Genomic DNA, 62,670 nt, shown 5'->3' on the forward strand with positions numbered 1-62,670 from the left:
CACTCGGGTCACACTCCTGAAATGAGGGACTGCACAAGTGGGTGGTGGAGGGGAGAATTGAACCCTGGCCTCTTGTCCTTTATCATGTCAGCAGATGGACTATCCCCTCTGCTGTGACTCGCATTTGCAGTCATTTGACAGGTTCTTGCTGCCATGACTGCCTCTGAAGTGCCCTGGACTCCCATGAGATAATCTGTGCTAGACACCAGAGTGTGTCCTTACCAGCAGAGCCCAGAGGCAATATCCCTTCTCACTGAGACATGACAACCATTGTAGGCTTCCTCAGCTTCAGCAGCGATGGGGAGGGATCGCCAAAGTGATTCACCAGCACCTCTGTTCGTATTCCATCTAGATCTCCTGGGCAGCAGGCTGGAAAATGAAGGGGACAGCATTCTGCAGACACAAGCTTGTCTCTGTTACATTTGTGCTGGCAACGTGGATAAACTCGTTGCCTGTTGGACCAAAGTTCAGGATGGAAGCAGCCCCTTGTCCCTTCAGGTTGGTAATTATTTCAAGAAAGGTGTTGGAAGTAACACACTGCAGTCATTTGGCACTTAAATCGAATGATCTAGTGTAGAGCTTTGCTGTCTGATAGCCGGATGTACATCAGGATGCAAGCCTTTTCCTTCTGGAATGGCATAGCACATAAATATGGTACTGGAAAATGCACAATTGTGAAGCACAGTGGCCCTTGTGCTTGCCCTGGTCTTTGGGTAGTCATGCTACAACACTTCTTGTGTTAAAGGGTAACGGTGGAGCTTGAGTGTTTTGGTAAAGAAGAGTCTTCGAATGCTTGCATCTTCAGCAGCTGGGGAGTACTTGGACACTTCTGCTTTTGGATGTTCAGGAGAAGAAATCTAAAGCATTAGAGTTAAATCTAGAGAGAAAGCTGTAGGAAGATTCTCCTTGGTGTTTTCTCCAGGAGTTTGCACGCACAAGGCTTGATTTCCCATAGTGAAATATATTGCATATAGCAAATATCTTGGGGGAATAGGAGTGGAATGAAGCAATTGTGGAATAATTTATTTTATACTACAATCTTAGTTTCTTCCATCTGTTCGGGGCCTTTGAAGGACCAGTTTTAGAAAGTACTTAAAGTAACATTACTTGGCAGTGCTGTGAATCTCTTGTAGTTAATTGAAAGAACTGGAGTGTATGAGTTTTGCTTTGCATCATTAACTCTCTCCAGTTTTGAATTATCAAAATTACTTGGATTTTGAGGGCTTTATATATAGATTTACCTTCAGTTTGAATTTGCATTTTGATTGCATGGCTTTGCTCTCTTGGACACTAAAATTGAAAAATATGATTGGAGTTATAATTAGGCTGCTTGTTTACTCTGATGTGGAATTCATAGAAAACTCACAGAAGCTGTTGATTATCTTGATTTATTTGCGGGAGGTTTTTTTCCTCTTTTGAAGTGCTGATTTGTTGAGAAAATCAAAAATGTTTTATTGAGGAGTCAGAAAACAATCCTTAGTAGTGATGTATGGTTGAAATTCTGTGTGTGGTACACTCAATAAATCTACTGTAAGATTTTAAAAAAGGATTGGATGTTAATGTTGTCAAATTAATATTTGTAGTATCTCTCAAAATGTAGTGAGAGTAAGAAAATCATGAGAAAACTGACCAGAAAACATTCCTGTAATTTAGGACTGGAAGGAAACCCAACCAAGGCCAGCTCTGGTGTTCGGGGATGTGTAAGGAAGGCAAGATATGGAGTATTTTTGCTATAGCAACCAGAAAGCAATGGACAACTCTCCCAAGGCAGATCCTTTTAAGATGGTTAAGAACTGACTTACTAAAACACCATAAACAAATGTGCAGCAGCACAGCACTATTGTTGGCGACAGGCACGATGTTTCCTGTTTGCTCTCATGCTGTCACCAGATAATTTTATGAAAGCATACTCTTGGTGGGCATGCTCAGTGCTGATAGGGCCCTGAAATCCTTTTTAATAAAACCAGTTCTTTTGGCTTTGAACTCTGCTGGCTATGCTGTTAGAAGCTACTTGGTTGGTGTTCTGTTATCTCACATGGTGGGAAGGCTGTGCCTTAGTGCAGCTGTGACTGTCTGGGAAACCTGCACTGGGCTTGGGCTTCTCACTGGATGAGAGGGGTTTTCCAAGGCTGCCCTGAGGAACAGCCCTCCATGACAGTCATTAGCCCGTCACTAGTTAGCTATTCACTTTGCTGTTCTCACTCGTGCGTGGTTTTTTTTCCTGATCTTTCAGGACTTAATAGAGAAAGTCGTAATCCTGCGCAAAGCCGTGCAGCTCACCCAGGCTGTGGACCCTAATGCTGTGGGGGCCCTTTTGGCCGATAAGATGAGCCAGTATGCCAACCTCCTGGCTGCTCAGGGAAGCCTGGCTGCAGCTCTGACCTTCCTCCCTGAGAACACCAACCAGGTATGGGGCCTTTGGGCTCTTCGCTCCCTCTCTCTGTGTGAACAGGTACACTTTGAGCAAAGGTCTCCGCACGGTGCAGTCAGCCATCAGGAGTGCCATTTGACATGCACCTCAAGATGTGACAGGCTGTTTCCCCTCTCCCTGTGTTGACCTTGCTGAGCTGACAGAAATGCACAGCCACCTTCTGCTCCCTCTTTGTTTCACACCTTTGTCCTTGCAGCCAGTGACTGCCAGAGGGTGTCCCTCCAGCAAGCCAGACACGGTGAATGAAATGTGTGCCTTGACACTTGGTTGTTTTCTTTTGACTTCTCATTTTCCATCAGCTGACATTTGTAGACAGGGTGGTTTGGGAAAGAGGCAGGCACATGTAAGGCTGTCCCAATAGCCCCATGTCTCATGCATGGTCACGATCGTGCCTCAGTCCAATCTAACAAAGCAGAGTGGGCTTCTGAGAGAGCTCATCAGACAGAGGGTGGCCAGTCAGCCTCTTGGTGTGATGCACTGGGTGACAGGCAGTGCAGTTAACCTTCCTTCACTGTCCTGCTCTGATTGCAGCCAAACATCGTGCAGCTGCGGGACAGGCTTTGCAGAGCCCAGGGGGAGCTCCCGGTGGGACAGGACGGCCTCAAGGGACCATATGAGAGAGAGCCCGTGCCCAAAGGACGAGCTGGCCCTGTGGCTGGACGGATGCAAACACCCCAGGCTCCAGCCCAGCAGTATTACCAGCAGGTAAATGGGGTTTGGCAGTAAGGGAGGGACATGGTGCTTGAATTCTTGAGAGTGATGGATATAATAATTCTTTTCCTTTCTCTTGATCTGAGGCTGTATGCCATATACCTCCCAAGAGCTTTATGGTAAAGGTCACTGGGGCTTCCTTTCAGTCAATACAGATACCTAGATACCTCCTTTATTCCTTAGCTGGAAGAATCCATTAAACACCTTGTCAAGCAGTCTGCTGCTGAAGATTTGGTGTTTTCCCCCTTTGTTTGAAGGTGTGGTTCAATGCCAAGAATAGCTGCATGGGAGAGCACTGCAGGAGTTCTCTGTGCTTCCTCTCTTAGTCCCTGATGTCCCATCCCTGCAGGCCATGGGGCTTGCTCATGCTGCTCACCAGACTCTTCTGGGGCTGATTGCTCCCACCCCCAGCTCTGATGTTGACTGCAGAAGCTGCTGAGCAGTGGCAGTAGCAAACTGATGACATGTTTCAGCAGCTGTGGGTACAGTTTGCTGTGAAAACACCTTCTCAGATAGGCATAAGGGGGCACAGGCAGGTGAGGAAGCAGGTGGTTGGTTCCTGGTTCACTCTCCTGGACTGAGAGTGAGCTGTTCTAGAAGAAAGACCTGGTAAGTATGAGACTAATAAGGGAGCTGTGCAGGAAGGAAGAGGACAAATAGGGGAGGCAAATTCCATGGTTTTATCTCTAACCTGAGGACAACACCACAACAGAACTCACTGACCATCACTGCAGTGTGGTGTGTTGAGCAGCCCTGGCTGTGTGCATGCTTGGAGGGCATTGCCAAGACTCTAATCCCTCAGTAGAGCACTGCAGCTCCTCTGGCCCTCCTCTGCACAGGGGCTCTGGGCTGAGCTTTTCTGAGAGCAGAGCTGTGTGGGTGTTCTCCTTATGCAGAGGAGACTGGCACAAGCAGTGGTGTCTCTGTGCTGCACTCAAGCATTGCTTGCCAGAAAAATGAGGCAGGAAGGAAAAAGGGCTGAAAGGTTGAAGGGGGAATTGGGAGTTCTTGATGTCAACAACGTGTGCCTCTGCCTTCTTTCCAGGGTGTTAGCAAGGTAGATTTCAGAAGGGACAAAGCCTTCATCCAAGATTACCTTGCTAACACCATTGCATATGATTTTAAATGCATCATCATCAATAATCAACTCTACTGTTCTGTCTGTGTCTTTGGCCTCCCTCCTTGTAACCAATGAGTTGCCTTGAGAAGTGATTCTGTGTGATTCCCGTTTGGCTGTGGGGAATAGCAGCTTTCCTCTACATGGCAAGATCTTAGCAATGCTTTTTCTTTAAACCAGAGTTTCCTCTTTCTCCCACTGTTTCAGGAATGTCTCAAACTATTATTTCAGCAAGCCCTGCTCAAAAATAAAAGGCTGGGTTTATCAACTCCTTGAGCACACTGTGAGTTATCCCCCTGTGTTCTTGGCTTTTCAGGAAGTCCATGCTCATCAGGGGCTTGAAGAGGACAGGTATCATGTCAGAAAGGTGCCCAGCAGTGTGCTGATGAGCCAGAATGGAGAAAAATTACACATTTGAGTCTCAGGATACTTACTTTGACTTCCTTTTAAGAAAGTGTGTACGAAGGACTTGCTCAAGCTTAAGGCAGCCTTTGTTTAATTGCTGTCCCAAATAGGAACATGTACTTAAAACTTGGATTCCTTTCAGCATAGGTTTTTTTAAGCCTCTTTTTCATCTAGATAAACCAGGCATGAAAGGAAGTGAAAAAGTCTTTTAGGTTACTTCAATGATGAATTATGCAGACACTAACAGTGGTTGTTGTACAGCTGACTGCACCATTAGCCTAGCACTGTGTGGAGTTAGAGACACATAGCCTGAAGCCAGCTGAGCCAGCCAGGAGTGCAGGGTCACAGCTTTCCCTCTGCCTGTGCTCACATGGGGTGTTGAACTCCTGAACCCTGGCCTTGTGTCCCACTGTTGGGCAGCACACCCACTCCTTGCTCAGGGATGTCACAGGCATAGGAGTTTTATGGCTTCTGTCCCATCAGAAAGGTAGAAGTGGTCATATAAAATTGAAGGACTTTGAAGTGGCAAAGAAGGAAGACAGAGGAAAGGAGCTATGGGAGACTGGCTGGGAAGCAATTACCATTAAGATGTGTATCTGTGCATGTGCAAGAGCTGAATAACAGATTCTAATCTTTTATAATTCATCTTGAGCTCAATTTAAACAGAATTCTTTTGTGTGAGGCAGTATGTTTGAATTTAACATGGAACTTGGGACTTGCAGCTCTGATTAGTGATGCCTGGGGTCATGGACTAATGGCGGGGGGGGGCTTCTGCCATAGGAAAATGTAATGAAAGAGGGAGACCTGGCTCACTGGCACATATAACACTGCACTTGCTCCACAGCCAATTGTAGCTGCAACTCCACTGTGCTTCGTTTTCGCTCTGCAGTTCACTTTGGCTCCAGTGCACAGTGATTTTGTCTGTCTTGAATGCATTTTTCCTTCTTTCTCTGAGATTTTTATGGCTGTTACAACTGCCAGCATGCAAACCTTCTTGCATCTTGTTTTGTGAAACCCTTTAGACTTTTTTTATTGTTTTGTTTTCCATGATTGGTATTTCTTTGTTCGATTCAGGTTAGAATTGCCCCTACTGTCACTACCTGGAGTAACAAAACTCCTACTGCCCTTCCCAGCCATCCTCCTGCAGGCTGTCCCTCTGACACACAGGTATAACCTTCATTATTCCTCTCTGAGCCCCTGCTCCACCCCAATATGTCCCCTGGTGTAGTCTGTGTGCTTGACATGGTCTGGTACAGATAGACAGAAGGAGCAGCTTCCATGTGCGCTCTGGTTTTATTCCTCTGCATCTCATTACTTTTTTTTTTCACCAACACCCAGATGAGGGGCTCTGGAAAGCCTTGAGTGGGAGCTCAGTGTGATCTGAGCCTCCCCACCCCTTGCCTCACACTGGAATATTTGAAGTTTGATGATATTTTTCCTTTCCCCCCTTTCCATGAAAATCAGAAGCTTCAGAGTTAATGTTTACTTAGTTGAAAGATGGCAGGGTGCTCTCAGACTGCCTGAATAACAGGCAGCACTAGCAGGGACCTCTTCCTTGTGCAGGAAGGTGTGTGCTGCTCTGTTTGCTGCTGAAATCACTGCACATACAGGCTGTGCTTTCAGTGTTAGACTGGGCACCCTAAGGCACTGGGCTGGTTGGAGACCTTTGCCCCTGTGCTGGTGGCTCTTCCAGGGAATGTGGTTGATCATTTTGTTTACAGTTCTGCTTCAACACTGCATTAACGTTGCTGACTAAATCCTGTCTCTCCCAACTATTTTTCCTGAAATCTTTTTGCTACAGGGAGACAACCCACCTCCTCCAGGGTTTATCATGCCAGGTGCTGTTAACCCCAACATGCCGCCGCAGCAAGGCACATCTTCCAATTACAGCATGTACTCACAAGCAGGGACACGGCCGACGTACCCACAGAGTGAGTAACAGCGGCTTCCCCCTCTCTCCCTCCCACCCAGGTGGGCCAGCCACATTTAGTTGGGGATAACCAGTCCCTTGCTTGTGGTTGGGAATGTTCAGACCAAGACTGTCCTACGTTTCTTGCGGGGGTGGGGAAAGAGGCTCTCGAGGCGACATTCTGAGGTTGTCATTTCATGGTGGGGTTCAGACATTACACACCCTCTACAGTCAAACACTGTCTCCTCTGCTGAGAGGGTGTCTACCCACAGCTTAGATTTACTCTTCAGCTGGCCCTTCCCAAAGGTGTGCTGGGGTCAAAAAGTCCAAAGCCTGAGACCTGGAAAAGCAGCACAAAGAGGGACACAGCTCATCTGTGTGCAGCTGGTCCATCCTTTCTTGTTGTGACTCCATGAAAGGGGATGAGGAAATGAGGGCAGTACTAGAGTTGAGTGAGGAAGGGGGGGGCAGAGCACTGACACTCGAGGCAGGGATTAAAAGTACAGATGTGAGAGAGGAAAAATGAGCACAGATGAGCAGGACAGGTAGTGAAATTAGGCTGCAGGGCCTGCAGTGAAAGGTTGTGAGCTTACACTCACTTCCAGAGTGTTGTTCATTTCCTTGGCCTAGGACTTCCCTTTGTGCAAACCTGGGACAGGGCTTTCCCTTCCCTGAGAGACACTGTGAGGATTGCAGTGGTCCAGAAGAACAGCAGTGTCCATGTGCCCCAGCCCCACCCCAGGTGACACAGTGGCTCTGGGCCAGAGACTGTGTGTGGGAGAACAAGAGTCCTTACAGCCAAGGCAGTCCTTTCTGTGCCTCCCTGCTCCCAGTTGCAAGCTGGGGTTTTAAGCAGTCCTACAAGTGCAGGCAGAGTTGTGGGAGCCAGGATTTGGCTGGGCAGGTAAGTGGTTTGAGGGGTTAGGGGCATGAAGAGAGTGAGGTGAAGAAGGAAGCAGAGACAGATGAAACTTGCTCCTCTGTTATGAACTCACTGACTGAATGTTTTCTCTCCCTGTTTGTAGCTTATCAGGCCACACAGCAGTACTCCTCTGGAACAGGGGGACCAACTCTCTATCAGCCTCAGCAGCCTATCGCTGTCCCTGCTTCAGCCTCTTACCCGAACCCTGCCCCTAACACCGCCCCTCCCTACCTGCCCTCTGCCCCTGCCCACCCCATGCCCTCTCCGCTGTACCCCGGGCAGCCTCAGCCCTCCCCGACGAGCTTGAATCCTGTCTCTTCCTTCCCTGTTCCTCCTTCTGGCACATCCTTTCAGCATGGCAGGCCAGGACCTCCAGCAACTTCTGTGGCTTATGCATTACCTACTGGACCAACAGGTACTCTGCCTGCAACCAGTGACCTTCCTGCATCCCAGAGAACAGGTCTGCGCTTGGACAGGGGGGCAGGCAGGGAGGGGGGAGAGGGTTTTGGTCTTTACTCACTCAGTTCAGTATGCACCTTTTCCTTGTGAATGCTCTGTACAAAGGTTGCTTTTGCTTAGAGATCGGTTCAAAGCATTTCTAAAGCACATCATCATCCCTGTGCCTCTGGCAGTGGCACGGCTGCGTTGCCGCAGCGTGAGCAGTCATCTTTCTCTTGCGAGTCAGACCTTGCCACAGTCACAGAGCTTTTTGTCTTGCCCAAGACAGGAGGCTACAGCAGTCTTGTTATGAGGCTGTCATATGCCATGGATGGATAGTGGCACAGCTTTAACCTTGTGAGGCTGGCGTCAAAATCTGCTCTGTGGCTGGAGAGCAGAATACAAAAATGAGCAACTTTTTCCTAATAGCCGCAGACAAGATGATCCCAATTCTCCTCGCACAATGATTTTGCAAATGTGATTTGTCGTTGTGCCCCTGGTTTTTGAGCAGCCTTTCAAGCCCGAGATTGGCAGCATATTTAATTCAAACAGCATTTCCTGTGTCATCAGCTCACTCTCATTATTTTGTTCCTAACCACTTAGTGCAATGGAATTGCTGTAGCTGTGAATGCCTTAAAAGATAATCAGAAGTGATTTAGAAATGCTTTTATGTGTCTTTCTTGGATGTCAATTAAAAGCATGTGTGTGTGGCTGGCACATAGGAGCATGTTTGAGCATGCTTGGTGAGGGAGCACTCGCTGAGGTGGGGGCTCCGTGTCTGCTCGTGACTGCCTGGATGTCACTGTTTGCTGCGGGACAGTGACCTCGCTTGCGGTAACAAAGCTGTCTCTTCACTTAGCAGCCTGTGAAACATCAGCTTCTCGTACATCAGACAGTGCAGGAAGTATGAGCAGTCCTTTGATAAACTTGGTCATAAACACACTTCACATCTAGGTGCTCCAGCTGAAGTGTCAAGGACCGGATCTGGGGAGTGGAGGGAATATTAGGAAAGATTTGAGAAGTGTTTTGGAGATGACAGGCCCTAATAAGCCCACTGTGATTCCCCCTCTTGTTTTAAAAGTTCGTTGGTGTGAGGCAGTGCAGAAAAGGCATTTTGCCTTTGTCTTGACAACATGAGTCCTATGAGTATGTGCTCCTGGTGTCCTTCAGGCTGGCAGCTCACACCTCTCATGGCATTGCCTTCACACATGCCCTCATGTTTTGAGGAGAAACGGTCTTTTGCTCTGTTAATAGGACTGGTGTAGGGCTGCCAGAGTTGCAAGGGGAGAAAAGGCCTTTTCCCTCCATAGTGCAACTAGATTTGGTACCCTCTCTGTTCTTATGGATGCTGTACTGTGACCTCTCCCAACCCCTTGTTACAGGGCATGTCAAACTCGAATCTTTAAGCCAGAGGAATTATTAAATTGGACAGAGAAAGATGTATTGGCTTCTGGGCCTGGGATGTTAAGCAGCACATTATAATGCAGACAGCATAGCTTCTGAACCTCCAGATAAATGGCGGGAACAAAAAAATTGTTCATTCTTATCCATTTTACTACTCAGCTTGTGTCACTGGCAGGCACTTCAGATTTACCACTTTTTAAGTTTGTTGCAGTGAAGTGACGTAGTCCATGTGGTGTGCTCAGAGTGGGTGAAGCTCTATACTTTGGACAATAGAAATTAGGAACATTAATGACAATACTAGTTGATTTGTAAAATTGCATAATCCACATAAGACTGTAGTCTAACACATTGTATGTCATTTTAAAAAAGAGGAATTGAACCAGTCCTTATCCACGTTGCCTGGCCAGATTTCCTTTCGAAGTTGTTCATACCAGGCTTTTTATAAAACCTTCTGAGACCTATCAATGCTGCTTATGTTTTTCCCAGCAGTTGTGGTGAGAAGGTAGCCAGTATAAAGTGGCAAAAGCTCAGGAACCCGAACTTGGGCATCATCTCTGATTTCTGGCAAACAGCAGCCTTAGGCTGAAATGCAGAGGTGGACTCCAGGGCATGGCGAGGTGCTGAGGCCCGGATGGCTCATGAATGTGGGCACACGAGTGCTGCCTGCAGCTGGAGAACTATGGAAAAAAAATAAAGGGTGTCTGAAGAGCACGCTCTGTTCTCTTCCAGTGTTTGGATTACGCCTTTCAAAAAGCATACAAACAAGAAGGAAAAAACCCCTTGTTTTTTAAGTGCAGAAATGACAGCAAATCATGCTTAATATTCTTAACCACCAACATATTTTCTGAGCAGCTGCACTGGTTAGTGAAGGATGCCTTGGCATGAGATCCTGCAGAACCACAGAAATCTGCAGCTAGAAGTAGATCTCACCTGTAACACCGTGTTCTAGTGCACAGCATACAGTGATGCTGATCTTGGCATTGAAGTGGTGTGCTTTTGTGTGTGGTGATAATCTAATCTGGGAACATCATGTTTCACTTTGTAAACGTGACTCATTTAAAGGGAGGGGTACAGGAGGAAGGAAAAAGATCTCAAATGCGAAGTCTTGAAAAGCACCTGACCTTTGAACTGGCTTGGATTTAAAGATGCACTTAAAGAAACATTTCTATAAATATCTTCTAGTTTTTTGAAATGCATGTAACGTCAGTCTGTTAAGCTGTGCTTGGAGCTTCAGTAAGCAAGAAAAGCCCACATCTATTTTCATTTTCAACTTCTCTCACTTTTTGTGATAGATCTTTGAACCTGCTTTCAAGGGAGTTTTAATTTTCAGCATCTTGAATCCTGTTTGAAAATGTGATAGGCCAATTCTTAGCTAAAGTAAGTGTTTGCACTAAAACCGTAAGCCCATCAGACCAACCCCAGGGACAGGAGTTATCTCATCCCCAAAGTTCCTCTTCTATTTGAAATGGTGAAGGCTTTATTGGCTGCGTTTGTCATTTGGATTTATTGCTCAGTCTGAGCTGCCAACGTGTCATTTTGTGTGAGTGTAAAGCTGCTGTGTGAACATACTTTTATTGCTGGACTGCATGCAGTTGAGACTGTGCCTTGATTTGAGAAAATACTTGGATATCCACCTTAAAGTCAAGTACTTGCAGCATCTCTTGAAAAGCTTTCTGGAACCGTAAAACGATCTTGAGAAGTTTGCTGCTGAGAGTAATGGTCTGTCGGCTTCACTGGAATAGAAAATGAGAACACCAGAGATAAGAAAATGAGCCAGAACTCTGCAAAATTTGTTAAAAGAACTAGAAACACTGATTTACTGCATGGAAAGAGCAACAGGCTTGTTTTTGGGGAAGGTGGACAAAAGCAATTCCACGGGGTGGTTTGAACAAATGACTTGTCTCTAAATTGACATTGTAATCAGTTTAGGTGGTTTTTTTCCTCATTGAAACTAATTTGCTACTCAAAAATTGCAGACCAATTGTTTTATTATTTTTGAAGAAAACCTTTTTTTTTAGTTGTCTTTGCATTTTATCTGCAGAAAGCCTACCAGCTCAAGACCAGGCCTCTCCCTTCGCAGGTGAACTAGGTACCACCTAACCTGAAAATAATTACAGCCACTACGTGAAATTAATTGAACAGACATCAATTATGCATCTGTTCTTCAGAGAACATTAAGTGTGATGCTGTTTGCCAATTAATCAAATCAATTTTTAATTCCTTAATTAAAACCAATAACAACATATCTGGAATTTTTAACCACAGAAACAAATTCTAGTTTTCCTTTTTTAAAGGAAATTATTCCAGGAAATTAACAGTGGTAGCAGCCTGGGATATTTTCTTAATGTGTTACCCCTATCAGCACTGCAGCAGTTAGACTCCCTGTATCTGACTACTCTGGAGTTTTCTGGATAGGGAGGAATAGAGGAGCCCTGGGGGCACATGGCTGCCAGGAGATGGCACTGCCTTTGGTTAAAGAGAAAGCAGAGGTGAAAATGGTTCTAAATTGTTTTTCATTTACCCCTTTTACATACTCTGGATGTGGAACTTGTTTAACAGAACATCGGGAGCAAATTCTGCAGTGACGTTAAGCTGTGCTGTGTAAGGTTGAATTCATCATCTGCTAAGTGAAAAACACTGTGGTGAAAAAGTCCATTGAGCAGGGATTTGGTTTTGTTGGCTTTTTGTGGCTTTGTGCAATAAATCCTGATTACTCGACGAGGCCGCGGTAATGCCGGGATGTGATGCTGTGGTCCTGATTACACGTGCTCCATGATGAGATGGGGACCTGCTTCTAATGCACTAATGTGAGCTTTGGTGTGCAAATCTTGCAGCTGCACAGAGCCTGGGAGATCACAAGGGTTGGTACGGAGCAACACCCCAGACTTGGAATGAATCTGCTTGGACATCCTCTGTGCTCCTTCCAGTTTCAAACAAATTGCCTTTGGTGCAGAAAGCTAGATCTTTTTCACCTTGCTCAAGCAGCTCTGCTCTGATTTTGGGATACAAAGCTCCCAAAAACATGCTGTAGCTGGCAGGAGAGACCTGGGGGTTTGACTCTTTTGTGTTTCCAAGGTGGCTGGGTGAATCTGGCCTGAAATGTTTGCCTCTTACACCTCTTCTTTCTGTGTGGTGTTGCTGGGGAACATGTCTTAACTGCCATGTATAAATGTCATGTATAAGCTCTCTTCACATATACAGTCTGTGTAGCAGAGCTGTGTTTTGGGCATGGCAGGCCCTTTTCAAGGGGCACGTCTGCTCAAAGTTGGTTTTTTATTATTATTATTGTTATTTTTTCTGCAAGAGAAGAAAAAGTTAATAATTAAGTTATTAACTTGAGAACAGTTGGTTAAGATCCCAAGCATGCCCAGTGGGTGCAGAGCCCAAAGGGTCTGATGGCAGGGGTGTTGGGAGGCTTGGCTGGCACAGGAGCTGTTCTAGCCCTCAGGGAAGGGCAGGAGAGGGCAGGCTCTGCTAAGGCCCTGCCAGTAGAGCCGTGGCAGGGAGCTGGCCCAGCTGAACTCAAGAAGGCGTCACTGCCTTCCTCCAAGGTACTTACAGTCTCTGTTTTCTTTCTGTCCTAGGACCTCAGAATGGCTGGAATGACCCTCCCACCCTGAACAGAGCTGCCAAGAAGAAGAAGGTACTCTAGGAAATAGTGCCTCAACACAATTGAGTGCTGGTCACTTGAAAAGCAGTAATTTTAAGCTGCTCCTGGGAAACTTCTTGGCAGGAGAGGGAAAGAGAAGGGTTAGCAAACAAAAGCTTCACCTCATGAGCAGAAATGGCTTTTATGACTCTCCAGTATGCATTATCTCACTCAAAATATTTAAGCCTATAAAGAGATGGTGTTTTTCTGCTAAAGTTGTGGTTGTTAATAACAACATTGATCCTGGTTTAAAGGAAATGCTTCTGAATGTTTTCATCTGCAGTAAAGCAGCTGAATTTTGCAGGAGACGATACTTAGGCAAAGTTATGAGGCTGTGCAAATTGTTATAGATTATTGACTTTGCTGGAGCTGAAAGCAATTTATCCTGATTAAGGGTCTGACCCTGAGAGGTCTGTTGAGAGTAAGACAATTTTCATGATGGAGATAATGTAGTTTTGTAAAACGGATTTAGATTGCAGCAGGGCAGAATAACTGGGGACACTTGGCACAGAGCAGAGTGAGCCTTTTCCTCCCCTGGTGCTGCTGTAGTCTGGAATATCTCCACAGCAGTTAGTGCCTTCCACTGTTCTCTTAGCCTGGTGCATTTGGGAAGCAAGAGTTAGTCTAGAGCATGTAAAGTGTGGGGAGAACAAAAAAAAAGTTAGAGCAAGCAAGGGAAGATCTGAGTGAAGGTGAACGCAGAAGTCTGCCTTAGCCTTTGGGTTTTGGTCTCTGCAGCTCAAGATTAAGAAGCTTTTGGAGGCTGGATCAAGGACGCCTTGTGTGCTCCTGACTGCCCCAGTGCTGGGACGTTTGTCCCACAGCAGCCTGCATGCTGCCTTTGGGGCCTCAGGCTCTGAAGGAGAAGAAAGAAAGTTGTCAGAGAGAGTAACTGCTGGACCTGAGAGCTCAAGAAGCAGCCCTCTGCAAACAGGGTTTTTGTTACTGCAGCGTGTGTGCGTGTGTGTGTCACAGCCACAATTCCTGCCATAGCCAAGGCTTGAGGGTTGACTCCCTTCTAAATGAGGAGTCACGCTTGTTCCCTGTTGGGTATTTAACGAATCTGTCAGTCGTGCTTCTGTTTGTTTCCCTTCTGTCCACTGTCTGAGGGGTGGTTTAGGATATTATAAAATGACTCACCACATGGACTGTTATAAAATAGAAACGTCTGGCATTTCAAGCCGTAATTTTCAACTGTTTTCTTCCTAACTAAGAACTTATTCACCACTCAAAAGTTTATTGCTGTGATTCATTGCATTTATAACTGACTTTGGTGCTAGATTGGGAATATTTTTTTTGCTGTCCCAAACCACTCACTTAATTCTAGCAGCACTCATTCAGGGTTCTGTAATCTTTCCTTTTTTCCATGCACACCTCAAGAAATGTGCACATTCCCATGGAAGCCTTTTCTTTTGTTTGGATTCCTGTATGATGCATAGCAGAGGCCAGTAGCTCATTTTGTTGTTTCTTCCCTCTACCAAATGTTTCTGAAAAACCCCCTGTGTAAAGACTGGCAGATGCTTAGGGATGAATCTGAAATGCACCCATAATCTGTCTTAGCACAAACCTGTGTGCCAGAAGCTTGAAAGGCTTTCAGAAGCTTTATTGGAGCATGTTGCTAGCTTTGACCTACGTAGTGCATGGACAAAAATACACCCTTGGAAGTGAGACACAAAAATCTAAATATAACGACCCAATAGTAAGAATAGATGTAGGTGTGGGTTAGTTTTCTCTTCTAATAGTGCTGGTCTGCCAAACCTCTGATTTGTGCCCTTGGCAGAGGGAGAGTAGCTCTGATCTTGAGATGGCTGCACCCAGTTCTTGTGGCCAGGGGCAGGCTGGGATGGCTCAAGGCACTTATTACTGTGCAGCCAGAGGAATGGGTTTGTTTAGGCAGAGTGAAATCCTGTTATTTGTATATCCAGAGCTCTCAATTACTGTGGGGTGGGAATTCTGTAAGAGCTAGGCCTTGTGCTCTGCCTGCAGCAGCCACAACAACATAAATGCACTGTTTGTTGGGTTTGGTTTTGTTTGGTTTTTTTTCCCCAGGTCCCTGATAACTTCTTGCCCCCGGTTCCCATCACTTCCCCCATCATGAACCCGCTGGCGGATCCGCAGTCTCAGATGCAGCAGGCTCCAGCTCCAGCACCTCCCACCGGTGCCCCCACCTTCCAGCCTCCGCACCTGCCGGCTGGGCCACTGCTGCAGGGTGGCTACCCCCCTGCTGCCCTGCCACCTGCTGCTTCCAAACCCAGCACGGAGGGGGCCCCCGGGGCCCCAATCGGCAACACCATCCAGGTAACAGCCCTGGCACTGCATGGCTTTGGTTTGTCCATCAGCAGAGCCCGGCAGGCTGGGATCCTGTTGGCCAGGCATTTCCTGTACCTGCAAAGTGTACCGTGGAGTTTTTAGTCACTAGCTTTGTGCCATGCTGGCATCGTGCTGCTGTAATCTCCACCTGGATCCCACCTTTTTGCAGTTAATGCTATAGTCAGTATGGGCCAACAACCTGCTTCCTTCTGCAGCTTCACACCTTCCCAGAGGGAGCAACAGCAGGTGCTGATAATGTCACCTCCACACACCCACAGGGAAGAAACAGGAATTGTGCCAAGCTAACTAATGATGCCGCTTGGTTTAGTCAAAAACAACGTGTGGGTACAGTGACCTGGAAAAGCCTCACCTGTTCTCTGTTTCTCAGCATGTGCAGGCACTGCCAACAGAGAAGATTACCAAGAAGCCCATCCCTGAGGAGCACCTTATTCTTAAGACAACGTTTGAAGCTCTCATCCAAAGGTGCCTGCTGTCCGCCTCCGACCCGGTAGGTCACTGTGGTATTCCCAGAGTACCCCTGTGTGTGGGTGAACGTGCTGGTACCTGTAGCACAGGTACCTCTCAGCCTCTCCTTTGGTCCCTCTAAAGGCCTCTTTGAGCAGCCACAAGCAACATATGGGAAAGCCATATGCACACAGGGTGTGGAAATCTGAGGTCAAAGCACAGTCCAGCTGCCCGAGCACTTTGACTCTGGTCCTTACAGACCTCAGCATGGGCAGAGCCTGATGATGAGCTACTTATGAGCAAGGAATTAACCCATTGCAGCCCCCTATATTGCTCTCTTCAAGGAAGGAGGGTTGGAATTGGTTACAGTTAACGTTTTGATGTTGATGGTTAAAAAAATTAAAAATTCTGAAACCTTCAGAGAGAGAGCTGTTGGTCTTTCTGTCAAATGATCCCTGTGGAGGCATGCCCTGTACATTTGCTTAGCTGCTTCTTATAGTTCAGAGCAGGAAGCAGCTGGTATTATGCCAGGTCTGGGCCAAGGCTCACATACGTGAGTACATGCCTCAGATTTTGATCTGTGATTTGTGATTTCTGATAACAAACTCATTTCAAAAGGAAAAAAAGACTAGCAGAGAAGTGGAAGGTTAACAGCTTTAACACAACCACTGCAGCTGCATAGGAAAAACATTTCCTGTGCCAGCCAGCACTTTGTAAATGAACCATCCCTCTCAGAGCTTCTCATTTATTTCTGGTGGTCAGTAAATAACATGTCACTCCAAAGCTCAGATGCTGACTGTTCAGCTCGTGCCTGCCACATGCTAAAAGATGGTACTGGTGGTGTGCAGAGGGCTTTGTGCACTAAATGTGCTTGCTTTAGCAGCACAGACTTGTGCTCCTGTTATGGAGACTGGGAGCTGAGCTGTCTGAGGGCTCTGTGGCAGTGGCTGTGGGGGTATATTGGGCATTTGGTGTCACTTCTGCCTTCTGCCTGCTCTACGGTTTCAGCTGCCTCTGTAGTTTTGACTTGGCATTTGCATGTATGTACTCCTCCTTTCCCCTGTGTGTCTCAGTCCAGCAGTTTCAGGGTGGGCTCACCCACACACTCCTTTTGCAGAAGTTTTTTGAGGCCATAGGACAGACCTCAAGGTTCATTCAATTGCTCAAAACCCTTTCTTTAAAGCTCAGAGTACATATATGTATATAGTGTATACTGCACACTCTTTGACTTTTTCTTCCTCTGAGTGCCCCTTCTCCCAGACAAAGAAGGCAAAAGCATTCTGCTTACATCTGCACCTAGGGATTGCTTTTCTGCTCTGCCAACACGTTTTGCTTGCTTCTTGTTGAGTCTCTCTGATTTTCTTAGGCAGAGCAAGTATTTAAGTACAGGGAGATGAGACACCACCCTGGCTGTACACATCAGTTATTGTCAGAGCAAATGCAAGCACTGACATTCGTTACATTCTAAAGGGGAAAATGGCAACAGGAAGCAGAGAGTGAGGAGGACAACCACTTTGCACTTCCACCTCATTTCTTTGGCTGGAGAGATGTCCTGTTGTTTACTAGACACAATTTATTCTTCTTTGTCCTAGTTGACCATCTGTAAAATGAAAATAGAGTGTTCTCCTGTTTGCAGGTTTTGAAACAAATGCTCTGAAGTCATGTATCTGAGAGTTTGCCAGTCCAAAAGAACCAGCCAGTTTATCTGCTCCTCCTGGGGTACCTTTTCCTTACCCATCTCAGTTCCTTGACAGCATAATTGGTGCTGAAGAGTTTTCCACACGTAGCCTGAGATCCATGTGCCGTGTTCTCCTTTATGTCCTCTGCCATCTGAACAGCTTCCCCTAATTTCTAGCACAGCAGGCGGCTATCAGCCTGTGTTCACCCTTAAGCCAGAGCATTCTCATAGACTTTATTTTCTCTCTGGACAATATTTAATCCAGAGAAATGTTTCCAGTTGCCAGGGAAAACGGCATTATCCTAAGTGAAGATGGATTGATATGCATACTGATTTAGGAGGAAGTTCCATTACTCTTGTGCACTGATAGCATTTCTGCCACTGTTGGCCACCAGCTTTCTTGTGCTCCTGCAATTGTAACCCTGATGCTTTATCACTGTTTTATTACTCTGGATTAAAATGTACAATTTCTGTGGATGTTGGTTTAAAAAAAAAGGTGAATAAAAATGCATTTCTTCAGCAGCTGCTGCTGCAGGTGGAATATACTGGGGTTATTTTAAGAACCTTTGGTGGCAAAGTAATTCCAGGTACATCAGTGGGTGGGTTATTCTGTGAAAGTCACGGAAGCACAAAGGATCTGTAAGGACATTTTGGTTAAAGCTATTAGTTTTTCTGTTGATACTAAAAACTTATAGACAAACTCCCAGCTTTACTAATCACATGAGGAAAAATATAATTAGGATTTGCCATAAATGATGACTGAGTTGCACTTACTTAGACTTGAGTATCTGCATGTGCCCTTAAGCTCTCATTGACGTTGCTGGATACATGATTCCAGTAAGAATTTTATCCAGTTATAATGCTTTGCCAGTGAACCATAGAAAAATGTGCTGCAGCTCAGAATTCTGTCACTTTTGTATCAGCTAAACCAGCGGGTTTTGCAAATGACCAGTGGCTTTTGGGGTGCACCTCTATGATTTACTGTTCTCTGTAGCAAACTAGGGCAGTTACATATGGAGAACTACAACCATATATCACGTGGTCTTTCCTAGCAAAATCTGGGGAGAAAAGTACAGAACAAAGAATTCAAATGATGTGTTAGGAAAATGCTGTTGAGGAAGGAATTTGATGTGTCACATGGATCTCTTCACAGTGATATCAGATCAGTATGGTGTTCTTAAAATCACTGTGTTTTAATGTTTTTATTCCTCTTGCAGCAAACCAAGAGGAAACTGGATGATGCAAATAAACGCCTGGAGTTTCTTTATGACAAACTTAGGGAACAGACAGTAAGTTCTGTTTTACTTTCCCCCACCCCCCAGTCAAACATTGCCAATGACATCATTGCTGGTGTGGGCCCCTCTGCAATATGTGGCAGGTGCTTGTTCTTTCTTTGGAAGTGTGCTTCAAATCCGTTTATTGGATGTTTACATGGACTTCTTGGAAAACAGCGAGGTAGCGTGCTTGACCCCAAATGCCTGTGCGGACTTTACAGTGTTTTGGGGTCATGTCGTGAGTGTTATGGTGCTGTGCAGAGACTGTGCTGATCCAAAGAGCAGAGCTCCTTGCAGCAGGCACTGTTTCTCTGCTCCCAGCAGAAAGTGAGACACACAGCCTGGGGTTAAAAAAGCACCCAGGAGACTTAGATGTTGGAGGCTCACTGACTTCACTGGAAGGCAGATGTGCAACTACTTTTGAAGATCTGGTAATTTTTCCAAAGCCTTCCAGGAGGCTTTGGCAGAATAAAGGACTGTGCTTAGATGTCTTAGTACTTTAGGATTAGAGTGATCTAATCCTGTTATTGTCAGGCCGTGTTTGCTGAGCAATTAACTTTACCCCAAAGGCATAAAAGCCCAGTAGGTTTTTCACAGTGCCACAGTCTGTCACAGCAGGTCTCCCACCCCAGGGAATTGCACCCAGGGGCTGGCAGTGAAGGCTTGCAGTGCTGCAGAGAAGGTATGATCTGGCTGAAGTCTGCTGTTAGACTTCCCAGTGACTGTTCCCAGTGTGATGCACCTCTGAAGATGGCTATCTCTAAAGAAAGGAACTTAATTGCTTCACCTTCCTGAGGGCCAAGCCTGACACTTGGAATTTCTGTTTTCCTAGCACTAGTGTGTAGGTGCTGTTTTTTCTTTCTGCTGACCTGCCTTGCCTGGCTTCCTTGCAGCTCTCTCCAGCCATCGTCAGCGGTTTGCACAACATGGTGAAGAGCATCGAGACCCGCAACTACCAGGAAGGACTGAACATCCACACACACATCGTCAGCACCAGCAATTTCAGCGAGACCTCTGCTTTCATGCCAGTCCTGAAAGTTGTCCTCACCCAGGCCAATAAGCTGGGGGTGTGAAGTAGCCCTGCACTTGCGAAGCCTTGACGGTTGCTTTTCCAAAGAAGTGCATTTCTACAGCAAACATGCAGGAAACGGACCAAATGCTCGTCCTCAGCATGTCGCGGTAGAGCGCTGACAAACGGCATTACACTCTCCCTGCAGAATACTTTGCTCTAGAAGGGCTCTGGAGCCCTGGTGCTTTTCTTTTTATTTTAATCCTTTTCCCGTTCCCTAACGATTCTCCTCTACAAATAGTATATTTAATGGATGATGTCCCATATTGTCAATTTTTAGGTGCATGTTACACTGCTAAACAGTGGCTTTTAATAACAGATGTATGTGGTAAAACAACAAGATAGGTTGTGTATCGGACCCTAAAACAGATTATTCCCTTCCACCCTGCTGTTCCTTATCCACCAGATTAAAAACAGTCTGATCATGTTATAAGTGTATTTGGTCTTTCATTTTATGAAGCTGCTTGCAGTCCTGTTATTACAACTTACATGTTAAATAGCTTAATTGTGCACTGGGGCAAACGAGCAAAATAAAGGCTAATGTGATATTTTCAATAAATGTAAATTTATTAAAATGTGTCTTTATGAAGTGAAATGTAGAGACTTTGAACCTGGAGTACAGTGAGGTGGCTTTCTGTTGTGTCCTTGGCACAAGGACATTTTTCTTATTCCATGCCTATCACTGAAAGCTCTGTGTAGGACACAGAAAGAACAGCAGTTGAAAGAAACGTCTGGGTTTGGAAAAAAAAAAAAGAGGCAGTTTTGCATGAAAACTACCTAAAATATCTGTGCCTGTGGACTGTGGATTTAGCAATGCATACTGCATGAAATATTATAAATAACAATGTAATCACTGCTCACTCCTGTGACTTAAACAGATTCGTCAGGCAAAACAATTTTATTTTCCTTTCCAGCGTTTTCTTACCTCATAAGCATTTATAATTGGTGAACATAAAGCATCAATTTGGATTTGCCTTGTTTCAGGAGTTTAAAAAACAACTGGAGTAATTTTCTTCCCCTTGACCTAGGTTATAGGTTTCTAAGTAGTGTTATAAGTATTCCAATACTTAAATTTAAGTATACTTATAGCAGTGTATTCAGTTCCTGTAACTTGGAAGATTTGCAGGTATCTTTTATTCGTCGTGCCCTTGATGAAAACTCTGGTGCTGGCTGAATCACATCAGAAACGTGAAGTATTTTAATGCTTTCAGAAACTGGTAATAAGGAAGTGTCAGTCTGCCTCAGTGGGGAAAAACATGCAGGTCACTAGCTCCAAACCTGATTGCTGGGACAGTGTTATCTAGTAAATACTCTGTCAGATGAGAATGATAACAGCTTGGTGTGCTCTACCTTCCTCGCCTGTGCCTGCTTTCTGCAAACTTAGAATGAAATGCTGGGGCTCTGAAAATAGGGGAAGGCAGGAGGGGAGAGGCTGCACAGAAGCAGAAATGTTGACACCTGCAGCTGAAGCGGAATTTGAGCAGAACAGTACCCCAGGATCTCTGCACAGTGTGGAGAAGACTGCTGGACTGAACTGCAATGTTGGTGCCTCCCTCAGGGCAACTGGGCACACTCTGGCCAGATAAGCACCCTTGTATCCTGATTCGAGTTGGAAAAGAACAAGTTTTAAAGGAAAAAAACACATTCAGAGGTAAGCAGGAAAAAGTAAAAATAAAAAAAAAAAAACTCAGTAGGGTGGAGAGCAGGTGTGCTGGACTGGCCTGAGGTTTCTGTGATGTGCTGTTCAGCAATGAAAACTAAAGACAATCTTGGTATGTCAGGATCAAACCAGTGGGTAGGAGGTAATGCTAGGGGAATTCAGGAGCTGGTCGTGCATATGCTCTCACTGTTTTTGGGAGTAGTCCTGGACAAGAAGCAGGAGTGGGGGCAAGCATTGTTTTGTGAAGCTGGCTGTTCCTGGCAGTAACAACTGGAGAGACTTCATGGTGGTGACAGAAGTGGGATGCACTCCCGTGGGTGCAGTGTGCAGGGTTGAGGGCAAAAGCATTGATGTAAATTGGAAGCTCCTAAGTTGGGAATAAGAAGAGCACTGGGACCTGAGATGATTAGTGGGAACAGCTTCTCTGTGTGATATGGCTTTGTAAAAGCCAAAGAATGTTCAGTGGCGTTGCACAAGCCTTTGTAAGACTTCCATTCATATAAAAAAGATGCCAAATGAGAAGGGACTTAGCAAGGCATACAGATGTCAGGGACTGATGAGTTTATTTAAAAAGAAGAGATTAAATAAACTTTGGTTGTTCCCCTTGTGAAGAGCACAAGGGAATCAGGTTGATTGGGATTAAAGAGCAGTGTTAGCATGAGAACAAATGTGGTATGAGCTGACCAGGCATAGGTTTGTTCTGGAGATTGAAGTGGTGGAAAATGAGACCACCAGATCAGAGAGAAACACTGGGGGAGGGGGGAGGAGTTGAGATGATAGTATCTCAGAGCACTGTGATGTTGCACCACTGTCCTGGACACTGTCAGCAGTGGAGTAATCTCTCCTTGCTGAAAGGAAAGCTTATGCCTCAGCACTTGTCTGGAGCTCAGGACCAGAAAACTGCACCGACCAAGTACATAACAGGAGTGGATGCAAACTTCTCTGAAGTATCTGCTACTTCTCTGCTGAGAGCAGCCGAGATGAATTACCAGTTATGCTGCCGTCTGTTCATATCTTCAAGGAATGCCAAGCAATTAGCCACCCATCTGATATAAATGCAACGGCCATCTCCATTTACAGAAGGCAACGAAGCCCTGCCAAGTTATGCTGCTAAAAGAATTTGGCCCCAAATAGCCTAATTTTGATCTCACTGAGCGAGAAGAGATTTATACCATGGCACTAACACCAACCAAGCTACTCCTCTGTGCGGCCCTCCGAGGCTGTGGAATTAAAAAAAAAAGGGATGGAAGGAGATTCAAAGACGCAATCTGGGCAGCAAGGGACATGAGGAGGTACTTGCCACTCCAGCAATCACCATCCAGGCAAAAAAACCAGCAGGAGAGTCTGTGGGAAAGGGCAGTGTTAATGGAGTTGTCTCATACTTGCTGGCAAATAGGTGGGGATATAGCAGGGGCAGTACTGCAGAGGGGGCTGAGTACAGGCAGGACATCTAAGTTACATACTTGAGTGAAAACCTTTTTCTGCTTGTAAGGCTCTGTAATGGATTTACTTTGGTTTTGCTGGCAGAAGTCCAAGGTCAGCATTAGACATGAATGTTGCAGATTGTCTTCTAATTGCTGCTGGGTTTCTGGCCTGTGCAATGTTTACATCAGAGCTGTCCCATGTTGCGCCTTTCAGATGACACAGCTCCCTAACATACCCATTGGGAATGTGGGTTTACTGTTTAGTAACCATCTTTTCTCTGCCCAGAAGGAAGCATATGCTAGACTGACTGGGCTATTGAGAGAGAAGGGAGGGGGTCTTGCTGCCATAGCTGTTTTCCCCAAAAACTATGGAGGGGAGGGGTCATGTCTTAGGAAGCATGGCAGAGACAGCACACAGAGCAGTGAGACCACTCCCCAGAGTTCTGCAGGCTCCCTTCAGCTTCATCTTCACCCTCACCACCATGCTGGTACTTCGCTTAAGCAACACAAACCCCACTGTGTCATTAGCCTGGCCTGAGACCCTGTTATGCCTGAGAAGGGAAATAAAGGAGACTCTGAGTCAGATATTTCCCTCCTTCCCCACTATCTGCAATCCCACATGGCTCCACATCCCTAAGGGTTCACTGTTCTGAGCTGCTTTAAGCATTCTTTGCAAAGGTAGAGCAGCATGTAGAGAGCCAGGCAGGGCTCAAAGCTTAGGGGAAAAACAGCCTTACACGGCCAAACATCTGCCACCAGCTGACAGCACCTCCCCTGCAGGGCATGCTGAGCATCCCGCTGAGGTGCCTGGTGCTGAGCTGAGCTGTTCAGCCTTGAACAAGGGCCAAGGCCATTGTCAGACTATACTGAGGAATGTAATAAATAATGTACTGATACCAGGAACAGTTTCAGCATGTCCAGTCTTAAATGGGTAATCTCCCAGCCTTGACTTGCTCTATGCTGAGTTGATAATTCTCATGTTTTCTCTGCCAGCCTTGCAGATCAAACAGATACATCACCAAATGGCCAGTCAGGATGGATGCATGGATACATTTCATGCAATCCTCACTCAAAAGAAGCTAAACTGATTAAAATTCCTATGAGCTTTAGAGCTGAAAGTTAGCCACAAGAGCATCTAATTAAGAGAGGATTTATTAAGAAGCACCCTAAAAAGGCAACTGCAGCTGGCCTCATCAGTCTGGAAAGCACACAGAAAACTTTTTGGGAACCTGTTTTCTGAATTCTTTGCCAGGCACATAGGAAGCACTTCACAAACACTGAGCACATTATTTCTTGTCCCTCTGATGTTTTAGGCTTTGTTTCCTTCTTTACCACTTAAAGTGTTCATTTGAACAATGCTTTGGGATCATTACTTCATTTTTCATGGCAACAGAAAAGAAAAAAAAAAAAGAGGCCAGTCTTGTCAAGATGTTAAATAACTGTGCTGAATGTGATGGTAGCAGGCAGGACTGAGTAGCACTAAAATGATACTCGGTGTTCACATGGACCACTCTACCTTTCATCATTGCTGCCCTCTTTATTTCTTCCATGTGGAGAATTCCAGAAGAATGTTTAAAATATATCAAAAACAATATTGGGTTTAATTATATGCTCTCTGCTGATTCACTTGCCTCAGGAGGTGTAGTTAGTAATTAATTAGCACAGCAAGACTAATGTGCTTTGCACCAATATCACTCATAAAGCCACTCTCTGCTGGGTCCAGGCCTATGTCCCTAGCAATCATCCATCAGCAGTTGAGGCCAGTGCTGCACTGGGAGCCCTTTGGGATGGAGGTGAGCTGGTGTTGGCTTGCCTCCTCCTGCCACACTGCTCTCAAATCCTGGCAAGAACCTCCCTCTGAAGGGCAGTTTTGAGCATCTTTCTGAAGGCAGAAAATGGTCAGGTCAGATAACCGAAGAAGGACAAGTACATTCTGGAGCTATGTAACATTAGGGCTGAGGTTTTGCTGTTTCTTAAAACTCTGTGAAAATAAAAAATGTAAAACTCCTTGACTAAGACATTGCCAAGCCTTTTGAGCCCTTTGCAGCCTCAGCTCCAGAGTACCGTCCCAGCCTGACTCACCTCAGGAAGGCAGAGAGCCTCTGGGTCTCCTGTTGCTTGGCAGCAAGGATTTTTGATGGCACAGGCATCACCCTGAGAAGCTGCTGCTGCCCACCCACATGCTGCCACACAGAGCACAGCACAATAGACAGGTGCCATTGGCAGGTTTCAGTGAATCCCCCTGTGCTGCTCTCCGAAAAGTAAGAAAGGAAAACACACTTTCTCTAAGGGGCAGTACCTAACACCAGCAGCACTGCTGAACCCCTGCAAGTCCACGATGTTTTCTGCCTGAATAGGAAGCTCCACAAGATTTAGGTCTTTGTCCTTTGTTCTTGTGTTCATTGTCTGACATCAGTGGCAGAAATCTGCCAGTGAGGTATTCCCAGGCTTGTGTCATGGGCAGCGTTTCTCACCTCAGTGCAGATGATGGATGAGCCCTCTCTTGCTGGCAAGGCTGTAGAGGATGTGTGATCACTTGCAGGGAGCACTGAAGCACAACTCAGAGCCTGTGCCTATCTGTTAAGCAGCCTGGTGAAGCATTTCAGCCAGGTTCAGAAAGGCACGCTCTGGCCCAGGGGGAATCACACGCTTGAATGCTGCCTGCGAGCGGATTTGAGTCTGTAGGCCAGTCCTCTGGCCCATCAGTGAGGTGTGAGCAAGAGCTGTGCTGACACACATAACACAGTGAGACTCATTTGAGGTTAACACACAAGACAGCACCAGGGGCTATGTACAGGTCACCTGAGCCACAGCCAAATGTCAGGTGCCTCTTTTACCTGCACAGAAGAAGCATTATTGCAGCACAGGAGGCCAAATTCAGTGAGCAGACAGACAGGCATGACAGCTGAAAGTCCAGCTGGGATTGCCAGCAAAGGTGAGATGTGCATTGGAGAGGGAGACTGTCACGTTTCTCTCAAAATACTGCCTTGAGTTCTCATTTCCAGCATGTCTGCAATCATTACACCTTCACCTCAAAGTGCAGGAGACAAAACCAAGTCTAAACTACACTCAGGCTTTTTTTTTTTTTTCAAACTTGCACAACCTTTGTTTTTAAAAATATGAACTCTGGAGTGTTTATTGAGAAAATCTCCTTTTGCCTTTGTTGCTGCTTTGGTTGCAGCTTCTCAGATTTCTTCTCTAGGCGATTTTGGATCACTGAATGTTTTCCAATATTATTTTTTACCAAGGGAAATATGAGTCAGATTTGCAAAGTTTTTTCTCTGCATTTCTGGTACTAGCAAGACCTTAATCTGACAGTCCAGATCTCTCTCTGTGGCATGTAGCCCTGACATCATGATCTATGTAGACAGGTAGCTTTTTAAAAGAGAGAAGATGTTTTCACAGCATCATGTCCCCAAATGTGCTGCTTCCCACATCCCCTGCAGCGATCCTGGGACAAACGTTGATGCTGTCACTGAGGTGCCACTGCTTGAGCAGTGATTTCTGGGATCAGGGTGACAATGACAGGCTCCACTCCCACACTGTGCAATGACACTCTCAAAGAGGACACTTTGGTCTGGCTTGGGCTTCATCTGCTCCTCCATCAGGACCAGCAACTCCATGAGCTGTAGGGACCCCTCTGGAGCCAGGTGGGCTGGGTACCAGATAACATTCCCTTTCCAGTTTTGCTGCTGCACTTGACAAGCTTTCTCTGCATGCAGCCAGTTTTGCCTGAAGGGGCACGAGGACTTTTCCTTCACAGAAGTAACACAACAGTGTCACCCTAAGCATCAGCACTCCCAGCTCCCAGAGGACCTTTGGCCACAACATTTGTCGTGTCATCTTTGCTCACTTGCTTTCCCTGCTGTGCTGGCTGTTCTGTAAGCAAACTGCTATGAACTGGAGATAAATGTGGGATATGAAATTTACAGTATTTGTGTGCAAAGCCTCATAGAGGGACCTTTAATGAATGTGTTCATCAGTGACTCAAATTAGTAGGAAATCTTGCAAAGCAATTTGTGTCTGCCTCTTGCCAGGGTGGCAGGAATGTTCGTGGAAGGCGGTTGTAAGGTTTCAGTGCCACTTGCATCTGCACGAGCGTACAAGACTAACACCTATCCTGTGCCACGCTTTAATAGCCTGCGAAATCCAGGTCAAGATGAACAGTTTCATCCTGCCTTTTCGAAGAGACGTGCTTCCTGGTCTCCATATTTCCTTGCTGCCTGGCAGCATTCCCATTTCGTTCACCCTGAGCTCTGACTTTCCTCCCTTAAATACTCAGGGCAGCATATCCATATGAGCCGTGGTGTGCAGAGGTGAGCTTGGGCTGTGCAGTTTACTTCTTGTAAGCCCGAGGGTCACCCACAGCATGCTGTGCCCAGTCAGGGAGCAGCTGGTGTGTGAGGGATGAGGGCTTCTTTCTGCTCCTGGACACTGAGAGATGGAAAAATCATTAAAGGATGGAGTCTTCTCTCCTGCCTGCCCCCATCATCACATCACAGAGTCCAAAAAGGAAAATGGGTATCACATATTAGATCGGTAGTAGGTATACTTGAAGTTAGCCTAACAATTGACCTTGACCAGAGGAACTCAGGGCAGGAAAGCACTGTTGCTGTAAATCACGGAGGAGCCGGTCCCAGACAGGGAGGAGGGCTGCTGGCACTCCTGGGCCGCTCCCTCCTTCCCTCCAGTCCTCCCCAAAACATTCAAAACTAAACAAAACGCATCACAGGCAAACATTTTATCTGGACTCAGCCTCTGGTTCCCGCCTAATGACTGAAACCCTCTGCACGCTGCTTGTGCAGGATGTTCCCTGCTCCACAGCAGGTGAAGTCCCTCGCTAGCTAACAGTGAGCTACCTTCTGCCTGCCACTGCTCCGGGTCATCCTTCTGCCACGGGTGAACTGGCCATTAACAACACCCATCCTGGCATCCCCAGTAACCTGGGGTCCTTTTCCCCTGCACCAGCTGGCAGCGGGAGGTCGTGGCAGTGCAATGGGGTGGACACAGTGGGGCGGCAGCCCCCCAAACCACACCCGAGCACTAAAACAACACTCGTCCGCGGTGGGACAGAGTAAAGAAGTGTGGCGGCTCTTTGTTCGGGTGTGCACTGCTGATAAAATGCTGTCTGTCTGTCTGTCTGTTTTCAATGCCCACCTTGTCACTCCCAGTCAGACGAACTTTCCTAACCACCTCTTGAATACCTGCTTCCTGCACTGGGGCACCGCCTGCGCCGGTGGCGTCTTTTACTCTGCTTTCACGAGCTTCCACAACTAAAGGCTACTGAAACCCTTCTGTCCCGGGAGCGCTGGGAGCAGCCAGCAGGAGAGGTGCGGGCAGGAGAGATGCCGGCGGGAGGAATGCCGGCGGGAGGAATGCCGGCAGCAGAGGTGCGGGCAGGAGAGATGCGGGCAGGAGAGATGCGGGCAGGAGAGGTGCAGGCAGGAGGAATGCCGGCAGCAGAGGTGTGGGCAGGAGAGGTGCAGGCAGGAGGAATGCAGGCAGCAGAGGTGTGGGCAGGAGAGGTGCAGGCAGGAGGAATGCCGGCAGGAGGAATGCCGGCAGGAGGAATGCCGGCAGCAGACGTACGGGCAGGAGGGGCCCGGGCAGGCGAGCGCGGCCGCGGGGACGCGCCGGGAGGCGGCCCCGGGCGGAGCCGGAGCGGGTGGCGGGGCCGGGCCCGGGGGCGGAGCGGGCGGCCGGGGGCCACCATTGGCTGTCGCTATGCGGTGCCGGCGGCCGCCCCCTCCCCGCCGCGCTGAGGGGCTCTGAGGGCGCTGAGGGCGCAGCCGGCGGCGCGGCGGCTCCATGGAGGCGGCGGCGGCCGCAGCAACAGATGCGGCGGCGGCGCGTCCCTGCCGCCCGTAGCCGCTGCGGGGCCGCGCTGCGCGGGGGCCGCCGCGGCCCCTCATAGCGCGCCGGCGGCGGGATGGCCGGGCCGCGGCGGGCGGCCGGCGGCGAGGCGGGCACGGCGGGCGCGGCGGGCGGCGGGCAGGCCATCGTCTGGCGCAACGTGGTGCTCATGGGGCTGCTGCACCTGGGCGCCGTCTACGCGCTCAGCCTGGTGCCGCGGGCGCAGATCCTCACCCTGCTCTGGGGTGAGTGCGGGGGCTGCGCTACAGGTGGGGCGGGGGGCGAGGGGTGGCCCCCGGCGGCAGCGAGCCGCGCCTCGGTGTCCGTGTGTCCGTGCCCTGTTTACTGGAGCGGTCGCTTTTGTTCCCGAGCCCCCCCCATCCCGGCCGCTCCCGGGATGCCATTGCCAGCGCCGCGCCGGGCCCTCGGTTGCTGTAGAAACAGGAGGCGCTCTCCCTCCGGTTACATTTATCAGGTTTTTTCTCTTAAACTCCCCTTCCCCCTCCCCCCCCAGCGGATGTTTCGGTTTAAAGGTCTGATGGAGAATATCTTTTCTAGATGGTTGGGCTGTTTCCCCTTGTTACTTTCTGAACATCTGTGTTTTCCTGCTCCGGTTTGGAGTAGAAAATTACCTCGTCGTTTCTTTCTTGATACGTCTTCTCATTGGGGGGTGGGGGGTGGGGGGGTGTTAAAAGTCGAGGAACAGCTTTAAGATGCCGGCACGGAGAAGATGAATCCGGCGGTGCTTTCTGAGGTGAGATGGCTTGCTGTGCCTGTCTTCTTTCTAGCCGTGAAAAGCCGAGGATTCAGTTTGGGAAAGAGAATATGAAATACAACATCTTTTCTTCCATCCTACAGCGAGGTCCTCTTTTCTCTACAAAAGAATGATGCTGGGAGATGAGCTACATAGAAGCACTGCAGTATTGTGCTGGGTCTGTCAGGGTTTGTGAGACTATGTAGATGGTGAATGTCAGCATCATCCTTCACCAGAGAGATCTGTGTATCGACTAATATAAATTTCGGTGGCCAGGAGGATAAAAACTTGAGTGCTGCTTACAGCTGGTGCAATTTTATGGGTAAAGGACCTGCTTTGGAGAGCTTTTTGAGTGAGTGGAGAACATAACAGCCTGGGACTGTTTTATACAAATAGAGGAAAGAAGGGTCTCTGCTGCAGGAACTCACAGCCATGGAATTTGGATTGTTAGGCTGCCATCATTAGTGTTGAGGTGGTGTTCACAAGCCCCAGCCAAATTCTTTAGAAATCAGGTTTATTTCTTCTGTTTGAAGAAGTCCTAAATCTGTTTTTCACTGGTTCGGTTTTTGATATTCAGTCTGTCTTAAACCCCTAAAAATAGCCACCATTGCTGTTTGCAGTTGGGAAACGAACCTTTCTGTCAGCTTCTCTCCTCTCTTTCTGTGTCCCTGGAGGGGACCTGGATTTCACTGGCTGTGTGGTTTGCACAGTCCATGACCTGGCTTGCTCATGACCAGAAGAGGTTTGCTGGGTGGTTTTTTTTTGCATAGTTTCCTTCTGTGAACCCTACTCCTCTCGCCTCCCTATTCCTGGTTGTGTTCAGGCTGATTTCATAGTTTACCTTGGCCATAGCTTGATGGTCAGGGAGACCAGGAGAGTCTGTGGGAGCTGTGTGGCCAGAATGCACAGCCTGTGGTCTACTTTCAACCCCTTTAGGTCCTGTAGTGTGCAGGCAGGTGGGCTTTCTTTTTCTGTTTTGCCTTTCCAAGAAGACAAGTTGAAATCATCTCTGATTTCACTTTGCTTAATTACAGAAATCCCCGAGACTGGAGCCCAAGGACAGAATTGCCTATTCAGGTCTCCATCATGCGAGGTATTTTTTCCTAGTTGAGATTAAACAGATGCTAAATAATAAACAGGTCTTAATGGCTTTGCAACTTAATGCCTTTCTTGCTGAAAGTGAGAGCCTCTCATTTCTTGACATCGTTATTTTTAACAGCCACCCTAAAGCAGACCACAAAGTATTTACAGGAGTTTGGTGGGTGGTTTTTACAGGGGCTCCACAGCAGGGAGGGAGTGCATTGGCTCCAGCTGTCCTGGACAGCTGGACACTCCAAGCTGCTTTCGCATCTGGCTGCTGCAAGGTCTGCTCCCCTCAGAGGGGGTGAGCAAGGTGAAAGTACAGACTCTCCTGCTGAATATGTCAGACAAAAGTAGCTTTCTGTCAGACTGGAGACCTGTTTCTGAGGTCCCTCTGAGAGACTCAGGGTGCATAAGAAAGAGTGGCTGTTGCTCTAGTTAGCAAACCCGCCTTGCTTCACTGTGGAAGGAGCCAACCAGTAAAGTTGTGTCAGAAGGAAAAAGTGTCGATCAGATGTTTCCCTTGCCCTCCCCAGTTCTCCATATCTCCTTCCCTGTGTGGATCAGCTGTGAGGCTGCCTTTCTGTGGGTGCTGGCTGCCAGCCAGCCTTCCGAGCAGGGCTGGCACACTGGCAAAGTTGGATGGCAGGTACGAGTGCAGTGTCAGGTAGTGCAGGGATGTGTGTACGCTGAAGGGTGCAGATGGAGGAGCTGCAGCCTTCCATGCATCCCTCCGTGGTTTTCTTTCTCTTCCCAAGCTTGCCTCAGACTTGGGAAGCTTCCCAGTGACCCTCTGCAAGCCCTTCCATTGCTCCCTGCCATGTTCCCCACCACTGCTGCCCCCCGGGTAAGCTGTGGGAACAAGTGTGCAGGGAGTGGCACGCTGGTGCTGGCTGTGACCTCCGTGGTGTCTGGCAGGAAGCGGGCAGCTTCCCATGACTCACCGCTGCCTGCTTGGCTTTTCACTTTCTCCTCCCCCAAGACATCCACCTCTCGGTGCGTTCTCCCCTGGGGGTCTGGGTACAAAGCCTCCCTCTGTGCAGGGTTTGCTTTCCTCCTTCTCACCTCCGAAGGCAGTTGATTCACCACCAATTGCAAAGTGGAGCTGAAATGCCACTGTGCCACCTAGAAAACAGCTGTTCAAGCCAAACTGCCTGCTCAGCAGGGCTCATTTCCATTGGTAATTTATTGACATTTGTCCAGCTGTACATAATAGAAAATGGAAAAACGCTGCCAAGCGAAGGCTCAGCTGGTTGTTTACTCAGGATTATCTGTGCTCCTCTGTTCCCATTGCCTCCCACGCTAACACCTTGAGGCCCATGTTACAGCTTCCTGCACCCCACATGGAGCCAGGGTTGCAAAGGGATCCCAAACAGCAATCTGAGTGGTGCAGAATTGAGGATTTGAATTGGTGCAGATCTGGGAATTGGGTTATCTTTCAAGGGAAGTACAGATAAACTGGTTAAAACATAGGCTTTCAGGGCCATCCCAGTGCCTCTGTGGAATTTGATTTCAGTCCAAGCTGAACAAAAACAATAAAATTACTCATGTCAAAATTTTCCATGAGCTGGGAGCTGCTTTGACCCAAGAGGCAGCAGATGGTATGTGCAAGGCATTGAGCAGCCCTGGGCTGTGCCCATGGGACAGCCATGTAACCAGCCCAGAGGATTTGGAATGTCCCCTGCTGTGGCAGCCGCATCGGGCTCACTGGGACCTCTCTTGCCTTGCTCTTTTCCAGCCTGACTTGTGGTTTGGTGCAAGGATGTGCAGAGAAGACCCTGTTGCCTTCCCCTTTCCTTCCTAGTCAAGAACTGGGCAGCTTGCAATCTGTGGTCCCTCCTTCTTCTTGGTGCTTTGCTGTCGTCTGTGCTGTTTTGTAGCTGACAGCTGCTGCTTTAGGGAATCTCTGCACTCTGGGATTTGTTGGGGAAATGTGCCTTGAGTCTTGTCTGTCCCCTGTCCCACCAGTGGGCTTGCTGGGCATGGCCAGCAGGTTTGCCAGGGTTCACTGGCCATTCTGCAAAGGCCAGAGCATGGTGCAGACCAGGCCTCAGGGAACTGGCACATGGATGTTCCCCTTCAGGTCTGTCCTTGTCCACCTGCTTTTGCAGGGCTTGGAGCTCCTGGTGCTTCACACCAGAGAGGTTTGGAGGGCAGGCATCAATCACCATCCCCTGCAGACTTGCACAGGGAACCAAAGCAGGGTGGGAGCCCCTCGCTGTGAGTGGGGCAGAGACCAGGGATTGGCGTGATAGGAGGTCTGCTGGCTGGGCCAAGCATGCAGGTGCCCAGGGAGTGAACCTATGCCAAGGGGTCTTTGTGGTCAGCTGGGGCTGTGGATGAGGCTGTGGTTCGCTGATGTCCTCTTTTGGGCTGGACATGCTGCACCACCTTCCACAGGCCAACTGGTAGGACACTCTGTGCATGGCTCATCCTCTAAGTTAGTAATGTGCTATTAAATGATGCTTCTGAACCAGGAACCTCCTTGCTTCAGCCAGCTCCATTCTGTTGCAGTCCCAGTGAGGTCATCTTTTTGTTTTAGGAAAGCAAACCAAAAAACTCTGAAATCCATGTACAGATGACAGGACCCGATGCTAACAGCTCCTAGCAGTTTCTTTTGGTGGGCTCATGATAACTTCTTAAAGACTCCATTCTGAGGGATCACGTGATGTGTAAGGGTCTCAGATTTTGGTTGGAAAAAGGTGCTCTTTAGTCTTCATGGAGGAAGTGCTTGAAGTAGCCAAATGCATTTTAGGAAATAGAACACTCCCTAAAAAATTAAGCTTTTTACCTGTTTTAAAACCTTCTATTTCAGACTGCTGAGCATTACTAGTACTCACAGATTTAAAAACTGGCACAGACGTGGCCACCCAGAAACCCCATATCACCTGGATGTGTTTGGCAGAGCTGCCTGCAGGACGAGCGGATATCAGTTCACAGCCGATGTGCCTTGCCAGAGCCTGGGGCTGGGGAGGAGGACGGCCTTGCTCTAACGGTGCTCACATGGGAGGGGAGGCTTGTTGCTGTTGTTTTAGCAACTTTTGGGAGGTGTTTTAGTGCTCTTGAGAACGGCAGATTGTTGATGCTCAGCCGTGGCGGGCCCTGTGCCATGCTTACCCACAGCTTTCCCCGCGCACGGGCGCTGGCTGTCTGGGAGCACAGACGGAGCAGCGGTGCTGCCCAGCTGCATCCCCAACAAGGCACAAGCTGCTCCCCGGCAAGGGTCTGGATCCTGCTGCCTGGATGCCTTCAATAAAAGAGATTAAGGCAATGGTGGTCTCAGCCCTTTGGGTTATTGTGGTGCCCGGAGGGCACCGCCGAGATCGGCGCTCCTTTCTCAGGCCTTCTGGTGGGTGGCATGTCTGTAATGAGGCACATGTTGCTGTCGTGCTCTGCAGATGTGAGTTTTATTGGTCTTGCTCATTTCGGAAGTCTTGGATATTCTTGAGTGCCACCTGCTGGCTTTCTGGTTATTGGCTGGTTTTAGTCCTCAGCCATTTCAAAGCACAGTGTTAGAAACTCTGCACAGACAGCTGTAAATAAAAAAATCCTAGCTCCAAGGAAGTTCCACTTGGTACCTCTGAGACTTCTGTGGATGAAGAATATTGTCTCTGTTTCACAGACATGAAATGGTTCATGAAAACATCTCTGTCTCTCCTGCTGCTGCCCTGGCAGGAGCCCCCTCTGCATCCTGGAAACTGGTTATGCTCAGGTGATTTCTGTAGGCAAGGTTTTGGGTCAGGAAACAGATAGCAAATGTGTTCTTCTTGGATACCTGTGTGGAGGTGTCTGCAGCCACCTCGTTGGGAACGGCTTAATGAACAGACAGACCTTTTCTCGCCTTACTTCCAGGAGAGATCTGTCTGTCAGCTCCTGACCGTGAGCAGGGAGCAGCTCTGGGAGGTTTCTGTGGAATACAGGAGGCTAGCCTTGTTGTCCAGCATTCCACCATGCTTTCAACAGCAGCTGGTCCACTAGATGATGAGTGGAGAAGAGGTGGATCATCAGAATGGTAATTGCATCTCTAAGGTGCACATCTGCACCAGGGAATAGCCCTGCTTATCTCCAGAGCAGTTTTGGACTGGCTTTTCCTCCTCTGGCCCATTTGAAATCATTGTTTTACAGCTGTCACTCTTAATAGTCAAGTTCTTATCATGTTCCTTCCCTCCTAGCATCAAGAGCTGATCTGCCATCATCTCTGACAGGAACAGAGTCTTTTCTCAAACAGTGCTTCTCTCCTTAAAAATGGGATGAGTGCTGGAGCTGAAGATGGCTGTAACATGCTGTTCCCTCACCCTCCCTTTCACGTTTGGGAATGGTCTGAGCTCTGTGTCCATGGTACAGCTCGGGAACATGCCCTCCCATGTAGCAATGCACAGACAGAAAAGCATCACAGAATCACTTGGGCTGGAAAAGACCCCTAAGATCACTGAAACCAACCATTATAGCCTACACTGCCAAGTCCACCACTAAACCATGTCCCTAAGCGCCACATCTACACATCTTCTGTATTCCTCCAGGGATGGTGAGTCCACCTCTTCCCTGGGCAGCCTGTTCATGGAGCAGGTGTGAGTGGGCAAGGTCACACGAGAGTGCTCCTGTGTCTGTTCCAGATCCTGCTGTGAGATGCCCTAGTAGAGGGCACTCCTGCCTGTCAGATGTTTTGCCTTCCCCATTTTTCCCCTCCCCTCTTGTTTTAACTATTGCTGGAAGTGATTCCTTAAGGCCTTGTCTGAGAATTTCACAATGCTCAGCTGTAAGTATGTATTTTTATTCCCCATTGTGGTTTCATCCCTGGTGCATTGGTGGTGATCTGTTTAGTTTCCCTCTGTCCTGTGTGTCTGGTGGTCACTGTGAGCGTGATAAAGGAATGGGGAAAATAAAATCTGGGTGTGTGCTGATCCCTGGATGCATGTGATGGTCCTTTGGTCCTGTGGGTTCAAGGTACTCCTGACGAGTTCCCACAGTTGGGCAGTGTGAATGGCTGAGTGAGCAGTGAAGCTGTTCCTCTTTGGACACCGGAGTGTTCACCCATCACAAAGCGCCGCTGGGCCTTTGGCTGCACTGACCTGTGCTCCAGGCAAACCTGAAGAACCTCAGGCACTCTCTCCCTTTTACCTGTGCCATGAGGACAGAGATGACAGCTGGATCCAGCAAAGGTAAAAATTCCTGTTGCTTCCTACTGAATTTGGCAGGATTATTGGCATCTGGGCTGTCCCCTGACATCGTGGGCTTGGCAGAGGCATCCCTCTGAAGGAGCCCCATGAAAGAAAGGTTTGTTAGCACCCCCAGAGCTGGCTGTGTCAAACACACAGAAACCCAGCCAAGGGCCACAAAAGCCTTCTTTAGCTATGGTCCACCAGCCCCTGAGCTGGTGCAGGCAGGCTCTGGGGAGTCATCAGAGATATGTGGCTCTAGCTTTTTATCTTTGGCCACATGTGCATGTGGGGATGGCAGTACACAGGCTCTGAGGAATTTCTATCAATGAGTCAGGATGGACTTTTCTGCAGGTAAGAGAAGTGCATTGGTTGGAGGAAGCCTCAGGGGTCTGGGAGCAGATCAGATGCTTCTTCTCCAGGAGATGCCACTAGGCAGAGCAATGTGACCCATGTGGACCTGCTGGTCTGGGATTGCTGCAACTGCTGTCAAGGAGGCAAAAGTGTTGCTCTCTCCCCTGGGAGTGCTGTGCTGGGAAATGTCAGCAGAATTTAGTATGCATCCTCATCTCTGCCTCCATCTTCCCTCCCTGCAATCACAGGAACTAACATGCACTTGTAACTAACACTGATGTTACAACTGAAGCCAAGCAATTTCTTGTAATCAGATTTTATTTTTACCACGTAGGCTAACAATAAAATGTGCTTCCCCACTGCAGAGCTGAAACATTAACAACTGCTGTGCTAAGTAAAGTGAGGCTGATGTGAAAAAGAGGGGAAGACTGTCAGATGCTGGTATCAGGAATCCTGTGTGCCATCCCTCTTGTGCAGGGGTCTCAGCACCAGGGGGATGGGGATTTCTGGAGGGAGGCTGAAATGAGGATCTTTCTCAACCCAGTTTTGGACACCAGCTTCTCAGATGGCGTTCTGAGCAGCTCAGAATACAACAACCTGGCTTTGGCAAATGAGAGAGCTCTTCTTGACTGGACTCTTTCTTATGCCTGGCTTTTTGTCTCTGTTCTTTGGCTGACTTTGTATTTTTTACTGTTTCATATCTTCCCCAACCCAATCTCACTGTAGTGCTTTCTGTGCCCATGGGATCCTGTTGTGTCAGTAGAAGGGATGTGTTGGGCTCCTCCTACTCTGCCCTGTGCACCTGGAGTAGTTCACAGGATATCTCCTATCATGGCCACACAGTTGGATCCCTGAAGGGACTTGTGCCCAGGCCCTTAGGTGGCATTTCAGAAGAAAGGGAGAAGGCATCTGGAAGGGGTTTGTGCTGATCTATCCAGCAGTTGCTGCAGTCCAGGGCTGGCATGGACATACAAGCTCACTGTGCCACACTGGACACCCGAGAGCTTGGAGAGAAGCTGGAGGCTGGGGTGAGACAAGGTGTTTCTGAGGCTTATTTCACCTTCTTCATAAATGAAGGGGGAGGAGTTCAGATGCAGATGGGCTGCAGCTCATGTAGAGAACAGCAAAAGTGGGTCCTGATGGGAAACACTGGTTCCCTGAACCCAGGCAGCACATGGGGCAGAGGGAGAAGAGTCCTGGGCTCCCATGTGGTGCCTGTTGCTGTCTTCGGGGGTCTTTCAGGCAGGGCCACTGCCAGGGCACTGGGTGTTGGATGGTGGCACAAGTTGGAAATGGCAGCATCTTATGAAAATGTCAGAAACTGTGTGTTTTACAGGAGACTGAGGGTATGAAAAGGGGTTTTGCCTTTTAATAATTTTTTTCTTTTTGGCCAGACCATGACATTATAACTTTTTTCTACAATGCTGGAAGGTGTAGAAAACAGGACTGTAGGTAGAAAATAGTAGGTTTAGAGAATAGTGGTAAGTGTGGAAAATAGGACTTTTATAGTCAACTGAAGCAATCAATTGTAACAGTGGTCATAGCTTAATGTTTTCCTTCTGAGCTGCCCCTTCCCCTGCTGCAGTTGGTTGGACTTGGCTGCAGTGAGGCAGACGTGCAAGTGTGGCCAGACCTCCTTGCAGGAGCCATAGCGAGGCTGTCCTTGTTTTGCATTGGCTTTGGCTCCTGCCTCTGCAGAGGGATAGCCTTGTGTGCTTGAGCTGGCTGAAAAACTGCCTGGCCACTATTCAGCAGGCAGATGAAAGCTGGCCTCCTGATGCAGTGTGTGCACTGGTGGTGGTGGGGAAGTGTGTGGGGGAAGTACAAAACATCTTAGTGGGTTGGTGGAGGCAGAGACCCACCCAGTGTGTGGGCCCTCTCCCAGTGCTAGAGCTCATTATGGGAGGAGAGCTGGCTGTTTGTGCTGGAATAGTGAGTAGTCATTTGGGGAGCATGGTGAGCAATCATCTGGTGAGTGGTGCTGGAGAGCTGACAGCATCAGCCTGCCCACCGAACTGGAGACAAAGGTCTCCTCCTCTCCCCTGGCACCATCCTCTGATCTAGGAAGCTGACTTGCCTGCTGCATGTTCAGCTGGATGCCAGGGGCCTGTGCCTTCTAATTTTAATGAGGTTTAGTGCTTCCAGCCCAACTCTGAGGCTCAAACTGCTAGGAGAGAAAGTTGGAAGAGGCTACTTTTGGCAACATTTTTTTTTTTTTTGAGCTCTGTTTGGTTTTGGAAGGGGGAGGAAAAGGTTTAGCAGCTGATAGCACACAAGTGAAGCAGACACAAAGCATCCAGGCAAGATGCAGTCATACAGAAGGACGGAAACATCATCTAGAGAATCTTAAGTCCTGAGAAGTCAAAACCCTCAGATCTCTGCTTCAGCAGAGGGAGGGCACTGGGTCAGAGCAGGGTCTGTCCCGTGCAATGAATCCTGTTCAACAGGGAGCTGGGACAAAGGTGCTGCTGCCTTCCCAGGGAATCGTGCCTGGAGGCCCAGCAGTTCAGGAGGGAATCACTTCCTGCTCGACCCTGCTCCTTTCCTGCGCCCATGCCTAAACATCATGAAAAGTGGAATCTTTGAGTTTGCCCAAGTCACAAGTACGGAGCGTGCTATGCCTTTGTTTCTAACAGCTGAGAAGCTGCTGTTCCCTGGCTCTGTGCTGTGGGTGGTCTTGCCAGCGTGCACAGCATGGGCTGCAGGGTGAAGCCATTCCCCTGTCGTGTACCTGGTTCTGTACAGGGCAGGCTTTGGCCAGTGATGGTCAGGGGTGCTAAATAACTAAACTTCCTTCCTTGAGGCAGAACTGGCTGCTGCATGCAAGGCTCTGAGGTGCCGTGCTAACGTTAATGCTAATGGCTATTTCTTTACCCTGTCCTTGAAAAAACAGAGACAAAATTGGCATTAATTCTTTCTCGGCATTTTTAGAGCACTTAAAAACCACCAGAGCCCTAGTCAGCGTGCGGATTGAGGACAGCAGTGAGGTCACTGGGAGAGAAGTGAAATCTGCCCATGGTTTTGCGATGACGCAGGATTCGGCTGAGCTGAGGCAGGCTACTCATAAGCATCAGAAATTTCAGAGAAACCAAAGCATCTTCCAGCCTTCTCTTTTGATCTAAAAATATCTGTAAACTGTTCGACATCTTAAGGCAATCTTCAGTTGCTGGTGCGTTCAGGGAATCTGTATTTGCTTCCTAGGGGAATTTTAGCATTCGCTGGAATAATTGCTGTCAGCCATGATTTCCATTGCTCTATTGGCTTTATTTGTGTCACATTGGCTGCAGTTGTCAATATGAACATTTCTGCTATTCCAACTGGAATAAAGTCTTTTGTATACTCAGCCAAAAGTGCTGGCTCTGGGGAATGTTCCTGAAAATGCATACGCAGGCATGTGCATCCAGGCAGAGACAGCCTGGATTTCATGAGCTGGTGATGGCAGGGCCAAAGGGATGTGACAGATGGCTTCTCCCTGAGCTCCTCCACCACAGTACAGAGAGGCAGGAGCAGGGCCTCATCAGAAATCATCTTCTCTGCAGCTCTAAAACTCCGCTTCCCCTTTGCCTTTGATGTGCTTCCTCTTATCTCTCTCTCTCTCGGTTCAATTTAGAGTCGCTCAGAGAATGTGTAGATCTAATTTTAGATGAACCCGTTTCTGGCCCAAGATTTCACATGTTTGGTCTCCACAGGAATGCACAGCTCCCCGTGAGAGCTGGCATGACCTGTGTGGTGGGCGGCCCAGGGAATTGGTGCTGCTGCGCGACAGTGCTTTTTAATTCTCATTTGCTTGTTTGAATCCAGCCCAAGGAGCTTTTGATGCCAGCCTTTGATAGTTAGCAGGGCTCAGTGAGCAGTATGTTGGCTAGCAGAGCGGTTTTTCCTTCCCAGGGACTCCAGGGGCAGAGCAGTAATTCAACATTTCTTCTTGGCAGCAATTTAGGGACTAAGGTGAAAATTTCTTCCTCCTTAGTAAATGTAGTTCCAGGTCAGAAATAAGGCTTTTTTTAGTAGGATGCTAATCCTACAAAAAATTGGGATTAAATCCTGTATTACTGCTCCTCAGCATCTCTTTGCTCTGCAAAGAGATCTCCAGGGTTTCCCTGGAGTTTAACAGTAGAGATCTAATCTAGATCTAGTAATAATGACCCTGGCCCTCCCACCAAAGCAGTGTGTGACATCAACCAGCACATTTAACTGGGATGTTTGGATTAGACTGTTGGTATGATTTGGTATGTAGGAAGGCTTTCCATTCTGAGGGCAGACATGGCATTTTAAGAACATATATCCCCAAACTTGGTGTTACCTAATGAAAGCACAAAAAAGTGTACCAGTCACCATGAAATTATTGGCTGCGTTTCTGTTCTGAGCCCTGGTTTTGAATCAGAGACTCTTCCATTGCTCTGTGCACAGTGAAGTGGAGGATCTCCAAGAAGTTCAGAAGTAGGTGCAGCTACTGAAATGGGTGGCAGTGCTGCCCTGAATTTCAGTGGGAATGGAGTTAGGTGCCACTCAATGCTACTGGAAGTGCTTTCCCTGATTTGGTCAGGTTAGCTGATGTGCTTCGTTAGTCCTAAAACTGCCACTGAACAACAGCAAAAACCCACAAGTGAGGAAAAGAAGGCAGATGAGAATATGCAGATGTAATTTAATTTTTAGAAAGCAGAAAACCACCCCCGTAAGTTACAGGAGTGTTACATATTTGTAGCCATCAGCCAGCTTTATGATGTTTGCTTTGTGCTCGAGCAACTTGCTGTTTGTACTTCTCATGCAGTTTCTTGTAGCCTTATGGAATACCTTGGGTTTGATTTGTTCGGTTAGTAAAATTCCCTAACAAGCAATTTTTATCTGACTGATAAGCACAGGATGGTGGTGTGGAAATGGGCAAATGTTTCGTGTCCATCCCTGTTATTTTTAATCCTCAAATAGTTATTTATACAAATAAGTCAAGCTGTGGTATCCTTTTGTATACAGGGAAGGAAAAAATGGCCTGTGCTGAGATGAAAATTTCTTGGAAGCTTGCTTGAGACTTTGCTGGCTGCTGTGGAGAGAGTATTTCCACCCAATGGTGTCATGTCACGAGACATGCAACAGCATTTTTTTAAGGTCAGCTGTTTTCAGCTGCCCTCTTGTTGAAGAGGTAACAGGTATGTACAGGTGAAGCACAGCCCTTATGTTTGTTAATTTTTCTTCCACAAGCAAAATATGTACTTTCTTTGCCATTAGTGTGTTCAGAATCCATGTCTCAAGAAATTACTCCTGCCTCTATCCATGGGATCATGCCATGGGTCCTTCAACTGTGTGTGTGCAAAAATGTACAAGCCTTTGGTGAATATAACTTCAAGCACTCCCAACCTGGAGCTGGGAATGTGTCAGATCTTATAGGAAGTGTTGGGAATGTCATCGCCCAGCAGTGAGACCTCCAGCAGAATAATAGGAGTGTTGTGTGTTCTGAAGCTGTCCCCGAAACAGTGGCAGTAGAAGAGCTAAGGTTTTTACACAGTAGCAATGGGAAGCTGAAGACACCACTCAAGGAACAGCTCCTTGCACACCTACAGATATTAAGGCTGTGGGTTGGTTGTGAGGGGGGCTTTGCATGAAAGGGTTGGCAGGAAGTGACTGTAGGCAGAAGCTGTGACACACACCTCGGGAGAAAGGCGACCACAACCAGAAATCAGATGGACTCTGACAGGAAGTTCAAACAGGATATGTTTTTGTGGCTGGAGTACAGATTTCTTCTACTCTGTATCTCACCACGGCCAGCACACTGGATGTTCTTCTGGTCCGTGTTTCGTTGTTGGTGCTTCTGGCTTTCTTTGCTTCTGGCTCGTGATCTTTCTGTCTGCCTGAGCCCCCACGGGGTGACAGAGGAGAAGCACTGAGCAGTCTGAAGGGGATCTGGCAGCCCCAGCTAAGGGTCTCCTGCCTGCAGACTTGGGGCCATGGGAACAGCAGCTGTGTCAGGGCTAAACTGTCCATGAGAGTGGCAATTCCTAGGAGGGAGTGAGGCTTGTGCATCTTGTTCTGAGCTCACTGTGCTGGGCTTTGCACCAGCACAGGAGTAAATGGGGCTCACTTCCTCTGAACAAGACATAGAACCAAGGCCCTGACCCTTGGTGGCTATCTTGACCCAAGATCTGTCACCTTCCTAGTAGGAGCAAGTGTGATAACAATTCTGGGACAGCATCCAGCCTTGATAATTACTTTTCACATAGTCTCTGTGCAAAATGCCACATCTTGAAGTCCACATCACTTGAAGTGTGCAGGCGCTGTTAGTGCAACAGTAACTGGGCTGCATTGTCTTTTTTTCCCTTTTTAATTTTTTTTTTAATTCTTTGGTCTCCTCTGAATAGCAACTCCCCTTACCCCCCTTGGAAGAAAGTACTAGGCTAGGTGAGCCACTGTTCTGATCTCACAAGGCGTGTCCTCTGTCTTGTTTGAAGTGGTGAGCAGTTTCCCACGCGTTTTTTCCCCCACTGTTGGTAGTGATGAGACAGAGGTGATCTGGGAGTTCTGCCCTGCTTCCTGGCACTGGGTGTTGTGTGTCCCCGTGCTGGCCGAGATGGGATTTGGAATCGCTTGACTTAAAACCAAGTTGGTGATGGGCTGCATCAGCACCAGCAAAACATTTGTTACATTTTGGAACATGCAAAAGGTTCAAAGGTTCACAAAACTTATCCAGTCCCAAAGTCTGTTTTGGATGATAGTGCTGTGGTGGGATCTGTGTTTGGAACAACTTGCACAACCCCAAACGGTGTCAGGTTCAAAGCAGTCACCTTGCTGTGTTTGAATGCAGTGTTCAGATCCCTTATTTCTGCAAGGCACTGTGAGGTGCTAAGCCACATGTGAGAGAGATGCCATCAGTGGGACTGGCAAGGGCTGATTCCCTTTCCTGCTCCTGCTCGTGCTGTCCCTCCTCTCTGTGCCACCTGTGCCCAGGCACGGATTGCCTGCACTGAGTGTGAGTTGGTGCCAGGCTCCATGTGTTGCCACCCCATGGGAACAGCTGTGTGACGTTATTCTGTATATTAAAGATGGTTTATATATTGACAGTAGTGCCATTGTGAATGTGCAATTGATTTTGTTTCACTGCTACTATTTTCACGTCTGGTGCATTGTCCCTCTGAGATAATTGGGATTTGCTCCATCTAACTGGGTTATGTTTGACATTGGTAATGTGTGGATAGTTGCTCTCCCACAGTGTCTCCTTGTAATCTGTGCTGAAGAATGATGTCCAATCATCTCATCACTTTCAGGAGCCAGCACTGTGTGTTCAGATATGCAGAGTGAACCCAGTGCTTGTTGAGCATCTTGTTTTGGTTGACTTGCCTTTTTTATAACCAAATAAAAGTCAAAATCAATTTGGAATACACTGGATTCACAAACAGTGAATACATATCATGTTTCTAATGTGGTCCAAGGTTTCAGAAACAGGAGAAGTTCTAATTTTGATATTCAGCATACAATAGAGTTGAAATTTTTTGGAGGGGTGAGAGCTGCTCCAATTTAAGCAACCACTTAGAGCAGAATATGATTTCCTAATACCCTGGGAAGTAGATATAGACCGTGGCAATATGTCTCTGTATCTTCATAAGAGACCAGTCCTCTGGACACTGAGCTTTTCAGAAGAGTTTGGCACTGGGCTTAGTAAAGGTTTTCTGGAAATCCAGCCATGGGGGATAATGAGTTGTTCTGGAAAACATGGCTCAAATGTTCTTTGCCGTTGATCTTCCATCTCATACATTTTTAAACAGTTTGCCTGGTATGGTTTCCGTTGCTTCTGTCTGACAGTGAGATGACACCTCTGTGCCTGGTGTTCAGAATCACACTGATGTCTTGCTGCCTTATCATATTGCACGCCGAGAATATTTTATGAGCTGTTGGTGATCCTCCTTGTAGGCCTCTGCTTCCCCAAGATTCTCATCCTCGTTGCAGATCCCTGTCTGCAGTTATCATTCCCCAAACTACAATATTTTTCTTTGTCTGTCCAGGCAGATCTTTACTTTGAGCCTTGCTTTCCCTGTTTCCACATGGATCCTTTTGTGTTTCTTAGCTCTCTCGCTGCTGTTCCAAATTTAGCATCATCCGCAGTTGTAATTAATATGCTGTTTGCCTTTGTTTCAGGTCATTAATAAGGATGTTGAATAAAAATCTTCTGCCTATTGATTCTGGCATGTTCCCATAAATAGCATCTGTGCACAGGCACAGTGTACTTGGAAGCCTAGCAACCCGCCAGCTCCCTGCTTGCATAGTAGTTTAACCTCATATATCTTGTCTCTCTTGCATCCTCTTCCTGTCCCTATGCACTGGTTCTCTCTTTTGTCCTTTTGCACAGGCTGACTTGTTTTCTTTTTCTCCTCTTCCTCGCTGTTCCCTCTCATAAGTGCTTCTTCCACTGCTCCAATTCAGAAGCATTTTGCTTGTGCTGTGCTCTGTTGAGTGAGCTCATGGTTGGAAATGCTTCTGTCACACCTTGTGCTTCTGCAGGGCTCCAGAGCGGGGAGAGTGTACTCCCTGTCCAGGGGAGTAATGTGTTGGGATCCCCCTCACCATGGGGTGTTTGCTCCATTAACCTCTGGTTTGTGTATTGCAGAGCTTGCAGGGTGTCAGACACAATGGAAGAAGGAAGTAAAATTCCTATGTTTGAGACTGACTGCCAGGAGGCCTTCAGAAAGAGTAGGGAGAAACAAGGAGGAGCCCACTTAAAGCCTCTGTTCTTCTGGATTAAACAATCTTTCTTTTGAAGGATCCTGGTTTAGGAACCATATCCTGGTTTACCTTCTAGTCAAAGGCCTCTGAGGGACTGGTGTTGGAGTTGTGCAGAGCCCAGAGCTCTTGGCACAGGCTCCGCTGTTTCAGGTGCTTGCACCCAGGTCTCGGACTTTTCTTGGACCTGCAGCAGGCCCTAAATCCCCCTGCAGAGTTTTGGGTCTTCATTGGGATGAATTGGCTTCAGACAATTGTTCTGAAGCATATTCAGATCAATGGGAGAAAAATGGGCTTGACCAAAGCTAAAGCTCCTGTAATTATTGCTTTGAGCAGACGGTGATTCAAAGCAAACTGTAGCCAGCTGAAATTCTCTAAAACTGTGTGAACTTGGGGCTTCACCACCTCTCCAGGCCAAGCTAACTATTGCTCTGGGGAGCTGCAGACATGGCACACAGCATTCCCACACCATCCTAGTGGCAAGGGAAGATCATTCAGCTCTTGTTCCAAGTAAATTCTCAAAAGTAACAAATTTACAGTAGCAGAAGCAGGCCCAAGAAGGCCCTGCAGACCTGTAGATCTTGTCACAATATTCAGAAGGTGCAGAGGTGTGTGAGTATGACACGTGCCTAATAACATGTTATTTCCTTGTGAGTGTGATTTTGCTTTGATAAGTCATCCTGGTTGCAGAGTTAGCTAACTAAAACATGCAGAAGACTAATCTGGCTATTTTAGCAGCTTCCTCTTTGTACATTAGGTATCCCACTAAATTAAAAAGAAATATAACAGAAATTGTTTGGTTTCTGGGTTGTTTATTTATGGTGCTTTTCTTGTGGGTTTTTTTCCCTCTTTTTCTGCAATAAATATTATTTACTCTTTATTACTTAGGAGACCTGTTTATTTACAGGTCTAAGAGGGAGTTTTCAGTGTAAGGGGGAATTGCTATTGACTGGGCTGCTTTGCTCCATGTTCTACTCCTTTTCTATTTCATGGAGATGGTCATACCCCACACACACTCCCCACCCCCCAAAAATGAGACAGGTAGGTAAGTAGTGGCTCTCTTGTCATGTAGTTACTGTAGCTGTGCATGATTAATGTAAAATCAAATGGTTGATAGTCTGATTTTTGTTTTGAGATCATAATTTATTCTGCAAAGGAAAGCTTGAGACCTATCTTTATATGGCAAATATTTGTCATCTTGGCTATTTATACATTGGGAATTAGTGGTCAAGTAATATTTTTAGGCACTCTAATTGCTGTAAGAATCACAGAAACTTGCTATCACCAAACAACGCATTTGTCTGACAGGATTTGTTTCTGGTCACTAAACTCTTGAGTAATTTTGTTTGTTTGTTTCTGGGGATGTTTCAGCCCTCAGGATTTATATTAGGAAAATTCCTGCTCTTATGATTCCTCCTCTGCAAAGCCAAAAAATAGGCATGTTGCGTGGGTATAAAGCCCCAGCGGCTTTTGCTTGATCACTGCAGTAGAGGGTTGGGGCTGGCAGGTCTCTGGAGGGCTGGAGAGGGCTGGAAAGTGCTGTGGCCCAGGGAAGCCCTGGGAAAGCCCCATTTGATCAGGACAGCATGTTCCTGGGAAGCTCTGAGGGTATTTCCTAAGTCTGGCACTCATTCTTGTTGGCATTTCTGCCTCGCTGCTTCCAGTCTGCACAGGTGAGAGCTGGCTTGTTCCCAGCTGTGGCCTTGGGGAGAGCCCAGAGTGCTGGCTGCCCCCTGGGAAACAGGCATCCCCCTCCTCTGGCTGGGGCACAACAGGGGTTAGTCCCTGGCCTGAAGTACAGCCAAGCTCACCTGGTCATGGTCCAGGGCTGGGGACCTGCTGCCTGTGCAGCAACAGCACTCCTTTCCCTCTACCCCAGGGTTTCCTGGGAAGTGTGAATTGGGAATAGTGCTGGAATGGGGAGTGGGCTAGGAGGTGCTGTTCAAAGGCATGGACACACAGGGTGGCATGTCGACCCTAGGGTAGCCCCCAGACTCCTAAAATGGTGTTGTGTGTTCTGCTGCAATGCTGGTGGTGTGGAGTGGGCTGAATGAAAGGGTCTCTGAAGCTGAGCTCTGTAAGAGCTGAATCATCAAGCAGCAAAAATCACTTGTATTCAATGCAGCTATTCCGTGTGGTCTGTGTATCACCTACACTCAGCCTCTTTCTTGCACTGGACAGAGAAGGGAAGCAAAATCAACCTTAACGTTGCATAGACCTCATTCTACCCATTTATCTTTAATTCTGGTTTTAAGCAGTCATTCACGATTAAGATGGATGAATGCCTTGAGAAGCACTTGGTCGATTAAATGATCTGTTGCTTTGAAGTGGTTGAAAAGCCCTTTTGTGCTTTAAGGAAGCAAAGAAATGGCTGAATGTGGAAGATTTCAGCCCATGACTAGCATGATGTTAAGCAGTCATAAAGCCCACAGACAATATTTTCTTGTAATGATTCAGGACTCTAACCTTAATATTTTTATGTTAGCTGGGTAATGTCAGTATTCTGTGTGTCACAGATTTGTTCCCACAATTACAGTCACTTGAGTGATTTGGAAGGCCTTATTTAGTGATGTTTCTGCACAGCTCAACATCACATACAGAAAATGGAAGGATAGGTTTTCCCTAATTTCATAGGTCCAAATCCTTGCTCTGACAAGCCATGTGCAAGAACTGCAAGACTGCAGTGGAGCCTGGAGTGTTGGGGTGTTGGCATTTTTACTGATGTGAGACTAATCTGTAAATCCAGCAAAATCTGTAAATACTGTGAACAGAGAACGCATGATTTTAGGTAATTTCTGTACCTCCCTTCAGGCAGATAAAAATTTTAATTTTGTGATAGACTTCAGTGCACAACTGCACAAATTAGCTTTTTCTGGGAGTAGCATGAGCACTGCAGCCTGCTGAAAAGGAGAATTGTTTCTTTGATGATGGCATCCAGAGCAGGTTTTAGGGAGGCATCATCTTTACTGGGACCATTCTGATTCCAGTTGTCTGTTGCGAGGAGGGCTTTGGTTTGCTGTGCAAATGACAGGGAGATGACAGGAATTTGGGTCATGTACATAATGTGAAGCAGTTTGGGTAAATCTGTTTTTGATGGATTCGCCACTGGAGTGGATAAGGTCCATGTGCTTCTTCAGTCTGCGGGGGTGACAATCAACATGAAATATGGTTGCTGTTATTTTACCGAATGTCTTTCTATTATATTTTCTCTCAGATGCTGTAATTTCAAGCACTGTGAGTTGGGAATTGATAGCAGGACACAGTAGACACCCACCTATATGTACATATTTTTGTTTTCTTTTTGCAAGGACGGATGTTTTACATTACACAGTGGGAAAAGGTGATCGTGAATTCCTTTCTAGCACGTCTAACTGGGTTCCCCTGCTGGACAGACTCTTGTGCAGACACAGGTAGAAAACCCCCTTATGGGGATCATGTTTTCCCTTTTTGTTCTGTTAACTCTGTTTAGGTATTTGAAATAAGCTGTTTTAACCAAAACATTTCCGTGTGTGTAGGGTGGCAGGGAGCCCTGGCTAAACAACACATCGCTGCAGATGGTGCAAACTCATTTGAAGTTGTCCTGTAGTACACTTGGTGTTTGAATCTACTCTTGGTTTAATTTCACACTTGTAAAAAGAGCCTGTCCTCCTTAGGCACAACATGAGAATTCAACACCTATGGGAGGGAGACATAAGAGCCTGCATATTATGACAGCTGGGTATCTTGAATGCGAGTAGTTGTAAGTGGTCCAGTTTATTTGGGACTTACATAATACTTTCCTCCTAACTGTTCCCATTTTCTCTCTGGTCTCTCTCCAGAAGGAGGAGCAGCTGTTCTTCCAACCCTTTCCCCATAGCCTCTTCTTTTGTTGCAAGTCAGAACAACTCAGGTTACGGATCATCCATCACATGGGAATTCAAAGACACCAGAGGCGCAAACAGGGGACACATCAAAGGAGAAGCAGTCAATGCACAGATGTGTGGCTCGAGTAGGCAGGCCTGGGTCCACTGTCTCACTCCTCTGCCCCAGCCAGCCATTCCCCCTGCCTCTGGAAACACGAGGTTAACTGGCTGGAGCATGTGGGAACACGGTCCTTGCTGAAAGGGAAACCAGGGATGCAACTATGCTGTGACGGTGGTCAGTGGGGGGGTTATTTTAGGCATGAGGGTACACTTGTTTGAGCTGTGAGTCCACCATGGAGCCAATGGGATGAGTAAGGAGCAGGCCTGCTCTTGTGCTGTCTTGGCCATCTGAAAAAATGCTCAAGGCAAGTTTAACTTGGTCAATTTTTTAATTAAGGGAAGGAAAAGCACTTCCTGAAACTGAGGGAGATGGAGAATGCTCCACTTCCTGATGCTTTTTTAATACCGAGTCATGAGCTACTGACGATGAGAGAAAGTTTTATTGTGGAAACTCTGGCACAGTTTGCATCTTTAGGGATGGGGTGTGATGCTTTTAAACTAGCTGAAAGATCAGACTCAAGCAAAGACCTGTCTGGAGGAGGCTGGCAGTGTCCTGGTGGGAAAGTTGCTGCTACTCTTCTGACGGGAGTGGTGAACTTTTACTGGATTGTGCTTGGCAAAGGCACACTGCATAAACACGGCATGGCATGGTGCTTCAGTGCTGGCAAACACTCTGAACAAGCACTGGCTGAATGGGGAGGGCTGAGAAGTGGAATGATGTGCCCCTGGGTCTGTGAGGCAGAGGTGGGCTGAGAACCTCACCTCCTGTCTGCCCAGCCTCGTCTTCTGAGTGACCTTGCAGGTGTAAGCAGGCAGAGGCAAGGATCATCTTTACATCAGAGAAAGCAAAAATAATGGCAGTTGGCCCTGTGTTTTGTTTTTGTGTCTTCCAGCATATTTCTGCTTCCTGATGACAGCTCTGGGCGTGACGGCTGGTGCGCATCGCCTGTGGAGCCACCGTTCCTACAAAGCCAAGCTGCCTTTGAGGATCTTTCTGGCTGCAGCTAACTCCATGGCTTTCCAGGTGGGGTTGTGGTTGGCTGTTCGGATTCTTGGCCTCCAGGCAGCTTTCTCTCCTGTGCAGGTAGCCTCTCAGCTTAGAGGCAGCAAAAGAAAGGAAAAAAAATACCGGCAGAAAGACATTTATTTGCTGTAACACATTCTGCTGGCTCAGGGCATGCACAGCCCCTCTCACTACCCACATAAAAGTATGGATTAGATAGTCCAGGAGCAATAATTATTTAAGGATCACACTGAACGTGCCCAAATTGGGGGCTCAGCCCCCCAGCAGCCTATCTGGGGCACAGGTCAGGCCCCACACTTCACAGGACAGCATGGAAACTTCTGTAAGGATGAACTTGGTGCAAATATGTCTGCATAATCAAATGCCTTTGCTCATCCAGGCAGTTGGAGACTGTGTGCCCAGAAAGGAGAGCAGGCATCCTTTCACAATCTTAATTTATCTCTGGTTTATGCAGTGTTTTTCACCAGTAAAATTCAAATACATTTGCAAAGGAGTGTGTTACTAGCTCTGTACTTACTGGTAGGCAATCTTAGACCACAGAAACATTTGTGTAACACCCAGCTGGTTGTAGGAGTTAGCCCCGAACCAGTGTGAATTTGGTTACTCCTCTGGCTGGTAAGGATAGAGATATGAACCTGTAATAACATTAAACTTACTGAGCTTGGCTGCCATAAGCCCTTGTGGTACCATGTATGTGCTGTGCCTTGAGTTTTCAGCTTTTTTCCTTCAATTGGTTGGTTGCCTTTTTGTTCATATACCTTGACAGAGGATGAAAAGAGTCCCTTTATTCAATTCTGTACTGTTCACTTACAATCTTTGATTTATTTTTTTTTCGTAAGGTGAAAAGAATTAATTTTGTTAATCCCTCTGGACATTACAAAGAGCACAGTGCTTTTTGGTTGAATGTGGAAGTGCATCCATTTTGACTATAACCTTTCTTTATTCTGAACCATACTCCAGCTGCTGCTCAGTTCCTTCTAGAGCTTTACAATCCCTTTGCTCAGTGTGTTAAACAACTGTTTTGAGTTTTGAGAACCCCCTGGTACTGTGCTCCTGTTACACAGCTGATCTTATCTTTCATAAGTAATTTAAATTAATGTGTTGAGCTGGTTACAGTGAGCCTGCACACTGGGATTTCATTGCGTTCTGCTCCCCTGTTGCCATGGATTTTGCTCTCAGCCGCGTTGGCCTCATCACAGCTTTTGTCTGAGGACATGGTGTGATTCTGAGGCAGGGAAGTACTTCAAACTAAATTCAGGCCACCTTTGTGCCCTTCATATCAGAAAGAAAACGAAAGGTCAAATTGCCTGCTCTGAGTTTTAAGCAGTCTGAAGCCTGCTGCTAATTACCGTGACATCCGTTGCCTGATAAAGGCTGTTTTTACCACCACAAACTGACAGTGAGTGATGAGTTTTCAGGGACATCTCCTTCATGTTGGCTGTGGGAGGAAGAGGTAGCACTGGAGATACCTACAGCGTCCCTGGTTGTTAAATATTGAGGAAATATGCAGACTTCTTGAAGGACAGAGGAAAGAAACTTCGCTGTAGACTTTTAGCTTGATGCTGTGTGGGCTGTGACGTGCTGTACTTCCTCTGAAATACCATCAGATGCAGCCATTTTTGCTATGTGGCCTGGTGCATTTTTTTTATGGTTGGAGCATGCTGAGCTGTGTTTCTTCTCTCCATCTAGAATGAAGCTCTCACAATTTTGAAAGACTGTGCTTCTTGCTGTCACATGTCTGTTTCAGACATAGGTAATACCCGGCTTATCGATCTCCTCGTCTTTGAAGTTCCAGCATCTCAGCTGGGACGTGCTGGTGTCACCACTGCTCACTGCCTTGTGCTGATGCCATCGCTGTGACACAGGCTGTGTTGTTCAGCTGAGGTTGTGCTGGGTGCATTTGTGCACAGCAAGAGTGGCCGTATGGAAATCTGTGTCAGCACACTGAGACTGTTTCATAGCCCAGTCTATTGACACCTTTCAGTCTGCGGGTTTATTAAGGGAATGCTTAATGAAACCTCATGTCTGCATCACTGTCACAGCATGATACTGTCACTCTCTGCTTTGGAAGGGATTTCACCCCTGTGCATACCTGAAACTTGATCAAAAGCTACGTGTTCCTGAAAAACTGGTTGCTATTTATACGCTCGGAGCATATTTAACACATGCTGTGCTCCAGCTCTTGGTGTATTTATTGTCAACAATTCTGGCCTCTGGCCTTTATTTCCTCTTAGCCTTTGTGGGTTTTAATTAGATTCATTTCAGTTGTTTCACAGCTTCCTAACCCTTTCATCTGGGGAATCATGTCTTTTGCCAGCCCTGCAGGTGTTTGCTGTGGTATGAAAAGCCAAGGTAATTTCTCACGGTATCATTGCTTTTCCTGGTTGTCTGCTGTCCCACAAATAATTTATCAGGTGCTCTTGTGACAAACTGATCAATTTTCTCACTTGAAAAATTATTTCTGGTTAAGAAAGAGGACCTTTTCCAAATGTGCTTCTTGCATGACCCCGTTTTATTTTTAAATTACTTAATCTTGGCATTTTCCAGTCATATGGATATTCTCACTGAAGGCACTTGAAGCAGTGTAGAGGTTTTCATTCCCTTTGATTTCTCCAGGAAGGTAAAGGTCTCCCCTTGATTTCACTGAGGACTTTGGTGGCTTCCTTTGCTTCACTCAGTTTGCTTTGTTTTCTCATGCAAAGGGATAGTTAAGATGCAACATACTGGAATGCTGGCAAGGGGCTGATCTTCACTGCCTCCTCTCAATGGCTTAGATGAGTCAGTGCTGCAGAAAAGTGTTCCCCTCATCCCCAGCCCACTCCCAGCATCACTGTGTTCATGACATGACAACAGAACAGGGCTGAGCAAAACTGAGTGCAGTGGAGCTGAGATCTCTCTGGGGCTTTTGTTCCTCACTTGTCCGTTGTGTGCTCTTGCAGGCAGAGAGCATTTCTGCAAAGCTGCAGTTGGACATGGAGGCATCTGAGCTGGATTCTTTAGCTGCTCTTTGCAGTTGTTCCTGGAGTCCCCTCCAGTGCTTTCTCTCAAGTGTTGGTAGCTGAGAGAAAGAGCAATGATTTCTGCAATGCTTTCAGCATAGGGCTTTTGTCTCACAAAATATACATACAGACAGTTGCCATCAGCCTGTGCTTGCTGTGTCCTGTGGTATATTCAGTGCCACGATGGCTGGTGCCCTGCACTTACTTCAGAGACACTGCAAATGGTTTGCCCGGTTCTCCTGGGAGCAAAGCTGCTGTGGTTGGTGGTTGTGGGTGCTGTTCTTAAAATTAACCCAAGCCTTTCCCTCCTTTGGGTATTACTGCTTGGGTACCTCCCTGAGTGTGCAAAGATGGAAATAGCAGAGGAAAGCACACTCTGCTAAGAACTTTCCAGTTAAAGTTCACACTCTTGTGAGCATTAACTAACATTTCCATGTTTTGGTGCTGGTGTTGAGCAATTCAGTTCGTACATGAGTATGTGGCCTGAGGTTTTGCAAGTGTTGTACGTGCTTACAATGCCCTGCACTAATAGCTTGGCACCACTGCAAAAGCCACCAGTTTAGTCCAGTGCATTCAGCCAGTGCATCCTGCAGAACAAATTGGGAGGCTGAAATCCCTTCTGCTCAGTAAACTCAGAAAGTCTCTCTTTATAGATCCAAGCGTGAAATTTTACAGCCATAAGGCATTTCAGTGTAATGTTGTACACTACAGTAGTTGTAGTGATCCACAAGCTTTGTCCCATTTTCAGGGCTGTGTTTGTGCCTGGAGGGTGTCAGTGGTAACCAGCTGCAACCAGCTCAGGAAAAGTATGCCAGACCTAAGAGCCTCTGCACAGTAGTCCCCTGAAAATAAATATGCAAGCTCCCCCATGGCAGGTTCTTAAAATAACAATGTAAACATGTATGTACCCTGTCCTTTCAGCCCAGCGTCCATCCTCAGGCAGCAAACACCCAGGGTGGACTGATGATGGTGACTCAGACAGCAAATACCCAGGGAGGGCACAGCACCAGGGTGGTCTGATGGTGGTAACTCCCAAGAGGCTGCTGGCTTCCAGCCATCTCCAGCCCTGGGACATGTCCAGTCTGTGTCACCAGTTCCTGGAGCAGGTCCCGTTCTGACAGGGAGCAGTGTGATGGGCTGTCTGTCTTCAAAGCCGAGGTCCCTCAGGATGTTTTTAGTCAATACTCTTTCTTGAGCAGCGTCAGAGAGGGGCTTGGTGCTGCCACTGTGTGGGGAAGGAGCTGGAGGCTGCGCTGCCCGACCTCTCTCCTCTCAGCCCACCACGCTTTCTGTGCAGAACGACATCTACGAGTGGAGCCGCGACCACCGCGTGCACCACAAGTACTCGGAGACGGACGCGGACCCGCACAACGCCCGCCGCGGCTTCTTCTTCTCCCACATCGGCTGGCTGTTCGTGCGCAAGCACCGGGACGTCATAGAGAAGGGCAGGAAGCTGGATTTCACTGACCTGCTGGATGACCCTGTCGTCAGGTTCCAAAGAAAGTAAGTGAGAGCGAGAGCGCTGGGCCCTGACGTGAGGTGGGGGTGGAGAAATCCTTCTGCCTGCTTGTCTAGTTGTGGCCGATTCCCTATTTTTATCTCTCCCTTTTCTCCCCTGAGGTATCCTCCCTGCCACCTTGATGGCAGGTGTTAGGACTGCCTTCCCTCTGGCCCCCACTGTTGCCATGTGGCTGAAACTTGCTGACTGTCCTTACGGGCCCTGCCGCATAAGCAGCGAGTCCTGTCCTTGTCTCTCTGCTTTTCTAAAAAGCCAGGGCTGGTTATGAGAACAGCTGTGGCAGAAGTTGCTCGGATCTTGGCCTTCTGCTTTGATCGTAGGAGCAAATGCTGTAATCACTAACTGCCTTAGTGCAGAAGTGCACATTTTACTCTGCAAAGTCATCTTTGGCACCCGTGGGCCAGTGCAGGCCAAGTGGTTCCTCTCCCAAGACTGCCACTCTGCACAGGATTAATTATCTCGCTTGGGAATTAGCACAGGCCTAATTCAGTTTGCTACACATGCTAAGAGAGATGGGAAGTGAGCGACGTTCTTTGTCCTCTTGCTTTAGGCACAAGAAGACTCTTTCTGCCTGCAAGCATTTAATCCAGGCAGTTTGGAAAACTGCATAAGGCCATTTCTGTGTGTCTTCTGGGTGAGGGGAGCAGTCAATGGAGTCTAGAAATCAGTTTTTTTCTGCTAGCGCACAGACTTCTCTAATGCAAAAATTAGCCTTGTGTTGGAAATGCTCAAGGAGTGAGGAATACTGCCCTCCACATATGATTGCTTTTACTGGTTCCTCAGTTGGCAGTGCCTGTTTGCAACAGCTTCCATGCAGTTTGCTGCAGCTGCTCTTGGTTATTACCTTTTCCAAGACAACAGCATCCCATGAGAAGTAGGCTCTACTGCTTTGGTTATGCTGCAAAGGTGAAGAAGTGAAGAAGTGAAGAAGCACGTTTTCTGCAGGGAAATTGTATCTTTGCAAATGTCTTTGCTCTGGATTTGAATTTAGGACTTTGGAGTTTACCTTCCCTTATCTGGGAATCAGAATTTGAGTTTCTCCTTTCTACAAGGTTGAAATGTTGGGGGTTTTTGACAGCATGGAAAACCTGGCAGGTCAGATCAGTAAGAGTTATAATAAATCCTTCTTGTCACGTTTTGTTTTAAGGCCAAATTGTTAACTTTGCTGAATATAGTGGTGCTGCTGAGTTGTGTATAAGGTACCATTCAATCAGTTTAAAACCACATCACTTCAGCTGAAATCACAGAACTGCTCCAGGCATGACTGACAGCAAAGTTTACCCTCTGTGAATAACAGAGCACTAATCCTGCATGTGATGTGAGAGAGAAGCTCACAGGTGAAGTGTCTCCATGACAAAGTTTTCACGTGGTGAAAGCAAGTGCTGTTCCCCAAGCATGTATTGAGATATTGGTGCCCCCGAACTCCAGGTAAGGAGGTTTCTTATTCCAGGGTGGATGTTTCTGTCAAAGGGAGACAATGTAGTCAAGTGCTGTTCAGATGCTCATATGCTGTTCAGCATGTCTTCATCAAAGGCTTCAGTCTGGGCTTCTTGCAACTCACAGAATACTTTTATTGCTGCCTGATAAACTATTTTCATATTTTATTTTATTTTCCCAGAGTGGTAGAGGCTTTGAACTTTGAAGGAGTTTTATGGACTGGAAAGTATTTTTCTCCCCCATCTCTACTTAAATCCTGGCCTTGAATTTATGAGGTTTGCAAACCTTATCAAAAGTCAGTCATATGAGTGGGAAATTATTTGTTATCTTGGGTGGAGCAAAGAATGGGGACTTGTTTCCTTGGAGGGCCTTGGCTCAGGTAAGTGAAGACAGAGTTCTGTGAGAGAGCTGAGAAGATGCTCTCTTTTCCCCATGGCTGGTGTTGCTGGAGAGCTGCAGATCTCTTTATGGAGCCCAGCATATGAGGCACAACCTCGAAACAACAACAAAAGTACCAAACAAAGAACTTGCAAGGCAAGAAGTTGATATACAAGATGATCAAAACTCGCTGAGGTGTTACAGATGAGAACTATGTTCATGAAAACTTTCTTCCTTTCAAAAGCACTGCTAATATTAACATTTTTCCAGTGGTCTGTGGTTTTAATTGAAAATTGTTTGGTTTTGTCAAACCAAGATGACAGTTCTTCCTACCTGAAAAACTTTCAGCAAATTCAAAGTTCTGATAATTGTTTAACAAATCCAAACTCTGTTCTTCCTCATCCCTTCCAGAAAACTCAGCAAAAGCAGAGATCTATTTTAAACCTGTCGTATGGGCACAAATAAGATGGGTTTTACTTTGCATTTCTTTTCTTTCTGCACCCTTCAGAGTCCTGTCACCTCAGCCTACCACTCTAGTTTCATGTGGCAGCTTGCTTTGATGATGATACCACAGGGTCGTTGTAGTAAATCTGGAGGGAGCTATAAGGGCCCAGTGGGGAAGGCAGACCTTGTTTCCCCTGGAGCCGTGGACACACTGTAGGTGGCTCCCAAGCTGCGCTGTTTTTCTGCTCTCTGCTTCTGAGCACTGTTAGCCCATTCTCCATTTAGAGCCATTTACTTGAGATTTTGATTTTGGCTTTATCTCCCCACTTCTTGCTGAGCTTTTCCTTGTCTCCACTTGACTTGGCTTAATATACCCAGCATGACTTTTCTCTTTGTTTCTCCTGTTCTTCACCTCTGTGCTCCATGCACTCTACACTCTCTCTTCCCTGCCTCGTCTGGGTGTGTGGCTTTAGCTCTACTGTGAAGCTCTCCTGTTTGCTCTCAGACTGTTCAGCTCCCTCTGTCCCTCCCTCCCCGTTTTGCACTGAACACTGATTTTGTCCAGTGTATGGAGGAGCGTCAAGGCTTCTGCCAGCCAATCCTCCTGGCCCCCAGGCCAAGGTGCATCTTTCTCCTTACCCTTGGCAGGGTTTGCCCGTGGTCTCTCAGCAGGTGCTTTGGGTGTGTTGCCACTGTTGGAGCTCACACAGCAGCAGTGGTATAGAAAGGAGCTGCTCCTGCCCTGTGCTGTGGGTTCCCTTCTGACTGGAGCACAGAGGAAGCCTTTGCTGGCTCTTAGCAGTGGGTGTGTTTCTGACACAGCTCTGCCAAGCCCTGGGCTTTTACAGTCCCAGAGACGGACCCTAGACCCTGGGTGTGCAGCCAGCTCTGCACTTCCCTCAGTCTGCTTGGGAGGTTTGCTCTGGGACTGGGTCTCAGCTGTTCAGCTTCAGTGTTACCTGCTGCTTTGGGGGTTTGGGTAGTCTTGGCATTTTGAATTGCTCTTGGAAAAATTGTGTCATGACTGTGGATGTCTGAAATGTTCCCTGCTGCTCCTGCTGTGGGGCCAGCCCAGGTTATGCGAGGTGTTTCTGGCAGAGCCACGTCTCCAGAGGCCTAGCCCCATTCACCCCAGCTGTCATTCCCACCACGGTAACCGTGTCCTTTTCTTTCCCCGTCTTTTTTTTTTTCTTCCTTGCCTTGTACCGCCGGCAGGTATTACAAGAGCTCGGTCGTGCTGATGTGCTTTGTGATCCCCACCTTTGTGCCGTGGTACCTCTGGGGCGAGAGCCTGTGGAACGCCTACTTCCTTGCCTCCATCCTGCGGTACACCATCTCCCTCAACGTCACCTGGCTGGTGAACAGCGCCGCCCACATGTACGGCAACCGCCCCTACGACAAGTACATCAACCCCCGGCAGAACACCCTGGTCACGCTGGGAGCCATTGGTAAGTGCAGCAGCCCTGGGCAGAGCTTTGCAAACTCAAGGGCCACATCCCATCCCCTTTCGCTCTGGCTGGGGCTTTGGGCACCTGCAGCTGGACACCACTTGGACTCCAGGGCTTGGAGGAGGCTGGAGCTTGCGCATCGTAGAGGAAGGCTGCCTTGTTTTACATTGAAGTAATGTCACGTAGTCTCTGGGAAGAGAGGTGTTAGCACACAGTAGCAATCCTCTCCTCAGCAGCTGGCTGGGGATAGGGCAGCAGAAGTAAGTGACCCTGCTTCTTACTCAGTTGTGCATCCCCTCTTGAAGCACTTACGGCTTTCTTCCCTGAGTGTAAGGGGTGGGACATGCCCCTTCCTACTGGGGAGGAAAGCCCAGAGCACTGAAGTGGAGTCTGGTTTGGGTCTGCCCCAGAGGTCTCCCGTATCTGCAGTGGAGCGTAACCTCCACTAGATGCAAGACTTGGGAAATGGGTGTTGGGATGTCCCACCTGAGCGTGTTCCTGAGTCGATAGAAGTGCCAGCCATGTGGTCTTTAAACTCCCTCTCTGTTTTCCAGGTGAGGGTTTCCACAACTACCACCACACCTTCCCATTTGACTACTCAGCCAGTGAGCTGGGCCTGAAGTTCAACCCCACCACCTGGTTCATTGACTTCATGTTTTGGCTGGGGTTGGTCACTGACCGCAAGCAGGCTCCGAAGGAGATGATCCAGGCTCGCAAAGAAAGGACCGGAGATGGCAGTGCCTGAAAAGTAACGCTTTGCTGTGCCAGCGCTGCTGTACGCGTGGGTGGGTGGGTGTGAGTGCAACCCCGTGCCTGTGGTGGATTTACCTCTTGGTAAAATTACTTTTTTTCAGATCAGTTGGGCTGAATTAATACCACAGGAACAGATTCAGCCACAGCTTTTTTTTTTTTTTCCTTATTAGCTGTCTTATGTCCAAACTTAAGACTATTAAGTGTAAAAATGTTACATATTATTTAATATTGCAGTTAAACAGGAGAGAGATTTGATTTTAGTCACTGTAGTTCATGTCTGAGATTCGTTGTAATTTGCTTGTTCATGGTAAACGTTGGCAGGTTGAAGGAACTAACTGTCCTTTCCAAGTGCAGTTAGGAGAGGTTTTTGTTTCTACTGTTAATCAAATATGCTTTTGAGACGCATCTTTCGAGGGTTTGGGGCAGGGCCCGATGTGCTGTGTCAGCTACATACTAATGGAAAGGACAGTAACAGCACCGATGACGAAACAGTATGTCCAAGGGGAAAAATCACCCCAAATTTAGTTAAATGTTAGTTTGAAAACCTGCTTTCTTCTTTTTGTTAGCCCTGTTAGCCAGCCCAGTGCACTGCTGTCTTTGCTAAATATGAAAAACACTTATTGCTGAGCAGGCTTTTGTGTTAAAAATTAGTCTCTATACAGGCCAAAATACCAACTGATGCTATATGGAGATGATTCCTTTGTTGTCACATATACATTGTAATTGTAAATGTATAGAGCTCAACCATGTCTTAAGCCAAATAAAGCTTCGGTTTCAATGTTTGGAGACCTAAGTTGTATTCTAATCAGTCATGGCCATCAATGCATGCATATTTTAGCTCCTTTTGCACAAGAGGCCTCTTAATTTCTTTTTCTGCCTTTGACTAGCGGGTCTTGGAAAACTGACCTTTATCTAAGTCAGAGTCTGTACTAATATTTCAGCTGCATGCAACATCCATTGGTTTCTGAGCAAAATATAAAGACAGTTATGTAGCTTCTGAATTTTAACAGTTGCCTTGCTTAACAAAAAAAAAAAAAGAAAAAAAAGGAAAAAAAAAGGAAAAAAGTATTAAAAAAAGAAAAAAAAAGGCATGTGGATTTAATGGGACATATAGCCCTTTGTGTTAGATGTTAGCCAGTGCAGGAGAGAGGCTTTGTACTGTCAGCACTGGAGCACTTTTGAAGATAGAGGGCATGATTTTCATTTATAAGGAAGGTCACTGCCTTGCCCCTTGGAGAAGGAGTGCCTGTTTCCCAGCCACACGGCCTCATGCCCTGGGCAAGGCAGAGGTCTTGAGGTAACTGAGACTCATGCCCAGATATTTTCAGGAAAGATGCAAAAGTGGGAAAAAAAATAAAATGGTTTCTTTTTTTGTTCTGTTTCTTGTTTTTTAAATGATGCCATATAATATAAAAGAGTTGTCTTTATTCTGTCTTTCATCCAGCAGGTGTTTTAAAAGTGTTATTTTGTCATTAATGATGTGTAAACTCTTGAGTGATTTACAATAAACAGTTACGAGTTAGACTGGCCGCCGTGTCTTGTTCTGAAACATCTCCCAGAGCGAAGGGCTTTGTGCATCTCACATCAGAATTACAGCAGGGTTTTGCTTGGCATTTCCAGCTTCTCATTTGCTGCAGCGTTTTCAAAATACCTACCCCCTCAGCATTTCTGAATGTCAGTGGAAGAGGAGGTTGTCACACGGAAGGGCACCAAGAGATTTGATTACTTTGGGAGTAGTGGCCAAGCTGATAGAGGGGGAAAAAGAAAATTGAAGCTGACATAAGCTTGAAAGGAAACTGTGGCAAGTTCTTGCACGTAAAAATCCCACTTTAATAGAAAAATATCAGCCCAATGTGACTGCAGGACAACACTTTGACCAAACAAACAGGGTCCCAGAGCTGAGAGGCTTCTGACCTCCTGCTGTTTAGAAAGATAAGCACTGTTGCTTCCATCTTTGTCCGGTCAACTGGCCATTGGAGAGTGGCAGAAAGCACAGGAAACCTGCCTGCAGGGTGATGCAGGTAATGGGTTTGGACTTGGTGTTTGGGTGTAGGAAGCTTGGAAGATGTGCAAGTGCCTGATCTCACTGGCGCTCCCATCGTTTCGTTTGTGCAATTTCCTGACTGGAGAGCTGCTGTGAATGCACTTGGGCACTAGGAGACAACTTCCTGTTGATCTTTATCATTTTTCTTTTGTGCTGCTATTACTTGGACTTCCTTAAGCTGATTCTTGTCAAGTATGTGGTGTTAGAAGTATTAACTGGCCTTGCAAAGAGGTACATGCTGTTCTGAACCTCTCTGACTACCTGAAAGTACAACAAGGTAATATTCCCCCTCCCCAGGTGTAAGACTTCAGAAGCAGCAGCAGTTCCAGTGGGTTTCAGGGATCTGAGATTGGTATTGAAACTGTTGGCAAGTTACCTGGTTTTGAAAAACTGAAAATAAACATCATTTAGAAAAGGAAAAGCTCCTCCATCAAATGCCTTATCTTAAAGTTTACACTACGTGAGTTCCTGTTTCTGTAAGTTAACTTCTCCATGTGGTGGAGTTGATAAAAAAAATGTCAACTAGCTTTTGCAAGAAGATTCCTAAAGAGGATTTCTGAAGAGGGTGCTTCAAATTTTGGTAAAACAAGGAATCCTTCCATGCATTTCCTTTTTTTTGTTATTTGTTTGGATTTTTTTGGGGGGGGGGATTGGGTTTGTTTTGAACTTTTTGAATAATTTGTTTTGCCTTTTTTTTTTTTACATTATTTTGGTCATGTTCTGTAGTGTATTCTCCCCTTCCTCAAGAAGATGTAGGGTCTCTGGGAGGCAGGAAGTGTCCCAGCCACCTCCTAGGGTAGCTGCTGGATCAATCCACACTGCATGCAGTGATGTGGGGAAGTCGTGAAGCCCCAGTAAGGCACTTATTTCTGTGGACTTTGGCACCTCTGCTGCTGATCTGGTAGTTAAGGACCCTGCTGGTGGTTTCTGAGCAGTGACAAAAGTGTTGAAGGACTGCTGGTGGATCAGTGGCTGGCTGTAGGCTGGACTTATCCAAGGATACAGTGACTGTCATCTAAGACCTGACGGTCTGAGAGTGCCTGACCTTCTGTTGTGTCCAGCTCTGTTCTCAGCACACTGAACCATCTGGAATAACACCACCTAGGACCAGGACCAAGAGGTGTTTGTGCTTTGCCCCATGCCGTGTTGCACTGAGCATTTCCAGGCTCTCAGCTTTGGCACACGGGCAGGGGCTGCATCTGTTTTACCTCTTTTCCCAGAACTAGTGGGGCCCTTAGGAAGTGCAGTGTTGGCTCTGGAGCCGTGTGCTCCTTCCACAGCAGAACCCCCCGAGCAGGTCACCTGCTCTCTGAGTTGGCTCGAGGGAGCGCTGTGCCTGCCCTGGCACTTGGCACAATCACTAAGGGAGGATTTAATCTGTAACTTACAGCGTGTACTTGATCGTGCAAACAGTGATGAAACCCGCCCCCACTCAGGGCTGTGTACAAACACCACTGCCACGGTGTGGGGTGAGACCGAGGTTGTGGTGGCTGACTGCAGGGGAACATCCAGGCTCTGTCTAACCCCATCTCTGCCGCAGCCCACGGGCTGGGCTGCGCTGGGGTAATCCTTGAAGCAAGAGGCAAGTGTGAGCAAAACCTGCCGGAGCTGAAGTTACACCTTGACAAAGGTGCTGCAGTGACAGGGTGAGTACTGGTGCCGAAGAAATGCATCAGGGTTTGCAGTTCCCTGAAAAGCAGCCAAGTGGAGCAGACGTCTCCTGTGCCATCTCCTGCCCAACAACCCCTGCTGCAGTGCTCAGGAAAGCTGGTGGAAGTCCTGTTCTGCACCACTGGGCTGGGGGCTGTGCCAGGGTCCTGTGCGGCAGCACCAAAACTTCACTTGGCACTTGCAGAACTGGGGTGGGAAAAGGGCGGGTGGTGAGCTCTGGGCTGG

The 62,670-nt window shown here is 47.3% G+C and overlaps 3 protein-coding genes across 3 annotated transcripts in view; all 3 read left to right on the forward strand.

Annotated features, from left to right (window-relative positions):
* Positions 1-20,347, forward strand: part of SEC31A (SEC31 homolog A, COPII coat complex component) — a 41,637-nt gene extending 21,290 nt beyond the window's left edge. The window contains exons 17-26 of the mRNA XM_017837608.1: positions 353-498; positions 2,234-2,407; positions 2,963-3,136; positions 6,466-6,595; positions 7,599-7,910; positions 12,922-12,980; positions 15,036-15,284; positions 15,685-15,804; positions 18,657-18,728; positions 19,607-20,347. Coding sequence (XP_017693097.1) covers positions 353-498; positions 2,234-2,407; positions 2,963-3,136; positions 6,466-6,595; positions 7,599-7,910; positions 12,922-12,980; positions 15,036-15,284; positions 15,685-15,804; positions 18,657-18,728; positions 19,607-19,786 — 1,616 coding nt within the window. The 3' untranslated portion in view covers positions 19,787-20,347. The remainder of the gene's footprint in view (positions 1-352; positions 499-2,233; positions 2,408-2,962; positions 3,137-6,465; positions 6,596-7,598; positions 7,911-12,921; positions 12,981-15,035; positions 15,285-15,684; positions 15,805-18,656; positions 18,729-19,606) is intronic.
* An 8,448-nt stretch (positions 20,348-28,795) lies between these two features.
* SCD5 (stearoyl-CoA desaturase 5) lies at positions 28,796-60,259 on the forward strand. Its single transcript, XM_017837628.1, has 5 exons — positions 28,796-28,964; positions 49,622-49,752; positions 54,049-54,254; positions 57,745-57,977; positions 58,532-60,259. Exons 1-5 carry the CDS (start codon positions 28,796-28,798, stop codon positions 58,720-58,722), a joined length of 930 nt encoding a protein of 309 aa, XP_017693117.1. The 3' UTR covers positions 58,723-60,259.
* A 1,977-nt stretch (positions 60,260-62,236) lies between these two features.
* TMEM150C (transmembrane protein 150C) overlaps positions 62,237-62,670 on the forward strand; it is a 29,274-nt gene continuing 28,840 nt past the window's right edge. The window contains exon 1 of the mRNA XM_017837620.1: positions 62,237-62,420. The gene's annotated coding sequence lies outside the window, so the exon portion shown is untranslated. The remainder of the gene's footprint in view (positions 62,421-62,670) is intronic.

Source organism: Lepidothrix coronata, unplaced genomic scaffold (genome assembly GCF_001604755.1).
Source record: "Lepidothrix coronata isolate B3197 unplaced genomic scaffold, Lepidothrix_coronata-1.0 Scaffold307, whole genome shotgun sequence".
NCBI lineage: Eukaryota > Metazoa > Chordata > Aves > Passeriformes > Pipridae > Lepidothrix > Lepidothrix coronata.

Coding starts and splice junctions, on each gene's coding strand:
- SCD5 (XM_017837628.1), top strand. CDS start 28,796: ATGGCCGGGCCGCGGCGGGCGGCCGGCGGCGAGGCGGGCACGGCGGGC. Junction 54,255..57,744: donor GTCGTCAGGTTCCAAAGAAA/GTAAGTGAGAGC, acceptor TACCGCCGGCAG/GTATTACAAGAGCTCGGTCG. Junction 57,978..58,531: donor GGTCACGCTGGGAGCCATTG/GTAAGTGCAGCA, acceptor TCTGTTTTCCAG/GTGAGGGTTTCCACAACTAC.